Source organism: Garra rufa, chromosome 25 (assembly GCF_049309525.1).
Source record: "Garra rufa chromosome 25, GarRuf1.0, whole genome shotgun sequence".
In the NCBI taxonomy this organism is placed as follows: Eukaryota; Metazoa; Chordata; class Actinopteri; order Cypriniformes; family Cyprinidae; genus Garra; species Garra rufa.
In genome coordinates, this window is record NC_133385.1 from 15,797,768 (window position 1) to 15,861,702 (window position 63,935).

Here is a 63,935-nt window from a genome sequence, read left to right on the forward strand (position 1 = left end):
ACCTAATTCTTGTCTCACTCTGAATATTTCACAAAGGCTACACTTGACTTGCCCATACTGCTTTATCTCACAAATAAATTAGTTGTCTTCAATTTTCTATTTTACTAGACTTATTTTCCTCATAACTGTGAGAATTATGTCTATGGAAATACATTCATACAATTCACATCTACTTTTCACATATGGCTGACCTAGATTACTCAACTCTGTCAGACTTATTGAAAAGATGCACTATTTAAACGTAATCCTCCACAGCGCAAAACTATAATCTCCATTGTCACAAGCACAGACTTGGTCCAAAAAACGTCTTTAATAATATCCATAAGTAAATCCAAACAAAGGCAGACAGGCAAACACAGCCACAACATAGATGACATCAGATAAAGGAACTGAGCCACACTGAGGGAGAAAATAGACAGGAACTAATAAAATAATGAATGAGACACTAGGAACAATATGATTAATCAAGTTAACTGAGAAACTAGGTCAACAAACAAGGAAGTTCAAGGAACTCATATGCAACTATTCCAGAAAGTTTAAATGCTCACTGATGCTTTAGAGGGAAAAATTGTGCATTAAAAACCAAGGGTGTAAACTTTTGAACAGAATGAAGATGTGTACACTTTTCTTTTTTTGCCTAAATATCATATTTGTTTCATTTAGTTAGTCTTTCAGAAGCTACAGAAGATACTTACATCTTCCCTAGAAGAAAAAATAAGTTAAATTTACCCTGATCCTCAAATTAGTCCCTTAATGCATTGTTTCCTTCTGAAGCATCAGTGAGCGTTTAAACATTTCTGTAATAGTTGCATATGAGTCCCTCAGTTGTCCTCAGTGTGAAAAGATGGATCTTAAATTCATACAGTCGATTTTGGAAAGTGTTCAAATACACAAAAATGCTGAAAAACCACAGAATTTGTGGGACCTAAAAGATTTTTCTGAAGAACAGCAGACAGTTTCATGAACAACTGTCACTAAACAAAAAAAAGCTGTCCACAGCTGTGGATCATTCAGGTAACAACACAGTATTAGGAATCAAGCGTATGAAAACTTTTGAACAGGGACATTTTTTTTTTAATTTGACTATTATTTTCTCTTGTGGATTATATGTAAACATCTTTTATGTGAAATATCTTATTCAGGTCAGTACTTAATAAAAAAATACCATGCATTTTGTATGATCCCTCTTATTTTGGTAAAATAATTAACATTTTGCAGATTCTGCAAGGTGTATGTTAACTTTTGACCTCAACCGTATGTGTAGTAAAATCACCCCTCAGCATTTTCTTACATTCATAACTTTTACTAATGTTCACTGCTTTTTGTATTGCATCACATTTGCATCTCAGTATTGTACAGCACTGTAAAGTATACTTTGGTTAAGTGTGGACTTGCTAATCTTACATTTAAGGATGAATTTTAAGCACAATATGAAAGCTCAAATGGGTTAGTGTAACAAACCAGTTTTCTTCACTTTGCAAACATATGATCCATATTAGATTGCAATAAAATGATTTATTATTGAAGGGATGACTTTAAATATGTAATATTTGTGTGTAAATGTCTTTTTGAAACATTTAGAGTCATATAAATTATTGTATGTTACAAGGTTTCAACACTGTGAATATTATATATATATATATAATGATAATATAGTGTGTATATATATATATATATATATATATATATATATATATATATATATATATATATTAATTGTTATATTTCTTTACTAAATGTTTTTGTATTGCGCATCTACATTTACTACTGACTTTCAAATTAAAATAAAATAAGTTTAAATAAAATACTAAGTGCAAAAAAACAGGGAAAGGAAAAAACATCACAACATGATGATACATTTATCATCAATATTTTATTTAAACAATTTGATCCATTTAAATACATCATTTTGTAGAATATATATTAATATACATATCAGAAATAGTGGTCAGATATACAATATAAAATGCAGAGATCGACAAGGAACAGTGTAGCTTCTTTTAGACTGTAAGGCTATGAGTCTTTGCTGTAGTTGTCGATACAGCAGCAGTTGTTTCTGATTCTGTGGCTGTTGTTTTTGTAGCTGTTGTTGTTGTAACATTAGTTTCTGTAGCAGTTCTTGATGCAGCAGCAGTAGTAGTTGTTGTAGCATTAGTTTCTGTAGCAGTTCTTGATGCAGCAGCAGTAGTAGTTGTTGTAGCATTAGTTTCTGTAGCAGTTGTTGTTCTTTTGTCCACTTTATCAACATGGCCACTCACCCAGGTGGTCTTTGGATCTACACAGAACTTTCTCCCTAAAACTGTCTGAAACCTGAAAGGAAAAACCCCAAGAAATTATTTTAAATCAAATACTTAAAAAGTTTGTCTCATTGACTTCATAGTTTAGAAATTAAATAATAGCTAAGATAACACTCACACAATAGCCTGCGTGGGACAGTCACTGCTGGTCCAGTGGTAAGACTTCACCAGTTTTATCGGAATCTTCACATTCTTGAACTCAAAACAGCACTGTGCCACATTAACTGCAAAGGGAGCTGAAATATGGAGACATGTACATGCTTTTATATCACTAAATGCAACAAATGAAAATAAACCTGCCATAAATATCATATAATATGAATGAAAAATCAAAATGAAAAGAGTGCTCACCGCTTGAAGTCATTTGCACATAGCAGAAGATCACCAGGAACAGCACAGACATCAGGCTTCTCATTCTTCAGGATTTTTTTTTCCACAATGACAGAAAGAATCTGTAGAAGTTCTGTATAGAGCTTGAAGATTTCAGAGCTGTTGTGTTCAGAATAACGTCTGAGCACCTTTTTATATACACAGTCGGAGACATATTTCTCATAAAGCCCTTCATGCAAATCCATTTCTGAGTATCAGCATTGTAGAATGAGAGTTGTTTTTAGCTCTTCCTTTTCCTCATCCTTTTGCTGCATTGACGCTCGTGTAAGAAAGTGGAAGGTACTTTCTTTTCAAATTCACTGAAATGTGCTTCAGAAAAAAACAACAGCTTCCTTTTCTCAGGTCTGTCTTCTCCAGCAAGATTTTACAATCTAATTTGAATTGTGCTATCACCAAATATCAAATGCTAAACCTTCACCCCTTGCTCACAAGTAAACCCAAAGCCCTTGATTAACTGGTTTAACTGTGTTTTATTGTAAATTAGGTCCACTATGTTACTATAGATCACAACAAATTATGCTCTTACAACAATGCTATACTCTTAAAGACAATGTTTAGAGATTCTACTTTAACTTAATATTAAGACACAATATTACCTCCACTAAGCTTCTCAAATACAATACATCATATTAAAAGACATTGTGGCTCTGTAAATTGTAAATGCTTTTATGTCAGAAATGGACACAAAACCTTGTGAAACAGAAACAGCAGAAGTTTTTACAACCTCAAAAGATGACCATTAACATTACCAAACAAAACCAGTCATAAGGGTCGATTTTTAAAAAATTGAGATTTATAAATCACACAAAAGCTAAACAAATAAGCTTTTCATTGATGTATGGTTTCTCAGGACAGGGCAATGTTTGGCCGATATACAACTATTTGACAATCTGCAAACTGAGGGTAAATAAATATTTAAATATTACTAAATATTTACAAAAAAAATATCTCAATGGAACATAATCTTTACTTAATATCCTAATGATTTTTGGCATAAAAGAAAAATTGATAATTTCGACCCATACAATGTATATTCCTACAAATATACCCGTACAGGGTGCAGGGTCACAGATATGCAAAAGTAATGAAAAAAAAAGCAGTGAGATTTACATGGGAGTTAAGCAATTACTTTGAAAAGGATATCAGTTAGACTAAAACAATAATTCATATTTAAAGAGAAAAAAAAAGAGTCTTTGGAAATTTCTGAAGATTTACTTGGAGATCTACAGGATCTTTAAAAAAAACTCAAAAGACAGGATGAGTTTTCTAGAAACTTTCTGTACATTTTCTTTCTTTATTCATTTTCGTTTTAGGATACAATTATAATGCAAATAGTCTGTTGCAAATAGTACTCTTGTAGTCCTTACCTAATATTATAGTTTCAGTGGATAGTAATTTTTAGCATGGTTTTATCATTTGTAATAGTTTTGGAAAACTTTGCATAATATCTAATGTATTCTAGCTTATTTTTATCTTTTATGTTTGTCATTGAAAGCCTTTCAGACTGAAAACTTCCACCATTGGATGCCAGCATACAGTATGACTGTGGGACAGTAAAGTATGTCAAAAGCTTTATACTGTCAATATTTAATATTTTGCTAATTCTATTAACACCAAGTATATAGTATTTTAGTGTTTACATGAGAAGGGAAATGTGTTGCTAAAACAACATAGTTTTTTGGTCATATTTCAACAATTTAGGATAGTCTGACTGAGATATTTAAAACATGTTAACTCATGATAACACACACACACACACACACACACACACACACACACACACACACACACACACACACACACACACACACACACACACACACACACACACACACACACACACACACATGTTGGGTTTACATGTTTTATGGGGACATTCCATAGGCGTAATGGTTTTTATACTGTACAAACCGTACTTTCTATTGCCCTACACCTACCCTACACCTAAACCTAGCCCTCACAGGAGATTGTGCACACTTTTACTTCATCAAAAAAACTCATTGTGCATGATTTATAAGCCTGTTTCCTCATGGGGACCTGAGAAATGTCCCCACAAGGTCAAAATCTACTGGTATTCCTATCCTTGTGGGGACATTTGGTCCCCACAACGTGATGAATACCAGGTACACACACACACACACACACACACACACACACACACACACACACACACACACACACACACACACACACACACACACACACACACACACACACACGTTGGGTTTACATGTTTTATGGGGACATTCCATAGGCGTAATGGTTTTTATACTGTACAAACCGTACTTTCTATTGCCCTACACCTACCCTACACCTAAACCTAGCCCTCACAGGAGATTGTGCACACTTTTACTTCATCAAAAAAACTCATTGTGCATGATTTATAAGCCTGTTTCCTCATGGGGACCTGAGAAATGTCCCCACAAGGTCAAAATCTACTGGTATTCCTATCCTTGTGGGGACATTTGGTCCCCACAACGTGATGAATACCAGGTACACACACACACACACACACACACACACACACACACACACACACACACACACACACACACACACACACACACACACAAACAAACATTGGAATTTAATATACCTGTATGCAATAAAGAATAAAAACATTACTACATTGTCAATTTTATTTATTGATATTTTATTAAAACAACTGAATGCAATCACATCAATTATTCTGTAAATTAAATATTTTATATACAAATTGGAAATAGTACATGGTTTGAATATACAATATGAAATGCACAGTTCAAATAGAAACAGTGTAGCTTCTTTCAGACTGTTGTTCTTTTGTCCACTTTATCAACATGGCCGCTCACCCAGGGGGTCTCTGGATCTACACAGAACTTTTTCCCTGCAATTGTCTTAAACCTGATGGGAAAGACACAAAAATAAGATTTAGTTCAAAGTTTTTTGTTTAATGGAGTGCCTCATTCAGATAATATTGATAATACTTACACAATAGCACGTCTGGGACATTTGCTGCTGGTCCAGTAGTAAGATGTCACCAGTTTCACAGGAATCTTCACCTTAGAGAACTCTACACAGCACTCTGATTGTGCTGATTTAACTGCTTCAGTAGCTGAAATATTGAGAAATAAGACAAACGTTTTAATTCGATCATATCACAGCATTTTAAATCACCAAACGCAACAAGTGAAACTGCCATAATCTGAAAACAACACAGTTTGTCTTCACCAAAAATTAAAAAGAGCACTCACCACTTGTCATCTGCACAGAGCAGAGAATCACCAGAAACAGCACAGACAGCAGACTTTTCATTCTTCAAGGTGTTTCTTCACAATGACAAAGAATCTGTAGATGTTCTGTAGAGCTTGAAGATCTTAGAGCTGATGTGTTCAGAATAACGTCTGAGCACCTTCTTATACAGAGTCGGAGACATGTTCGTCATAAAGACATTCATGTAAATTCATTTCTGAGTATTACCAACATTGTAGAATGAGAGTTGTTTTTACCTCTTCCTTTCCCTCATCCTATTTCTGCTTTGTTGCTCATGTGAAAATGTGGCAAATACTTTTCTTTTAGATTCACTGAAAACGTGCTTCAGCGAAACAACACACAACTTCCTCTTTTCTGGGCCTACCAAGCTCAGCATTACATTTACTAAATCTGAATGTGCTGTCAGCAAATATCAGGTACTTAACCTTGACCACTTACTCACATTTAAACCCAAAGTCCTTAATTTAGTGGTTCAGGTGTGTTTAATTAAAGCATTAAACTTAAGATGCTGAACCACAAGAAACAGGATGAGAACCCCTGCTCTAAGAAAACAAAACCACTTCTAGTTTTCTCGTTTTAGAATAATAATAGTTAGATTAATTCAGCCAACACTGAAACTGATTCACCGAATTAAAATATGCTGCTGGTCCAGTAGTAAGACGCCATCCATTTCAGAAGAAACTTCACAAAGTGTTCTCTCTAGAAAATATATTTAGATTTTTATTAATTTAGATTTATATTTATATCTAGAAAATATTTCATGTGACCTCAGTGGTTCAACCGTTATTTTATGAAACTACAAGGATACTTTATACGTGCATAGAAAACAAAAACAACTTTAGTCAACAATTTCTTCTCTTCTGTATAAGCCTCTATTCAAAAGAGTACCATGACACACACATATGCGTCATATTTAATGACAGAGTTTTCATTTTTGGGTCATCTATCCTATTAACAAGTATTTCAGCATTACAACTTCAACATTTCAACTACTGTATATTCCACATATTACAGGTTTTCTCATTTGCTTTGGTACATTTCTTCAATCATACTTAAAATTTGTAAACCAGCAAGTGCATTTCTCAAAGCAATTAGAAGTAAAGGAGAATCTCTGGAATATCTAAAGTTCCATCTGGAGATCACACGAGACAACATGAGTTTCTCAGAAATTATAATGCAAGCAGTCACTTGCAAATTGTAATCCTTGTTTTTAGCTCTTCCTTTTCCTCATCCTTTCGCTGCTTTGCCACTCATGTAAGAAAGTGGAAGGTACTTTCCTTTTAAATTCACTGAAAATGTGCTTCAGTAAAAATAACAAACAGCTTCCTTTTATCAGGCCTGTCTTCTCCAGCAAGATTTTACAATCAAATTTGAATTGTGCTATCACTAAAAATCAGATGCTAAATCTTCACCCCTTGCTCATAAGTAAACCCAAAGCCCTTGATTAACTGGTTCAAGTGTGTTTTATTGTAAATTAGGTCCACTATGTTACTATAGAAATCACAATTTCTACACAACAAATTATGCTCATACAACAATAATACTCTTAAAGACAATGTTTAGAGATTCTACTTTAACTTAATATTAATTTAAGACACATATTACCTCCACCAAGCTTCTCAAATACAATACACCATATTAAAAGACATTGTGGCTCTACTGTAGTTAGACAATTTAAATGAATTTTTATTTGAACTGTAAATGCTTTTATGTCAGAAACGGACACAAAACCTTGCAAACAGTGAAATAGAAACAGCAGAAGTTTTAACATTACCATTAACCTACATTACAGAACTAAAATGTGACCCTGGACAAAACCAGTCATAAGGGTCAATTTTAAAATTGAGATTTATAAATCACTTGGAAGCTAAATAAATAAGCTTTCCATTGATTTACGGTTTGTTAGGATAGGACCATATATGGCCGAGATACAACTATTTGAAAATCTGGAATCTGGAGGGTACAAAAAAATCTAAATATTTACAAAAAATTTACAAAATATCTTCATGGAACATGATCTTTATTTACTATGATTTTTGGCATAAAAGAAAAATAGCTAATTTTGACCTATACAATCTGTATAAATGTAACTGTGCTACTTAAGACTGGTGGTCCAGGGTCACAGATGTGCAAAAGTAATGAAAAAATAGAGCATTTTTTATTTACTGTAAGAAAAAGGTGAGATATACTTGGGAGTTAAACAATTACTTATAAAAAAGATATCAGCCAGACTAAAACAATAATTCATATTTAAAGAGAAAAAAGAGGAAATTCGAACATTTCAGAAGATCCATTTGTAGATCTACAGGATCTTTAAAAAAACTCAAAAGACAACATGAGTTTCTTAGAAACTTTCCGTACATTTTCTTTCTTTATTGATTTTCGTTTTAGGATACAATTATAATGCAAACAGTCCATTGCAAATAGTACTCTTGTAGTCCTTACCTAATATTATAGTTACAGTGGACAGTCATTTTTTAGCATGGTTTTATCATTTGTAATAGTTTTGGAAAACTTTGCATAATATCTACTGTATTATAGCTTATTTTTTATCTTTGTTATTGAAAGCCTATTAGACTGAAAACTTCCACCATTTGATGCCAGCATACAGTATGACTGTAGGACAGTAAAGTATGTCAAAAGCATTATACTGTCAATATTTAATATTTTGCTAATTCTATTAACACCAAGTATATATAGTGTTTTAGTGTTTACATGGGAAGGGAAATGTGTTGCTGAAACAAATTAGTTTTTTGTGTCATATTTCAACAATTTATGATAGTCTGACTGAGATATTTAAAACAAACGTTTTGTTTCTTCATGATAACACACATTTTAATAGAATTTAATATAACTGTAATAGAGAATAAAAACATTACTACATCGTGATTACTTTATCATTGGTATTTTATTAAAACAGCTGAATCCAATAACAAATTATTCTGAAAAAAATATTTTATATACAAATTGGAAATAGTACATGGTTTGAATATACAATATGAAATGCACAGTTCAAATAGAAACAGTGTAGCTTCTTTCAGACTGTTGTTCTTTTGTCCACTTTATCAACATGGCTGTTCACCCAGGGGGTCTCTGGATCTACACAGAACTTTTTCCCTGCAATTGTCTTAAACCTGATGGAAAAGACACAAAAATAAGATTTAGTTCAAAGTTTTTTGTTTAATGGAGTGTCTCATTCAGATAATATTGATAATACTTACACAATAGCACGTATGGGACATTCGCTGCTGGTCCAGTAGTAAGATGTCACCAGTTTCACAGGAATCTTCACATTAGAGAACTCTACACAGCACTCTGATGCTGTATTAGCTGATTTAGTAGCTGAAATATTGAGAAATAAGACAAACGTTTTTAATTTCGATCATATCACAGCATTTTAAATCATCAAACGCAACAAGTGAAACTGCCATAATCTGAAAACAACACAGTTTGTCTTCACCAAAAATTAAAAAGAGCACTCACCACTTGTCATCTGCACAGAGCAGAGAATCACCAGAAACAGCACAGACAGCAGACTTTTCATTCTTCAAGGTGTTTCTTCACAGTGACAGAAAGAATCAGTAGATGTTCTGTAGAGCTTGAAGATCTCTGTTTTGTTCAGAATAACGTCTGAGCACCTTCTTATACAGAGTCGGAGACATGTTCGTCATAAAGACATTCATGCAAATCCATTTCTGAGTATTACCAACATTGTAGAATTAGAGTTGTTTTTACTACTTCCTTTCCCTCATCCTTTTTCTGCTTTGTTGCTCATGTGGAAATGTGCCAAGTACTTTTCCTTAAGATTCACTGAAAACGTGCTTCAACAAAACAACACACAACTTCCTCTTTTCTGGGCCTACCAAGCTTAGCATTACATTCACTAAACCTGAAAATTTTAATGATCAAATTTGAATTGTGCTGTCACCAAATATCAGTTACTTTCCTTGACCCCTTATTCAGATGTGTTTAACTAAAACATTAAACATAAGATGCTGGATCACAAGAAACAGGACCGAGAACCCCTGCTCTAAGAAAACAAAACCACTTCTTGTTTTCTCATGTTAGAATAATAATAGTTAGAATAATTCAGCCAACACTGAAACTGATTTACAGAATTAAGATACACAAATGTAGTGAGAGGAAAATGGCTTTCATTTTCAGTTAGTGTCTAGGACAGATGCTGCTGGTCCAGTCGTAAGATGCCACCCATTTCAGAGGAATCTTCACATTAGTGAACTCTCTAGAACACTTTGATTGTGTCACATCAAGCACTAAAGCTGAAATATGTGCCACATCATCAAATCAGGAAAATATCAATATGAATTGGTTTGTTAATGCACAAAAATAACGACAAAAGGTTTTGAGCAGATGAACATTCTTTCATTCAATACAATAATACATCAATAATACATTGTTAAAATAGTTCATGTGACCTCTGAGGTTCAACCGATGTTATGAAGCTACAAGGATACTTTATGTCCGCAAAGAAAACAAAAATAACAACTTTATTCAACAATTTCTTCTCTTCTGTGTAAGCCGCTATTTACAAGAGCACCATGACACACAAACACATGCGTCATATTTAATGACAGAATTTTTATTTTTTGCGTGATCTATCCATTTAAGCATTTCAGTATTATTCAATTCAACTTTTCAACTATTTCACACAGTTGCTTTTGTACATTTCTCGATTCATCCTTAACATTTGCAAACCAGCAAGTGCATTTCTCAAAATAATTAAAAGTAAAGGAGAGTCTCTGAAATATCTAAAGTTCCATCTGGACATCTACCAGGTCCTTTTAAAAGCTTACAAGACAATATGAGTTTCTCAGAAACTTTCTGCACATTTTCTTTTTTGCTTATTTTGTTTTAGCATACAATTATAATGCAAACAGTCCATTGCAAATTGTAATCTTGTACTCCTTGTAATCTTACAGTTACAGTGAACAATGATTTTAGCAAGGTTTTATCATCTTTAATGCTTTGGGAAAACTTTGCATAATATCTAATGTATTCATAGTTTCCTCTTTTATCTTTGTCATTGAAAGTCTATCATACTGAAAACTTTCACCACTAGATGGCAGAATATGACTACAGGACAGTATCAGGAAGGACATAGTATATCAAAAGCTATATAATGTCAATATTTAATTTTGCTAATTTTACGAACACTAAGTATATAGTATTTTACTGTTTACATGAGAATTGCTAAAGCAGATTTGTTCTTAGTCATATTTAGAAAATTCATTTTAAACCAAATTATTAGTTTCTTTATGATAATACACACACATTTGAATACATGTTCATACCTGTATGCAATAGAGTAGAGAATAAAAACATTGCTACATTATGATAATTTTATCACTGATATTTTATTAAATCAACTCAATCACATAAATTATTCTGTAAATAAATATTTTATATACATTAGCAACAGCACAATGTTTACATATACAATATGAAATGAACAATTTAAACAGAAACAGTGTAGCTTTTTTAGATTGTGAGGCTCTCAGTCTTAGTTTGTGCTGTAGTAGCAGTTGTTCTTTTGTCCACTTTATCAATATGGTGGCTCACCCAGGTGGTCTCTGGATCTACACAGAACTCTTTCTCAGCAATTGTCTTGAACCTGAGAAGAAAGACACAAAAATAAGACTTATATCAAAGTTTGTTTAATGACTGTTTCATTCAGATTGACTTTGCAGTTTGAAAATGAGATAATGTTAATCATACTCACACAATAGCACGGCTGGGACAGTTGCTGCTGGTCCAGTAGTAAGACGTCACCAGTTTCACAGGAATCTTCACCTTAGAGAGCTCCCCACAGCACTTTGAGTGTGTTGATTCAAGTGCAATGGTAGCTGAAATATAAATAAATCGGACAAAAGTTTTCAATTTGATCATATCACAGCAATTTAAGTCACCAAATGCAACAAATGAAACTTCCAAAATCTGAAAACAATACATTTAGTCTTCTTTCAAATATGAAATTGAAAAAGAGTGCTCACCACTTGAAGTCATCTGCACAGAGCAGAGAATCACCAGGAACAGAACAGACATCAGGCTTCTCATTCTTCAAGATGTTTCTTCACAATGACAGAAAGAATCTGTAGAAGTTTTGTAGAGCTTGAAGATCTCAGAGCTGATGTGTTCAGAATACATCTCAGCACCTTCTTAAATACATAGTCAGAGACATATTCCTTATAATGCCATTCATGTAAATCCATTTCTGAGTATCAACATTGTAGAATGAGAGTTGTTTTTAGCTCTGCATTCCTTCTTCCTTTTTCTGCTTTGTCGCTCATGTGAAAATGTGGCAAGTACTTTTCCTTCAGAATTACTAAAAACGTGCTTCAGCGAAACAACACACAGCTTCCTCTTTTCCGGGCCTGTCAAGCTCAGCATTAACCCAGTCAGCAAATTTCTTTCGGCTCAGATCTGACCCCAAAAATAATCAGCTTTCCGCCTTGGAATTATAAGGTTCTATCTGACATTTTTGTCAAAATTGAGTTTTCACATTCTTATTCTGTGACAACTTATTTATATCATGTGACTTTTTTTTAAAGTTGGGTACATTTTACAATGTTTTATTTAGGGGAAAAAAGGTTGTATCTACAAAGTCAAACTAACTTGGTTCTATAAAGTTTTATCTGTGAGACAATCAGCACTTCTTGCACACAAGAGGACCAATCAGGATCAGCTTTCTTTGTCATGTCGCCTACATATGTAAATATCAACATATTGGCTTACAGATATCTGTAAAGAGTGTCCAGTTTTTGTTTTGAAGGGATTTTATATCACTTCTTAGTTTGCTACAGTAATGCTGGTGACATTTTAGTGCTATTGTACATAATAGCTACACTCTTAAAAATAAAGGTGCTTCAAGCGATGCCATAGAAGAACCATTTTTGGTTCCACAAAGAACCATTCAGTCAAAGGTTCTTTAAAGGACCATCTCTTTCTTACCTTTTTATAATCTGAAGAACCACAAAGATACAGAAAGGTTCTTCAGATGTTAAAGGTTCTTCATGGAACCATTTAGACAAAAAAGGTTCTTCTATGGCATCGTGAAGCACCTTTATTTTTAAGAGTGTACTTACTTTAGAAACAACAGTAAATTATGTGTAATAATGGATGGGTATTGCTTGGTAATTGGTCAACAAAGTATTGATAGTTGTTTAAATATAGTTGTCTGAATTGGTTGATTGTAATCCATTACCTTTCTATCAAAGTTAAATGACATTATCAAGATGAATTTGTTTTGACACAAATCATGTGAGCAGGGACGTGCACAGACATTTTGAGGGGCAGGGGGTCAAGTGAAATAAAGGGCACTTCTCATAATTACGTTTTTTTTTTTTTTTTTTTTTTTTAAACAAAGTATATATATTAACGCAACACTGACTTCCTTTTTTAAAAAAAAATAATTTAAAAGGTTTATTTTATCTTCCTCAAACTCATGCGATTGTTTAATTTTCAAAAGATGTCTACAAAATAATCAGTTCACACAGAAACCATGGTCTCCATTCACTAGGTTTATAGAGCAGCAAAGGAAACCATTCCACAATGTGCATGTTTTGAAAACATTTTCTATGCTACTAGTTTAACTTTATTAACTTAATAAAATCTCTGAAAATCTTACTTGATTGTTTGAATTAAACTTACCAAAATAATTGAGAAAAATTCAATAAAAGCCAATGTCATGTATGTATTTGTGGTTGTATGGAATACTATTTTATAAAGGTTTAGAGGAAATTTAAAAAAAAGTTAAATTACTCATAAATAAAAAGTTAATTTATAAATATTGTTATTTTTAACGTTTAATGTTAACTTATTTTTACTCAGTTTTATTGATTAATGCAGTTACTCAGATTAACTACATTTTTTAGAGTGTATCTATCCTCCATCTGTTTGCATCTGTAGATTTCTTCTTGCTATGATATATGCTTATTACTAATTTATTTTATTACATGATGGCTTGGTTGAATTCCAATGTAGAATGCGGTCTGTTATTTCTTGATAAAAGACCGCTGTGCGGAGCAGTGGCGGTTTTAGGCGAGGGCCAGTGCCCCTGCGTCAGCACACTTGGCCACTCCACTGGCCCCCCTAAATCTGGAATCGTTTCTGAAATTCTTTTTACCACAACCGAGCATCGGGTGCAATACACAGTTTGTCCTGACTGCAGGTGACAGTAATGATGCTTGTGTGCCAAAAGGAAAAGATTACGCAAAGATTACCACAACAATGTCGAGTCTGTGTGCCCTCAACGAGATTACGTCTAACCTTACATCATATAGGTAATGAAAATATTTTGTAAAATATAATGAAAATGCATATCATTACACATTATATTAAAATACTGACCTATATTTTCCGGTGCGTTGCGCATGTTAAATATGCATATAAGTTGAAGCAGTCGTGACTCGTGGGTATACAACGAATCAGCTGCTGCAAGAGAACATGTGACATGAATTTCTTAAATTAAAGAAATTTATTTTGTTAATGAAATGAGATAAAATGTAACTTAAATTTAAAAAGAAATTTAAAAGAAAAACACTGCTGGGAGGGGCTGCTGCTGCCTGCAGGTGTGTGTGTGTATATGATGTGCGCCGCTGCGCAGGGGTGGGGGAATGGGCGCTTCAGAACTCCTGCCTGATATTTAGATATACTATTCTTCAATAAATATATTTGTTTGACAGGGAAGCTGTGCGTAAACAGGAATATATATTATCTTAAAAAAAAAAAAAAAAAAAAAAAAAAAAACCACCCCAGAAAAAAGGGCACTTTCTCTCCAGGAATAAAAAGGGCAGGTGCTCAAGCCCCCTTTGATGTCTATGTGTGCACGTGCCTGACTGTGAGTTCTTGTCAAATTGTATTACCATTTATAGTGAATAAACTGTGATAATGTGAGAAATGTTGAAGGTGTCTGAATAAATGTTGGTTTTACTGTACTGAAATAAAATTCTCTCCAATTCTATCATCATGGCAAAACATATATATAAAGTCTGGCCCATATGTGCTATTTATTCTTCAATGATCTTTCTTCATATTGATGCAATGAATCAAAAAGAAGTTTCGTAGTTTCCACCAAACGTCCACCATTAGATGGCAGTATATGACTTCAGGACAGTACAAGGAAGGCCATAGTATATCAAAGGCTATATACTGTCGAGATTTTGTTAATTAGCAACACCAAGTATATAGGGTAGAGTGGGGGGAAACGCCCCCCCTACTGTTTTCCCCCAAAATAACCACAAGATGAAATCAAGATACATTTTTATTGTAACTATGGACTACGTTGACAAGAGTGGTGTAGTTTTTACCATGAAGCTTACACTGGTGATGTACCAGAGAGATAACAGACTTTAGCTAATTAGCTAATTTTCAGCACTAAGAAAAAAAAGTGTTTTAAAGCTTGTTGTTTTGTAAAACATCACAGTTATATTTGATATGAGAACATTAGGGCCTCTAGATAGGGTGTACATGTTATTAAACAAAAATTAAATTATATTTTCATAATGACAATTTTTTTCTCAAACATAGTCCGTGGGGTAAAAAAATTGCCAATGGGCAATTACTGTAGATATTTTGTTGTGAACATCAAATCCTTTGTTTTTCCATCAAACTAATTCTAATAAGTTGGTTGAATAAAAATAGTTGTATTTTATATTTAAAAATGACCTCAGGTTAGCATTCAGCTAACAAAATGTTTCAAATAGGGATTCAAATGATAATTTCCTCCACTCTACCCTTTGTCAGTGTTCTCATTAGAAAGGAAATGTTTTGCTAAAATTGATTTGTTTTAGCCATATTTAGACAATTCATATCAGTCTGACTGAGATATTTAAACAAACGCTTTGTTTCTTTATAATAATGCACACGTTGACACATTTTAATTTATACCTTAATGTATGCAATAAAGAATACTACATTATGATCATTCCATTACTGATATTTTATTAAAACAACAGAACTAATCACATAAATCACGTAAAAAAAAGTTCTGAAAGCAGATAAGCAGGAATGAAGAAGAGAGCACTGAGCTCCTCACTATTCTTGCTAAAGCTGAAATTGTCCATCAGTTTAGTAGAATGGTACGCATCGCATTTTACATGTCACATGTCTTTACCTAATGATTATGGGATGTGTGTGAACGCACGCACAGATTCCGGAAAATCACTGGCAGTGTGAATGAACCAAAATCAAACCATCCCAGAACACATCTTGGAACACATTATCCGTTTATTTTCTGGAATCAAGGTGTTAAAGAGGCTAGTGAGTGATTGAGTTTGTGTTGTTGTAGCAGTTGTTGATGCAAATGAAACAGGTATAAATAATCTGAAAACAATACATTTTGTCTTCATTTAAAAATAAAAATGAAAAAGAGCGCTCACCACTTGTCATCTGCACAGAGCAGAAGATCAACAGCACAGACATCAGGCTTCTCATTCTTCAACGATCTTACTTCACACTGATGCAATAAAATAAATTTTCATTGAATTTATTCAGTATCCCTTTTTTCCCCAGTCAGTCTAGTGTAGAATCACCAGTATCAAAAATAATCAAATTCTATTGCCTCCACACTTTATTACATTCACACTGCCTTTTTAGTTTACATTTGAATGCTTAAAGGAGTAGTTCACTTTCAAAACAAAAATGAACAGATAATGTACTCACCTGCTTGTCATCCAAGATGTTCATGTCTTTCTTTCTTCAGCTGTAAGGAAATTATGTTTTTTGAGGAAAACATTTCAGGATTTCTCTCCATATAATGGACTTCTATGGTGCCCCTGAGTTTGAACTTTCAAAATGCAGCTTCAAATGACTCTAAACTCTAATCAGAGAGGGTCTTAAAGAAAGAAGGGTCTTATCTAGCAAAACAATGGGTTATGTTCTAAAAAAATGACTATTTATATACTTTTTAACCTCTTGTTTAGCTCTGTGTGTACTCTGTGTACAGATTAAAAAGTATATTAATTGTAAATGTTTTTAGAAAATAAATCGTTTTGCTAGATAAGACCCTTCTTCCTCGGCTGTGATCGTTTAGAGCCATTTGAAGCTGCATTTAAACTGTGTTTTGAAAATTCAAACTCAGGGGGACCATAGAAGTCCATTATATGGAGAGAAATCCTGAAATATTTTCCTCAGAAAACATCATTTCTTTATGACTGAAGAAAGAAAGACACGAACACCTTGGATTACAAGGGGGTGAGTACATTATCTGTAAATTTTTGTTCTGAAAGTAAACGACTCCTTTAACAGATCTGGTACAAGTACTTCAGTATGATGCTTAAGATTCAGTAAGATGCTTAATAAATGCTGTCATGTTGTCAATTTTGACAGTATTTCCTGTAAACTACTGCAACGTTTTGCACAAGGCTGCACTTTATGTTTAGCATACATAACATCATAACCAATGTTTATATTCATAATCTATTACAAGAGTCAAAGTATCATTCTATTTTAAATGGTTTCTTATTTAAATTACGGATTTCACCTGTAAAGAATCGCGTCCGCTCTGTCACAGCTCTTTTCATGATACAAAGCTGGTGTATAAAAACACACTTTTAATCCGATATGATCATGCCAAAATAAACTAACCTTTGTATTGTCCATACAAAAGTCACTGCACAGTCAGCATTTCACAACTAAAACACAAATAAAACATTTAAGGCTGTTAACTTAAATCCATTCTCATGAAAAAAAAAGAAAAGAAAAACAACAACACATAATTGTGTAGCTACATACTTTGCATCATACTGATGTGCCCAAAATAACGTATGAGCAACTTATTATATAAGAGATTTTACACCAACATTCTTGATCCATTGGTCCATTCATTTCTAAATATAAAGTTGAAAAAACCTGAAATTTTAAGAAGTTCAGTCAAAAGAACTACGCCTGCAGGTATGAACAGTGTGAATAATGCTACAAAATATCCTTGGATTATGCTGCCATGGTTAAAAAACAGTCGAGTGCGAAAAAGTATAGATCAAGAAAGTGCCTTTATTGTGAAGATCATGTTAGCCAAAATGTTTACATTATTATTCAAAACTGATCTGACCAAATACATTCATACGACAGACAAGCAGAAAAGATTTGTTTGTTATTCTTTCTGTATAAATATAAATGGCATACTATGCAGTATTGCTGCCTTTCCCTGTGAGTATTTATGCTAATTTATTTTACAAAATGTTATATACACTTTGGAAACAGCACAAGGTTTAAATATACAATATGAAACACACATTTTAAATAGAAACAGTGTAGCTTTTAGACTGTGAGAGTCTGAGTTTATGCTGTAGTAGCAGTTGTTGATGCAGAAACAGTTGTTGTTCTAGCAGTTGTTGGTTTTTTGTCCACTTTATCAACATGGCCGCTCACCCAGGTGGTCTCTGGATCAACACAGAACTCTCTCCCTGCAATTGTCTTAAACCTAAGAGGGAAGACACAAAAATAAGATTTAGATCAAAGTTTGATTAATGGAATCATTTAGATTGACTTTGCAGTTTGAAAATGGGATAATGTTCATCATACTCACACAATAGCACGTCTGGCACAATTGGTGCTGGTCCAGTAGTAAGATGTCACCAGTTTCACAGGAATCTTCACATTAGAGAACTCTAAACAGCACTTTATGTTTGTCACTTCAATTGCACTGGTAGCTGAAATATAGAGAAATATGACAAAAGTTTTCAATCTGATCATGTCACAGCATTTTGAATTATCAAATGCAACAAATGAAACAGGTATAAATAATCTGAAAACAACACATTTTGTCTTCATTTAAAAATTAAAATGAAAAGAGCGCTCACCACTTGTCATCTGCACAGAGAAGAAGATCACCAGGAACAGCACAGACATCAGGCTTCTCATTCTTCAAGATGTTTCTTCACAATGTAGAGTTCTGTAGAGCTTGAAGATCTTAGAGCTAATGTGTTCAGAATAACGTCTAAGCACCTTCTTATAAACATAATAGAGGACATATTCCTTATAATGCCATTCATGAAAATCCATTTCTAAGTATCAACATTGTAAAATTAGAGTTGTTTTTAGCTCTTCCGTTTCCTCATCCTTTTTCTGCTTTGTTGCTCATGTGAAAATGTGGCAAGTACTTTTCCTTCAGCGTCACTGAAAACGTGCTTCAGCAAAAAAACACACAGCTTCCTCTTTTCCGGGCCTGTCAAGCTCAGCATTAAATGAACAAATATCAGGTGCTAAACCTTGACCCCTTACTCACATATAAATGCAAAGTTCTTGATTAACTGGTTCTGGTGCGTTCAGGTAAAGCACAAGCTTATACAGTATGTTGGACCACTAGAAACAGGAGCCAGAACCCCTGCTCTAAGAAAGCAAAACCACTTCTAGTTTCTAGTGACACTTGTTGGTGTAATAGAGAAGTTAGAATAATTCATCCACCAGTTAAACTGATTCACAGAATTAAAACAAACAAATGCAATGATAGGAAATGGCAGATTTTCACTTGCAGTTAGAGTCTGGGACAGATGCTGCTGATACAGGGTTCTTTTAAAAGCTCAAAAGACAACTTGAGTTTCTCAGAAACTTTCTGTGCATTTTATTTTTTTGCTGGTTTTAGTTTTATAATACAATTATAATGCAAGTTGTCTATAGCAAATTGCAATCTTGTAACCCTTGTAATCTTATAGTTACAGTGGACAGTATATGACTGCAGGACAGTAAAGTATATCAAAAGCTATATGCTGTCGATATTTAATTTAGCTAATTCTATTCACATCAAGCATATACTGTAGTATTTTAGTGTTTACATAACAAGGGAAATGTGTTGCTTCATGATAGTCTAATGTATTTAGAACAACTGCTTTGTTTCTTTATGATAATACAGACACAAACACATTTGAATAAAATGTAATATAAAAACATTACTATGATCAATCAAAACCAATCACATGAATTATTCTGTAAATTAAATATTTTATAGACATATTGGAAATAGCACAAGGTTTGAATATACAATATGAAATGCACGGTTTAAATAGGAACAATGTAGCTTCTTTTAGACTGTTGTTCTTTTGTCCACTTTATCAACATGGCCACAAAACAAAACAATAGATTCACCGTTTTTATATTGTATCTGCTTCCTTTACACGCTAAAAATAAAACACATGTGCACAACTCATCACTAACCCAAGATTTTTTTCCCAAACTGTAGCTACATCATTAATAACGCAGTTGTTAAATTTGCTCTATAAACCAGATGTAAAGTTTGGAAACAGTTTATGACCTTATGAATTTGATGTACAGTGAGTAATGTTTTCAACCGCATAGGTTTGTGGTCATGTTCTACTGCTGAACATGAAAAGTTGTCATCTAACTTGTCATCAAATATAACACGGCTTAGTTCTCTTTTCTGCCCGCAAATACATGTCATGTTAATAATAATAAGTGTTCTGTCCATTTTAGATCCAGATACTGTATGTAAGTAGCTATCTGTGTGATTTGACCATGTGGATGTACTGTAGTTAGACTGGGATTGAGCATAAAGTCTCTGAGAAACTGCAGAGGTATTTAGGTCTGACAGATTTTAAGGGCTGATCAGTTGGCCTAACACAAGGGTTTTTAACCTTCTTTAGACAAGGACATTTTAGAGTTGTTTTCTAAGCCTAGCCTCTAATAACATCCTTATATTAATGTATCTACATCCTACTTATATTGTTTACATTGCTGTATATACTGTACTTGTACATTAGGCCTATATTCTTATTTTACTGAATGTATTTAAAGGGCTCATCCGGTGCCACATGCACTTTTACAAGCTGTTTGAACTGAAATGTGTGTTGGGAGTGTGTGTACACAACCACCCTAAAAAGACAAAGATCCACCCAGTAGTTTTCTTTTAATTAAGTAAAATAATTTGCCTCTTCTCATATCGAGCCATTCTCAGATGCCTGTCGCTGTGGCGTCACACCGACAGAGGCCGCTCCTGCAATAGTTGATAGACAGTAGTGTTTTAGCATAGACCCGCCCCGAGTGAGAAGTAAACTGACAGCACTGAGGGAATGTGACCGCCGATCTATCTAAATAAGTTCATGTTTATGCGAATCATTTCTCACCATACTGCTTTATAAACGAGGGCCAGTGTAAAGCTTAGCTTTGTAAGGCTAGATGGTTTAAAACGGTGTCTGTTAATGATTAAGATGTAACGTTAACGCAATACCTGCAAACATGTTCGTCTCTTTACCACAGTAAACACACCTCGTTCATCTCTTTACAACAGTAAACACATCGTGTTCGTCTCTTTACCACAGTAAACACACCTCGTTCATCTCTTTACAACAGTAAACACACCGCGTTCATCTCTTTACCACAGTAAACACATCGCGTTCGTATCTCTCTCAGTACTCTACCCTGCCAGTACATATAAAGATAAATCAAAGTGACATTAAGTTAACCATTCAGACACATCCAGTATAAGCTGTAATTGAATACAGCGTCTTCAAAGCCCCCAAGTGCCATTTTCCCCCAAAATATGCAACTATACCCTCAACTGTTGTCTAGGCAACACCCCATGTGCTATGTCATGACAAGCCCCACAGAACTGAAGGGCGGGGTGAGCAGAGGTTCATATAATTTAAAGGGCCAGGTACTGATATCGCTTGCTGAGAACAGAGGCATTTTTTACCAGGTAAAATGAGTGTTTTTTTACACTACCATAGAGAATTTTTAATCAAAGTATATTACAAACTTTTCATTTGGACCCTAAAGCATCATATTAACTTGTGGAAAATGGGCATCGGATGACCCCTTTAATGGTTCAGAGACAGCGGAATTTTTAACTGAATTTTAGTTTCTTCAATTTAATTGTAATGCATATTTCCATAATTTTTCACAAAGTTTAGTTTAATATCAACTATAGTTGAGTCTAACACAAAACTGACTTGGAGTTGAGATTCATTAAATGCTTAAAGTTTTAAATAGTTGTGGATTATAGGGTACAGTTTGTATGCAAATTGCACACCTTCACACTGAAGTGGATTTCAGCTTTTTTGAGGGGAAAATGGAGTCGGTGTGGCAGCACAGACTTAGACCCATCAGAATCCAATAGCAATTCTTAAAAAAAAAAAGAGGAACACTGCCTTACTCGCTAATGTTCTGTTCTTCTCGACTGACCTCTGGTGGTGGATTTTTATTTTGTGAATTGTCTACATGTGACTAAATTCACAGACAAAAAGTTCTGGAAATATGCGTATAACTAGTTTTCCTTTTTATTAAAGCATGGAAAGATTTTACATTTTAAGTAAAGGAGTTTATAAGGACAATAAACAAGGAGTTTATAAGACAGTCTTTCATCTATTACTAGACCTTAATTAACTGGTTCAGGTGTGTGTAATTAAAGCACTAAACCTAAGATACTGGACCACCAGAAATAGGAATAAGAACCCCTGCTCTAAGAAAACACATCCGCTTTTTGTTTCTAGTGACACTTGTTGATCTAATAGAGAGGTTTGCAGAGCTTACATAACCCTAATAAAACACACCTGACCATGCTAATCAAGGTCTTCAGGATCTTTAGAGAACCAGTTGGTGAGTTTAATTAGGGTTGGAGCTAAACTCTGCAGCGCATTGGCCCTCCAGGGTGACATTTGAGAAACCCTGATCTACGCTATTACAATAGTCAAAGTATCATTCTATTTTAAAAGGTTTCTTTTTTAGTTTATGCATTTCACCTGTAAGCCAAATAACAGGAAAAATGACGAAGCAGGAAAATCTTGTCAACTCTGTGGGCGAAAATGGGCAAAACACGGTCACAGAGTTCCTATTTTGTAAGCATTTACATAACGCTTTATCATAAAAAAAATGCATTTTGTTACTAGAAGTGATGCAAAACAGAAGTACTATTCAATCTAGCGATTGCTAGAGCATCTTGTCATTTTCGAAAACCTGAATAGACTGTTTTCACAGTCAGTTACCCGGATGCGTGGCCATATTGGAGATACTCGGAGGCAATACATTGATTGCACTGTTGATGTACTACTGAATACATTGTTTTGCTAATTTATGCTCTCCAAACCACAGAAAAAAAAATGTGTGGAAGCTGCTAAATCATGTAGAAAAGGACTTAGTAAGCAGGAAGGAGTGCAATATTTTGACAAACTAAAGTTAATAAGTGGTAAAGATATGTACGAGTAATATTAAGAATTTCGCCTAATATTTCACCTTTCCTGACCGGAAATGATAAGAACAAACATGAATGTTGTCAAGATTCTTGCCCTGGAATTCCTGGTTCAGTTTGACCAACCACAAACACCTTTTTTTTTTTTTTTCTCAGACAGTTTTTGCACTCTTCTCCTTGATTTGTTATAAGTTTCGGCAGTCTATAGTACTCCAAATGTTTTTCCCGGTCTGACCGATTAGTACAGCCCAAAACATGACAATAACTGATCATTTTCAGCAGCAATAATCAGCAAAATTTGTGAGTTCTGTTCAGTTTCTTTACATTCAGGGCCACCATAATGGCTGATTGATGACGCGCCGAGAAAACACTATCCTGTACCTCAGGAAAACATAACAGATCCTTGATTATTTCACCAGTGCTACTGTTTATTTTTACAATTCATTGCAAGGGTCAAAATATCATTCTATTTTTAAACAGTTTCATTTTTAAATGTATGCATTTACCCTGTAGGTCTAATAACAGAAAAACAAAAACAAAATGTATCTTTGCTCTGTCACAGCTCCTTTGATGATACGAATCTGGTGCATTAAAGCTCTTCAATCTTCATCCGATATGAAATGCCAAAATAAACTAACCTTTGCATTGTCCACACAAAAGTCACTACACAGTCAGCATTTCTCAACTTAACTCCAGGGTAAATATGGTTAACTGAGACTCAAACTTGTGGGAAAAACAAACAAACAAATATAACACTGTGTAGCTACTTTGTATCCCAAAGACCTTGACAATGAACTGGTTCAGGTGTGTTAATCTCAAGACTGACCACCAGAAATAGGACTGAAAACAAGCCAAAATTATGTAATATAATTTGTCTCTTATTTTAAATTATATGCTAAGTGCAGTATTTCTGTCTGTCCCTATGAGTATTTATGCTAATTTACATGAATATACATACATCCAAAAGAGTTTGACACCATGTTGAGACACCAGGCAATATCCACACAATGTAAGAAAAAAGACAGTTGTGTGAAGCAGTAACAGTATTATTTTTTGCATCTGTATCGCATGCATTCTTGTATCTCAAGTTCTCTATTATACTCTTTATCCAAGGCTCGTCTGATTTCACACAAAATTCAGTTTTACTTGTCATAACCCTGTGGGGGGGGAAATCACATTCAAAATGTTTGTGTAAAGTGCTGGCATGCAAAAAACTCTTTTTATCATTCATCTGTAATTAATCTATAAACAAGAACATTTCTATATTTTCAAGTTTAAATACTTACACAATGCCTGCGATAGGGCAATGTGAACCTGTTTTCACAACACTGATAATTGCTTTGGCTGGAATTTGAATATCGATAAAATCAAAGCAACAAGTATTAGGAACTGCAAGGGCATCTGTTGGTGAGATTAGTTTTAGGAGAAAATGGGTATAAAACTAACATTAGCCAAACCTGTGCAAATGGATCAAATTAAACTAAACATGCCATAAAATTGTCTGAAAACAATACATTTTGTCTTGATTCAAAATGAAAGCCCTCACGTTGTGAAGTCTGCTCAGAGCAGAAGAGCACCAGGAACAGCACACACATCAGGCTTCTCATCAGGCTGAATAAATAAGCTTACCATTGATGTATGGTTTGTTAGGATAGGACAATATTTGGCAGAGATACAACTATTTGATCATTTGGAATCTGAGGGTACAAAAAACTTTTTAAAATATCTTCATGGAACATGATCTTTACTTAATATACTAATGATTTTTGACATAAAAGAAAAATTGTTAATTTTTGACCCATAAAATGTATTTTGGCCACTGGTACAAATATACCTGTGCTACTTAAGACTAGTAGTCCAGGGTCACAAATATGTAAAAGTAATGAAAAAATACAGCAGCTTTTTTTATTTACAGTAAAAAAAAAAGGTGTGATTTACATGGGAGTTAAGCAATTACTTACTTGGGGTGTATGGGGTGTTCAGGGAGGGGTAGTACCTCTGGTGTGGGGGCATGTCGTGTCCTTCTCTTATAGGGCAGCTCATCCACCTTTGGCCCCCACCTGTCACTCAGCTCTCACCTGTGGCTCCTAGTAGCTGTAGCATGCGCAGCGGCCACACCCCGGGCAACAGCTTCGACAGGCTGGCTAAACCAGGTTGAGGGTAGCCGTCGTGTCGCTGACCCTCGGTGAGATAGGGGCATGTCTGTCCCGAGCATGTGAAGACAGACTCCGGTGGATTAAGTTGTTGGGGCCTATCAAAATAGGACCAACAGCCCTGAAGACGGTCTCTGCAAACGACGTGGTACGCTTAGAGCACGGCTAGACACGTAAGATGCCCTGGTCAACCACTGCGCCCAGCCCATCTCCAACCGTCTCGACTCGTCCTGCCATTGGAGTAAGATGGAATCTGGGAAGAGAGAGTGAGGCTGACTATGCGCACCTCTCCCTCACTTTAATCCAATCCACGCGCAAGTCTTGACATCTTGATCTTGATCTTTATCTCGATCTCGACATTTTTCCCAATTACTTATAAAAAAAATCTCAGACTAAAACAATAATTCATATTTAAAGAGAAAAAAAAAGAGGAGTCTTTGGAGATTTCTGAACATCCATTTGGAGATCTACAGGATCTTTAAAAAAAAACTCAAAAGACAACATGAGTTTCTTAGAAACTTTCTATACATTTGCTTTATTGATTTTCGTTTTAGGAGACAATAGTACTCTTGTAGTCCTTACTTAATATTATAGTTACTGTGGATAGTAATTTTTAGCATGGCTTTATCATTTTTAATAGTTTGGGGAAACTTTGCATAATATCTAATGTATTAAAGTTTATTTTTATCTTTTATCTTTGTCGGTGAAAGCCTATCAGATGCCAGTATAGAGTATGACTGTAGGACAGTAAAGCATGTGAAAAGCTTTATACTGTCATATATACTATATTTATTATTTTGCTAATTATATTAACACTGAGTATATATAGTATTTTAGTGTTTACATGGGAAGGGAAATGTGTTGCTGAAACAAATTAGTTTTTTTTTTGTCATATTTCAACAATTTATAATAGTCTGACTGAGATATTTAAAACAAATGTTTTGTTTCCTTATGGTAGCACACGCAAACACACATTTTAATGGAATTGAATATACCTGTATGCAGTTAAGAATAAAAACATTACTAAATTGTGACAATTTTATCATTGATATTTTATTAAAACAACTGAATCCAATCACATCAATTATTCTGTATTAAATATTTTATATACACATTGGAAATAATTGAATTGAATTTACAATATGAAATGCACAGTTCAAATAGAAACAGTGTAGCTTCTTTCAGACTGTTGTTCTTTTGTCCACTTTAGCAACATGGCCGCTCACCCAGGGGGTCTCTGGATCTACACAGAACTTTTTCCCTGCAATTGTCTTAAACCTGATGGGAAAGACACAAAAATAAGTTTTAGTTCAAAGTTTTTTTTTTGTTTAATGGAGTGTCTCATTCAGATAATATTGATAATACTTACACAATAGCACGTCTGGGACATTCGCTGCTGGTCCAGTAGTAAGATGTCACCAGTTTCACAGGAATCTTCACCTTAGAGAACTCTACACAGCACTTTGATGCTGTATAAACTGCTTTAGTAGCTGAAATATTGAGAAATAAGACAAACGTTTTTAATTTGATCATATTACAGCATTTTAAATCAGCAAACGCAACAAGTGAAACTGCCATAATCTGAAAACAACACAGTTTGTCTTCACCAAAAATTAAAAAGAGCACTCACCACTTGTCATCTGCGCAGAGCAGAGAATCACCAGAAACAGCACAGACAGCAGACTTTTCATACTTCAAGGTGTTTCTTCACAATGACAGAATGAAAGAAAGATCTCAGAGCCGTTGTGTCCAGAATAACATCTGAGCAGCTTCACATAGATGTATTCCTCATAAAGACATTCAGATAAACTCATCTCTAGGTATCAACATTGCATAATAGTAGTTTTTAGCTCCTCCTGATCAATGTCCTTTTTTCTGCTTTGTCATGTTTCAGGAAAACATACAGCTTTCTCTTTAGACTTAATATATAATTAAACTTAATGTTTATAATGACACCTGTTGGTCTAATAAAGACGTTAGAATAATAAAAAACTGAATCACTAAATTAAAATATGACAATTTGATGACGCGAAAATGGCAGCTTTTCATTCGCAGTTAGTGACTAGTCTAATAGTGACTATTTGAGGCAGACTAAAACAGTAATTTGTCTTTTTAAAAATGGTAGTAAGAAGTCGTAATAGATCTTTTTTTAACAGTACAGATTTAGATGTGACTTTGGGCCTGTGGTGGACTGCTCTGAAGTAGTATTAGAAATAATGTGGATATACTGGGTGGTGAGCTCTTGCCATTTTTTAAAACTGGGAAAGACTTGTGCACTTACTTCTTAAGAGGCCAAGTGTGAGTATCCCAGGCCTTGTAGCTCACCATAAATTTGTATTATTTACAGTCGTGGACGAAGTACACAAATCAAGTATTTGAGTAAAAGTACAGATACGTATAAATAAATATTACTCCAGTAAAAGTGAAAGTACTCTTTTTAAATTTTACTCGAGTGAAAGTACAAAAGTACTCAATTTTTTATGCAAGTAAAAAAGTTTTAAGTAAAAAAGTACTGATAGATTTAGCAATTTTATATATAATTTATATTTATATAATTTTATATATATATATATATATATATATATATATATATATATATATATATATATTTTATAATCTTACTGCTTAAAATACCTGGGATTTTTTCCAAAAACCACTAGCCTACACGGAGTCAAGATACATTTTTGTTGTTGATATAAACTATGTCGACGAGAGTCATGTCGTAGTGTTCACTGTACCTGAGATTTGACCATCTAATTTTCACCAGTAAGAAAAAAAGTGTTTTAAACTTTTTGTTTAGCAGAACTACAGTTTTATATGATTTGAGAATAAGGCCTGAAGTTAGGAAGAACATTTTAAGGAAAATATAATTATATTTTTCTCAAACCTTGTTTATGGTATAAAAACACCCCTGGCCAAATGCCCCCAGAGGGCATCACTTCCCACTTTGGTAAAATTACTGTGTAGTTACTATGTTCTGAACGTCACATTCTTTCATTTTCCCTCAGATGTAATCTGTCTAGGTGGTTGAATAAAAAACCTTTGTGCCTAAAATTACCTCAACTTAGCACCAGCAAGCTTGTTAGCTAGACAGTTAGCATCAGCTAACAATATTTACTTATTTTCAGTATGGTTAAACATTCATATCTGTCTACTTGGCTACAACGTTAGTTGATCCAAACAATATAAAAATCTATACCCTTGATGAACAATATAAAAACAGACATCACATAGGGCTAAATGCGTAGCATTTTTATAAAACTGCTAAAGTTGCAGCAGCGGGGAATATGAACGTGCATGAGTTGTTTCATTTTATATGTTATTTTAATGTTTCGTTTTTTACCTAGAGGCACTGATTTAGTTAACAAGCAACTGACCGTTACAATAATTAATCCTCATATTCAACATTAGTAGTCTAACTTTTCGCAGCACCAGATCGCGCAGTGTCTCCTGGTTCTTACTTGTGAATTCAATTCACTGGAGACTCGCTCTAAATGGCTCGTTTGAGTTTTCAACTCGAGAACAGCTGCAATAGGATAAATCCAATTCGTGAATGAATCGTTTGGTGTGATTTGCGAACCGATTTAACTGGTTCATTGAAAAGAATCAGTTTGTTCATGAATCAGACACCACTTTTGCATCTCGGAGCATGTGATATTTATTAAAGAGGAACGGTATGTTTTAATGAAATGTAGTGAAGTAAAAGTAAAAGTTACTTAAAATAAAACTACTCCAGTACAGTTCAGATACTTGAAAAATGTACTTAAGTACAGTAACTAAGTAAAACTACTTTGTTACTGTCCACCAATAATTTTTTATTCATTTATTTATTCATTTTTGTGTGTGTGTGTTACCCATTATCAAAGTGTCCACTTATAATATTGACTTTGTCACTGCATAGTGTGCTTTCAGTCTGACATCTCTTAAACATGCGGAGATAGATCTAGACACTGTTAAGCAACTGGCAAGCAATTCCAGCTGCAGTGTTGAGACGATTCCCAATTGAGGGTCTTTGCATTATCCTGTCTTCTCATGCATTTGTTTAACATGGACGATCAGCCTTTTTGAAAGACTTGAATGAACTAGTGTCAATGTAAACCTGTAATATTTATATTTGGAATGACCACCTTCTGTTGCAGGTGTTCTCTTATTTTGATCAGAGTACTTTTTCAAATATGTAATTTAAGTTTCATTTTAGTCCGATAGAAGTTATATCAGTTTTGCGAAGTACAGACCTAGATGTGACTGGTAGATTCAACTGATGAGGAAATAAAAGAGGAACTCGATAATTTCTGAAGATCCAGCCGGATATCTGCAAGCTCCTTCTAAGAACCCACAAAATCACCTGTTTCACACACTCTTTATTTTCAATTTGTTTTTCTTCCTTTTTCTTTCTAATATAGTTCTATGAATATTCCCTTGGAAATATCACTAGATGGCAGTAGAGAACTGCAATGCAGTCCCAGGAAGGACATAGAATATTAAAAGCTATTTATTGATATTTGAAGATTTTTGTATTTTAGTTCTTCTATGAGAAGTACTGAGACTGGTTTGGACTGTTCATAATAATCAGAGCTATTTTAAAACATGCTTTGCTTCGTGATTAAGAAATTGTATAGATTAACAGCATGGCCAAGAAAAAAAAATCACCACCAGAGGCCAGCCAAGAAGGGCTGAAGAGTTTTAGCAGAAGTAAGTAGCTGTACACGTGCAAAAATTACAAGTTCAGTTAGAATAATAAAGTAGAATATAATAATAAACTTTTATTGTGAGGAGGTTAAAAATGCTTAAAGCTACATGGAATACAACAAACTTCATACGTTGGTGTATTAAATGGCATAAAACAGAAACACTCAGAATCATTACCTTTTCTCTATAAACTATTTTATAATTTGAGCTCTTTATTTTTCAAATAATCACTAATTACATTAGCAAGACAAATGAAGAACATATTTGTATATAATTTAAAAGGAGCACATAATTCTTCTAAATCAATTTGTGATATTCAGACTTTTAGGACATGATCAGTGTTAGAGAAACAAGGAATTCACTTGTTGAATTATCTCAACATTGCCATGGTTTATATTAACAATCTATTGCAATAGTCATAGTATTATTCTATAATACGTATAAATATAATTATGTATTTCACCCTTAAGAAAAGGAGATGATGAAGAAGCGGGAGAATCACGAGTATTCTTTCAAATTTCTCAGAGACATAATCCTGAATCCCAGTCTTACTACCTCATGGTCAAACCACACAGATAGTTATGTACATGCATTATCTGGATCTAAAATAGACAGCGTCACTTTCCAAGTTTCCATTAACAATGTGACGTGTATTTGCGGGCAGAAAAGAGAACTACGCTGTGTTACATTTGAAGATGACAGCTTCTCATGTTCAACAATAGAATACACATGACCACAAACCTATGTGGTTGAAAACAACACTCACTGTACGTCAGATTCATAAAGTTAAAAACTGTTTACAAACTTTCCATCTGGTTTACAGAGACATTTTAGCACCCTAAAAGAGCTGCGTTATTACTGATGTACAATTTGGGAAAAATCTTGGGCTACTGACAAATTGTTTTTGCAATTATAAGGCTATGTAAACTTGAAAGCTTGCCTCATTATTCACGTGTGGTTAAGTTTCAGTGTGTGAGGGAAGCAGATAAAATATGAAACAGCACTGTAAAAAACTATTTGTTGAGTCAACTTAAAATTTCAAGGCAGCCAGGTAACACATTTTTTAAGTACGGTCAACTAAAAAAAGTTTAGTCAGCTTAACATGTTAAGTTGTACTAAGTGACAACTTAGATATTTGAGTTGATTCAACTTAACTTATGGCAGCCAGGTAACTTACCCAGCTTTTAAGTTCAACAAACCAATTTTTTTTGTTAAGTCAACTCAAATATCTAAGTTGTCCCTTAGTACAACTTTAAACTTTTTTATTATTATCATTATTTTTTTTTTACAGTGAGTGATTAACCTACTTGTTGTCTTCACATGATTTTAAGCCATAACTTCTGCCAGTTGTAACCATGCCCCTTCTTTATACACTGCCTGGCTTGACTGTGTGTTTATCTGTCAAGCAAAATTACAGCAAATTCTGCACCCTTTTTAAGCATGTCAAAGCGATGAAAAGCTGCAGTGCCCCGCCAGTGTAGACACGGTGGGAGTCGGAGAAGAGAAAAAAATGACGGACGAGCGCAGACAATCAACAAAAAATAAGCTAAAAATGACAAAATCTGTTTTTATTAAATCATAGTCTGTATATAATGCATATGTATGAATACGCGGAATATATCTGACATAAATAGCCCAATTAACAGATTTTCAAAACGAAAGGAAAAGACTGAGTGACATTTGCTGCTGAGTTTGGTTCATTTTTGTGTGGAGCGGCGCTCTACAAAAGTTCATGGAAAGGAAACCGAGATGACAAAATTAAAAGTAAACACACTGCAGTTTTGAATGATCTGTAAGACCAAAAATGACGGAGTTATTCCGTTATTCGATTGCGCCGGCGCCTCGCACTCACAGCATTGCAAAAGTTGCAGTCTGTTAATTATAAGAATAAAATCCAGTCAATCAAATATAGAAATACTGGTAAAATTAAATAGTGCGTACTGTACAATCCGTGACGTTCAGCCTGAGCTCAGGCCAAACACATACTTGCTCATGTGAGGAGGATTTTTTATAAGTGCGTTAAGTACAAATCCTGGTTTACATAATAGTTTGGCATTTAAATGCATCAGGAATATGGACACATTTAATTGGATTGATGGCGAATGAGAGAGGTAGGCTGCGTCAGAACAATGCCGTTTGCTTTCAGTTTCGCTTTTACCCTAATTCGTTTTGGCTTGTTTAGCAATTTATATTCTTCATTCTTGTTTTGTTCTGAAAACCATTTAAAATAGCCAATAGGCTATTATTTTGTTTAATGATTGTACATTATAACACTTCGCTTTATTTACCGGTGTTATTTATAGTTATTTATAATTTTATGTTAGCTATCCTAAACTTAATGTATAAGGAACAGCTATAAACTTATATTTTGGCATTTTATAATCTGTGGATATTTTGGTGAAAGTAACTCAAAAGTAACTTAAAAGTAGTGTAACGCATTACAATTTAGAGACAGTAATATTGTAATGTAACTAATTACTTTTAAAAAACAGTAACTTGTAATATATATGTAATATATGTAATATGTAATATATATATGTAATATATATATATATGTCTTTATAGCATGTACTCATCTAACAATGCCTGATATATGGTATTTTCGAGCACTTCCAGCTTCGATCTGACCAGATCTGACTAGGATGAATCACTTGCTGTTCTCCCCAATTGTAAGTCGCTTTGGATAAAAGCGTCAGCCAAATGAATAAATGTAAATTTAAATGTAAATGTAAATGTAAATGTAAATGTAAATGTAAATAATGTATTACATTTTGAAAGTAACTTGCACAACACTGGTCACCAAGGCTCACCCCAATTGGCCTGACGCTACAGTGATCAAATGTACAAAATCGCTTAGAACTCCTAAACAGTCAGTCACAAGCTCAAGTGTCAAGTGTGGTTAAACTTTTTGGCTTATGGCAAACAAAACACAAAATTTTGGGGTATTCTGGATTTTTTTTAAAAAAAATTCTACTTCTGAGAACTAGTCCTAGGTTTTTCGCCCGATTAGAACTAAACCAGTGCAGGAAGATTTTCTGGAGAGTGAATATCAAAAATTATCAAAAAAGTTGAACTCACCATTGCAAATGCACACCAAAACGTTTGAAATGGGAAGGGCCACTTTTAGTAAAATGCCTGTAACGGAATGAACGGAATGAGGTCTCTCTTGCCAAATGCAGAATATGTACATAAGATCTCAATCTGAAGATGCAGTGAAAAAAATGCGGAGCTTAGCCACTTCGAATTTTGAAAGAAATTTGAAAGAAATTGGCCCCTGGGGCGGGCAATATCACATTTTTCAAGGGTGTAAATGATTGTACAACGCTTTTCGTACATACACTCTTAAGAATAAAGGTGCTTCACAATGCCATAGAAGAACCTTTTTTGTCTAAATGGTTCCATAAAGGACCTTTAACATCTAAAGAACTGTTTTCGCGAAAGAAGGTTCTTCAGATTATAAAAAGGTAAGAAAGAGATAATTCTTTAAAGAACCTTTGACTGAATGGTTAAAAAAAATGGTTCTGTGAATAACCTTTTAAAGCACCAGATGATAGAATATCATTCCAGACAACTTTGACAGACCCACTGCTGTCAATTAAATGGTTTGTTAAACGATTGAGAAGATGTAAAAAAAACCCCTACTTTTGAGAACTTGTCCTATGTTTCTCACTTAATCTGGAAAAAAACACCGCAGTACAATTCTCTAGGTCAATAAAAAAAATAAAAAAAAAACTTTTGGGAAGCTATAACAGGGTCATTTAAAAAAGGGGCCTGTCCAAATTGACCCAAAATCCTATAAAGGCTAAAGAAAAACAGGTGATTCTAAACAAGCATGCAACATTTTAAAGAGCTCAGACCACAGTCATAAACATTAAAAAACGTTATATTTCTATGGTAAATTACATAGATTTGCTAAAAATGCTGTTTTTCATCATTGATTTAGGTGGCTTGCTAAATAATGTCTTTTTTCTTAAGTGCTTAAATGCCTTAAATCGGTTGAAACCTGGAAATCGCTGCTTGCATCTATATTGTCTCATTGCTTTTGGTCTTTTTTATTTTATTGAGCGTTTTATGACAGATGACTACACTATCAAATTTCTAATCTCTCCATTTCTGGCTTCGCATATGCACTGCCATCCTTGAATGTGCTAACTGATTGACAGGCATAAAGCGCTTCAAAAGGTTTGATTGGCTAATCTGACATCTCACAGGTTTGCGTCAACATTTATTATATTGTATACAGAGACTCGGGTTGTCAGATATGCACAATATCTTAGGATAGTTATTTTAGTGAAACCTTTCAGAGAGTAGACTATTTTTTTACATAACTTTTTCTATATAATATAGCTTACTGCACCTTTACGACAACAAAGTGGATTTATGTGGCAATGTTTCCACAGATGAAAGTTTCAGCAGGTTACAAGTTAACAGCATCATATATGCAAAAACACGAATGTTAACAGGTTTTCAAATGCACAGAAATCTAGAAACCCAACCATCTCTATAAGTGTGAACAGTGTGAGTCATGGTGAAAGATAACACAAGATTATATGTACACAAATGAACACGTGTGACAAGGCAAATAGAGACCAGAAAGTGTCTTTATTGTGAGGAGGTTACATTAGCAAAAACAGATCTTCATCATAATATGTTGTCTTTAAAGACACATTACAAAAATACTCTGATTCATTTCATGTTCTTCTATAAACTAGTATATACGCTGAGCTATAGGCTAAAAACTCTGCAATACTTTATCTTTCATTACAAAACACTCTTTTTAGAAATACATTAGTATTAGTATAAAAGTCAAAAAGATAAAAAAAATTCAAACAACGTAAATTCTGGATTGTTTAACCCCATAGCTTCAATAGGCTGATCAGTTAGTGACGATGCATTTGTCGGTGAGTACAATAATTGCATTTTTTTTTTCTCAGTTTTGCTCAGGCTCCACACTTATCCAGTGCTTCAGCAGTTGCAGGACGCAGGTCAAAATGATTACAAGGTCCCCTGGCTTCCGACGTTCCTGCTGTCGATGATCTGCATGTGCTGTTTTACCCATGAGTCAGTGGGATTGGCACACACATAATTACCCTTCACAGTCTTGAACCTGCATTATTCCATCAAATACAAAGAAAAGTACTCTGTTAGTCAAATTAGTATGATTATTAATGTAATAAACATAAAAAGTAATACAATAAGTAATTCTAATGATATAATTATTTAAAATATTAAATACAAAAATAATACAAGTAAATAAATACAAATAATAATACTATAGTAATTAATACTAAAGATAAATTGTTGTGACACTTACAGCACGGCTTCTTTGGGGCACTGCTGGCTCGTCATGCTGTAGTCAACCAGTTTTTTCACTGGCACAGCACGGGATTGATAGGAAAAACAGCACCTTTGTGGTCCGATACGCAAACCTAGATTTAAAAACACACAAGCAAGTTTGTTTTAAAACAGTATACAACTAGACAAATGTCATTCGTGTTTTAAATTGCCTTGTTTTTCAATCTTAATTTAACTTTCTCCTTCTTACCTTCACTGAGGCTAACAGCGCACACAAGCACCACCACTGCGGAGAAAATGACGAAGCGAGAGGCGGTCATTCTGGCTGTTGTGTTGTACTAGATTGACTGGATATACAGGGAGTCTGTTTGAGCTTAAGCACTCAAGCTGGACTTGCTGCTGTGTGGCTTATTTTCCAGGCTATCAGCCTTTATAGAGACTCTTCTGTGAAGGGAATATCCCTTTATGGGTGGAATTTGGCAAGGGAGATTTTGGTTTGAATTCACCCACACAGAAAGAAAGTCCGACAGTATCTGCCGTCATCCCACACGTGTTTTGACCTTCACAAGTCATATTTAGGCAAAGCTATCTCACTTTGCGAGGGACAGCCCTAACAACAAAGCTTTCACTTCCTCTTTCGGTACAGTAGCTTGAGAAAAAAAAAAAAAAAAAAACAGAACACTGTGTGGCATTATACCAGAAGGAAATTAGATGCATTAGACTCGTGCTCAAGCGTCATCTAGAGCATCATGAATTTTGATGAATCTATTTGGTATTTCAGAGTGGACACACATTTGAGCATTTGGCCAAACACTGGTTTTTAAAAAGAGCAAAGCAGAAGAGAAATAATATAGTTTGGTCAAATATAACAACTTGGCTGAAGGGATCAGATCATGTCTGTTTTTATGTGTGTGTGTGTGTGTGTGTGTGTGTGTGTGTGTGTGTGTGTGTGTGTGTGTGTGTGTGTGTGTGTGCCTGGTATTCATCACGTTGTGGGGACCAAATGTCCCCACAAGGATAGGAATACCAGTAGATTTAGACCTTGTGGGGACATTTCTCAGGTCCCCATGAGGAAACAGGTTTATAAATCATGCACAATGAGTTTTTTTTGATGAAGTAAAAGTGTGCACAATCTCCTGTGAGGGCTAGGTTTAGGTGTAGGGCGATAGAAAGTACGGTTTGTACAGTATGAAAACCATTACGCCTATGGAATGTCCCCATAAAACATGTAAACCCAACATGTGTGTGTGTGTGTGTGTGTGTGTGTGTGTGTGTGTGTGTAAATGTATTTATTTATTTATATACTAATGCCAGCTTGTCCTGTAGGGTCATCAGGAGATTCTGTAGTCTATAATAATAATAATACATTAATAATAATAAATTACCTATCTATCTACATTAGGGGTTGAACGACTTCAGATTTTGGAAAGTCGACATTTATGTGATAAAAGTTGAGTCGACTAGTCACTTATGACGTCATTAATGAACAAATATGCCTAAACCTTGAGTTGAGATTCGAACACCTTGTGCACATATGGCATATGACACAGCGCTGCCTACATGGCTATTTCTCCTATAATAGCTTGCTTTAATCAGTTCCTTCGCTATATTTCTCACAGATTTCTGCTCGTTCTGAATCATATACATATAAGGTAGTATTACATTTAAATAAAGTCATTAGTGAGAATTAATTCCACCTGGCAGCGTCTCTCTAGCCTAATAAAGACGTGAGTTTTAATTACTAAGAAATATATGCTAGAACTTTTCAGTTACTGAGAAATCATAGAACAGTGTTGACAATTCATTTCCACACCGAGCTTTTGAATGATTGTTTGAGCGCGAGTGTGAGTGCACGTGATGTACGAGCTACTGTCTGTAGCCTATGTGTGTGCGTTACAACATAATAATAATAATAATAAATAATAATAATAAATAAATAATAATACAAAAAAACAATAGTAGTAGTAATAATAATAAATTATCGTATTTTATAGACATATGTTATTATATTATGTTATTGGTAGAATGTGTGTGTGTTTTATTTATTTATTTAGTATTTATTTAGAGATTTATGCCAGCTTGTCATGTAGGGTCATCAGAAGATTCTGTAGCCTAATAATAATAATAATAATAATAATAATACAAAATGACCATATATTATATGTTATTATATTTTGTTACTGGTAGAATGTGTTTTATTTATTTATTTATTTATTTATTTATTCTATGCCAGCTTCTCCTGAAGGGTCATCTGGAGATTATATAGCTAATAATAATAATAATAATAATAATAATAATAATTTAATAATAATATTATATTTTTTAAATATATGTTATTATATTATGTTATTGGCAGAATGTGTGTGTATTTTATTTATTTATTTAATCTTCTATGCCAGGTTGTCCTGTAGGGTCATCAGAAGATTATGTAGCCTATAATAACAATAATAATAATAATAATAATAATAATAATACATCATTGTATTTTATGAATATATGTTATTATATAATGTTATTGGTAGAATGTGTATGTGTGTTTTATTTATTTATTTAGTATTTATTTAGAGATTTTGTAGCCTATAATAATAATAATAATAATAAATTACCATATATTATATGTTATTATATTTTGTTATTGGTAGAATGTGTTTTATTTATTTATTTATTTATTTATTTAGTCTATGCCAGCTTCTCCTGAAGGGTCATCAGGAGATTAATAATAATAATAATAAATTACCATATATTATAAATATATGTTATTATATCATTTTTATTGGTAGAATGTGTGTGTATTTTATTTATTTCTCCTATGCCAGCTTGTCCTGTAGGGTCGTTAGGAGATTCTGTAGCCAATAATAATAATAATAATAATAATAATAATAATAATAATAATAAATGACCATATTTTCTAAATGTATGTTATTATATTATGTTTTTGTAGAACGTGTATGTGTGTGTTTTATTTTTCATTCTTCTGTGCCTGCTTGTCCTGTAGAGTCATCAGGAGATTCTGTAGCCTATAATACTACTACTAATAATAATAATTACCATATATTTTGTTATTGGTATAATAAATACAAAGTACATCGTAGTTAAGGCCACCTAACATAAAACAGGACTTGTTTTTTTTTAATTAAGTTAACAGTTATTGTTAAATGTAACAAACATTTTTAACAGACCCGCTGGCGCCACATTTAGAAGACACAAATGCCCCATCAAGTATCACATCCTCTTTCGAAAAGGAGTGCAAATGCATGACAAATGTCATCAGTCACGTTAATCGTTTGAACTACTGACATTTTGTGTTTAGACACACATGGACAGTTTCACCTAAGATTCAAGCGACCCCACTTCAGCTAGAAAAGACCAAGCAAATTTTTTTTAAATATTTTTTTTGCTTACAAGTAAAAGAAACTGAAGTGTAAAATCTAAAAACTAAGGAGCTAATTGTTTTGAAACCACGAAATCTCTCACACACCTGTTGAACATTGCATGGATGGATATGTTGATGAGTTATAATGTCCTTTCATTCTCTGACTCACTATATTTTCATACACATTTACATTGTATCATAATGAAACAGCATTTCAGCAGACACACTTCAGTAACCTTCGGTGTGTCATGATAATTGTTTTATTATTTTATTATATATAGAGCAGAAGACTCAAATATATGTAAATATATCAGTGTTAGATCCATGTAATTTAAGGTACATTCCTGATGATTCAGAAATCAATGTTTTATTCTGCAGAACTATTCAGCTGATGTCCATTTGATTTTAAAGACTGCCTTACAAAAGGGAACTTCATGATAACGTAAAGAACTTCATGATAATGTAACATCCATTACTCACTTTATGCAAACAATTCCCTGTGGAGTTTTTTAGGTTACTGTATGTTACAAAGGTATCCTGTTGTTTCATTTTGAATTTCAAAGGAATCCTGTTAATAACTTATTGGTAATTTGTGTTGCAAAATGCAGGGGAATTATTTTGGGGGCTTTAGCGGACACAACATTAAAATAGGCTCAATTCCAAGTATGTTGCAACATTATATTTTTAGAACCTGTTAAATGTTCATATATTTGCGCTTTAACTCACAGGTTCAATTTACAGGGAAGAAACTGTTGTATTATATCAGTGAAACATTAGATAAAAATTACAGCTTTAACTTTTCTATAGTGTCTGGATAAAGTCCTCTCTCATTGCAAAGAATCTCTCAACTCAGGAAGTTCCAGATCCCAAAGCTGAGACTTTATTAGCAAAGACAAGGCCAAGATGCCAGTCTCGTAACACTCCTTGTTAGATAATTTTGCTGATCAGTGAGCGGATCGTTATATTTCTGTCAACTGCAATGGTTATCTCCCACTTCCTGGCTTTGTGTTAATGGTGGAGCACTGCCAAAGGGTCTGTTATTAAAAAGCTGTGTCAAAACATCACACATATCATTTTAATTGTATCACAAAGCAATTAGTGCAGGCTCGTACTCAGTGTGTTTGTCTCGTACCATGAAGAGACATGCTGTTCAGAGTCCTAATTTAGGTTTAATACAGTTCCCTGTTTTGTTTATAGTGCTTCCAGGCTTTTCTATATGGAAGCCATGTTTCTGCCACTGAATAAAAATATATGTAAAAGTTCATTTATTTCAGTAATTCAACTCAAATTGTGAAACTTGTGTATTAAATAAATTCAGTGCACACAGACTGAAGTAGTTTAAGCCAACATTTTTACTGAATTGTTGGCCTTTTGGAAAGTATGTTCATTTACTGTATATGTACTCAATACTTGGTAGGGGCTCCTTTTGCTTTAATTACTGCCTCAATTCGGCATGGCATGGAAGTGATCAGTCTGTGGCACTGCTGCGGTGGTATGGAAGCCCAGGTTTCTTTGACAGTGGCCTTCAGCTCATCTGCATTTTGTGGTCTCTTGTTTCTCATTTTCCTCTTGACAGGTTTGGTAAGTTTGCTGGCCAGTCAAGCACACTAACACCATGGCCATTTAACCAACTTTTGCAGTTGCCAAATCCTGCTGGAAATGAAATCAGCATCTTTAAAAAGCTGTCAAGCAGAAGGAAGCATAAAGTGCTCTAAAATTTCATGGTAAACGGGTGTAGTTACTTTGGTTTAAAAAAAAAAACACAGTGGACCAACACCAGCAAATAACATTTCACCCCAAATCATCACAGACTGTGAAAAACTTAACACTGGACTTGAGCTGGCTATGAGCTTCTCCACCCTTCCTCCAGACTCCAGGACCTTGGTTTCCAAATTAAAAATACAAAACTTGCTCTCATCTGAAAAGAGGACTTTGGACCGCTGGGCAACAGTCCATTTCTTCTTCTCCTTAGCCCAGGTAAAACACCTCTGATGTTGTCTGTGGTTCAGGAGAGGCTTAACATGAGGAATACAACAACTGTAGCCAAATTCCTTGACCCGTCTGTGCGTGGTGGCTCTTGATGCCTTGACCCCAGCCTTAGTTAATTCCTTGAGAAGTTCACCCAAATTCTTGAATCGATTTTGATGACAAGCCTCTCAAGGCTGCGGTTCTCTTTTTTGGTTGTGCATCTTTTTCCTTCCACTCAACTTTCTGTTAACATGCTTGGATACAGCACTCTGTGAACAGCCAGCTTCTTTGGCAATGAATGTTTGTGGCTTACCCTCCTTGTGAAGGGTGTCAATGATTGTCTTCCGGACATCTGTCAGATCAGCAGTCTTCCCCATGATTGTGTAGCCTAGTCAACCAAACTGAGAGACCATTTTGAAGGCTCAGGAAACCTTTGCAGGTGTTTTGAGTTGATTAGCTGATTGGCATGTCACCATATTCTAATTTGTTGAGATTGAATTGGTGGGTTTTTGTTAAATGTGAACCAAATCATCACAATTAAAAGAACCAAAGACTTAAACTACTTCAATCTGTGTGCAGTAAATTTATTTAATACACAAGTTTCACAATATAAGTTGAAATAAATGAACTTTTCCACGACATTCTAATTTATTGAGATGCACCTGTATAAAAAAGTTAATTCTGACGTTTTTTGTCTCAGAATTGTGAGATGTAAACTCACAATTGCAAGTCATAAAGTCCAATTTTCAGGGTAAAAACATTGATATGTTCTCAGAATTGTGAGTTTTTTGAGTTATAAAGTAAATATGTTCTCAGAATCACAGGTTTATATGTCACTTGACTCACAATTCTGACCAAAAAAGTCAGAATATAAAGATATAAATTCCAGTGTGGAAGAACTTGAGTGGTCTGCAGAAAGCAAGTCCTAATCTCAGTTGAGCATCTGGTGACTTTGAATGCAGACTTTGAGCCAAAAACTTATCACCAATGACCTGTAACTATGGGTACAGTCATTTTAGACAAATCCAAAACAGGTGCAACAGAAATGGAAATACAATTTAGAAATACATCATTTGTTTTCATCTTTGTTGCCACAGTTTTGGAAGTGCCCTTTTTTGTTCTAAAGAAGAGGTGTCCCAATACTTTTGTCCATTTAGTGTATGTACAAGTCACTGGTGTTTGGTGATGAGTTTTTGGCTCAAGGTCTGTATTTAAAGTCAGCTGAGATTAGGACTTTGCTTTCTGAAGACCAGTCAACTTTTTCCACACTACCTGAATCAATCATTTCTTTTTGAACCTTGCCTTATACACAAAGGCACTGCCATGCTACAAAATGGTCCTGTCAAAACACAATCCTCTAGAATATCATTATATGCTTAAACTCAAAGATTTGAACTCATGGAAATGACTAAATTAGTCAAACCTGTTCATTAGAAGGGGGTATTCCAATACTTTTGGCAATATAGTTTCTCTCACAATTTTGACTTACAAAACTTTATAAACTCACAATTCTGAGAAAATGCAATTTCTCTCACTGCCAGTAGCTTTCCTCTTTATGACATAGAAATTATGATGTTAAATTGCATTCAGGATTTTGAAAGTGAATCACTTAGAAATATTTAACAAATTAAGATACTGTACATTTAGGATGTATTAAATGCATCATGTAACCTAAATATCTCCATTTTAACTAACCGAGAATTTACAGATTCACTGGATACAAGGAAATATAAAATTGCTAGCTCTTCACATTAGTAACTCGACAACTACAGGAGAAACAATATGTGGCTACAAGCCAAAGTAAGACGATACTAAATTCAAATTGCAGGCCTTGTCTCACTCATAATGAGTCATTCTCTATCTACTACCCAGCTAATGTTACTTTACTCATAGGCTAAAAGCAGTTTCACCAAATGTGCAGACAAAAAGAAAACCATCATGAATATTAGTTTTAGTTCCTTTAACCGTTTGTATTTTTTTGGAACTATATATATACCGTGCGTGCACTGTAGAAGCAGAAACCGGAAAATATTACAAAAGCGAAAGAGGAAAAAACGCCAAACAAACTCACAGAGAGAGGAAATGTAGCCTACATCTCCGACACCTCAGGCAGCACAAACATCACAGCTACAGTGTTAAAATAAACATCGTACTGTATACGTGTAAATATGTAGGTTTTGTTTGTAGCCTTACTTGCTTGGGGTGGAGGAGTTCGTTAAGATGTCACTTGTTCCAAGTTGCTGCATTATCTGTAGCTTGTGAAAAACAAAATATCTTTCTAGCGTTAAGGTTGATGTGAAACTGATTGCTGCAGTCGCGCACAAGGCCAGTAGTTTAGTATTGAATATTTTATCAGGTAAACAGTCCTATCAGAGAAAGTCGTTCATTAAGATCCATTAGGTCCAAAGTAATCAGCTGTACAATCCTTGGCATTGAGATTACAGTTCAGTAAGTGAGTCATATCGATTTAGCGGCCGCTTTGACGGATCCACTGACTTCCAGTGAGGGATCATTTAGACCGGTAGCTCGCTTTTTGAATGATTCATTAAGTGAACCGACTCACAACAGTAATTCGTTGATGAATACAAACTGGTTAGCAGGTTAATGAATCACAAAAAGACTTATTTGTTTTTGAATTGGACTGAAGTCAAAAATTAATGGGATTGTTCACCTATAAATGAACATTCTGTCATTAATTAGGCTACTCTTTCTCAAGTCGTTCCAAACCCTTAAAGGGATAGTTCACCCAAAAATGCCCCAGGGCATCCAAGATGACTTTGTTTCTTCAGCAGAACACAAATGAAGATGTTCTCTTACAGGGCATCAATGTATCGTCACAAGCAGCAGGGTGTAATTTGGATTTGTCTGTGCATGTTTTGTTTTTTTACTTTCAAAAGTTTGGTGCCCATCCACTGCCATTATATGACTAACATACTGCAACAGTTTGAGTTAAAAATCTTTGTGGTCTACTGAAGAAACAAATTTTCATTTTTGGGTGAACTATCCTTTTAAAACTTTCGTTAATCTTCGGAACACAAATGAAGATATTTTTTATGAACGTTTTCTGACGCTTAACAGACATCAAATGTTAAATAAAGTTATTTTTCTTTGTGCACTAAAACTATGCTTGTAGCTTCATAACATTACAGTTTAACCACTGATGTCACATGGACTGTTTTATCGATGTCCTTACTACCTTTCTGAACGTGTCAGTTGTGTTGCTGTCTATCCAGGGTCAGAAAGCTTTCATGAAGAATATCTTAATTTTTGTTCTGGAGATGAACGAAGGTCTTATGGGTTTGGAACGACATGAAGGTGAACAAATGTGATTGCACTTTTATACATGTCATGCCACCAACAAACTTATTTGAATTACATTTTTTATATTTCTGACATTTGTAGGGGGGCAGTTAACAAGTCTATTACAAGTCTGCATAGACTCACAGCTTGAAAACCACTAATTTAGATCATAGATGGAGCTGTTAAGACAGTAGCTAAATGTCGCAGCTAGTATCACATCCTCTTTCGCTCTATAGTTCAGGTTGGGACAAATGACATCAGTCATAATAAGAGTTCTGGGTCTGATCGTAGTTCTACAGGCCATCTATTCTTTTTCTGTAGCCTATGTTTCAGAAAACCTGAGCTGGATACAAAATAAAATGTCTAAACATAATGAATTACTGTATGAAAACCTGAATAAGTACACACCCAAACATCTTAAAGCAGTTGGGTGTCTAGTTGTTTACAGGTATGCTGTTGAAGAATTTGTTGAACAGGTTCTTCCTGAAGCAACATTGCATTCAACACTCATTCTACCTCATAACCTCAAACGGCTTCCTGTGGAATATTTTCAGATATTCAGAATGTGTACAATGAAAGTTTTGGACAGTACACAATTGTCTGGGAACTTTGGAAAACCTTTTATTATTGTCATGTGCTTTGAGTTTTAAAATTCAATCTTTCTTAAAGAATGTTTATATTTATTTTTAATGGCCTTTTACAGAAACTTTGGTTATTCGATGACAATTAGTCTATTGACTTTCTTTTCAATATCAGTAATATTTTAGGTTAATTTTTTAAAAGTAAGTGTTAAATTTTTGTCTAAAGGTTATTCATTTTTTTAGAAATTCATACTTTTATTCAGAAAGGATGCATTCAATTGATCAAAAGTGGGAGTAAAGATTTCTATTTCAAATAAATGATGTCTTTTGAACTTTCTATTCATCAAAGAAACACTGAAAATAGTTTTTTACATTTGTAGATATTTATATAATGTGTTAATTCCACTGGGGAAAAAAAGTGAAACTAACCTCTAAACACATTTTAATGAATAATCAAAACACACACACTTTGAATCAAAGAGGGATTTTTTAATAAAAAGCAGAACCAAAATGCATTTATAAAGAGCTGACACTGAGAAAGCTTTTCCCTTTCCACGTTCCCCTTGAGAGCCTGACCAGCTGAAAGCTTGTAGCAAGCTGCATTCCTCGAAATTTTAAAAAGAAAAAGAAAAGAGAAACAACAACAAAAAAGTACATAGTCTCGAAAACAATATATAGAGAACAGTAAGATCTTAATGGACAGCGATGAGAGTGAGAATTGTGAAGCTTCATTATTTCACTGCATGCATCTCTACTACAGCTCTCCCTGTCCGACCCTTTAACACTGACCTTGAAAAATGACGTCAGTTTAGATACGATAGAAAGAGTTTAACCTCAGATTAAATGAACACGGGTTCTACTGCCAACAGATAGTCTGAATCATACCCTGTGGTCCCTTACAAGCATTAGTACTGGATAGGGTTCATTATTATGGCACACTGACCTGATTGAAGAAAGATACGCAAGATTAAAATTAGTGGCGGGTGGGTGCATTGGGACTAGATCAATGCTGCGTTCCATCCAGAGTTTGATGTGGGATGTGTTTATCAAAGGCTTCCAACCACATTTTTTTTTTTTTTTTTGGGAAAATAAGACATTTAATTCTATTAAACAATTAAAATAATTTGTAGAACAACATGTAAGTTTACAACTTTACTAAAGTTGTATTTGGCTTTGTATATTAAATAATAAAATACTGACAAACACATGTAACATATATTTTTAACTAGATGTTGTCATATGAACAATCGTAATTATGCTGTTATAAATCTCACTGTTAGTTGTTAAAAGCTGCATGTATTTGATTCACCAAAACAAAAATAATAATGAAAAATCAACTCAAAAGAATCAATCATCCAGGAACCGGTCTTCCCTGGTTGCTCTGTATTTTTATGATTTATCAAAAAGAATCAACTCAAAATGGTCAATTTAAAATGGTCAAAATGGTCAAAATGGTCAATTTAAAAATCTTTTTAAAACAGTCATTCATTCAGGGAACCAGATTTCACTGGTCGTCCTGTATGTTTTTGATGCACCAAAAAGGATCAACCCGAAAGAGTCATTCATCCAAGAACTGGTCTTCCCTTGTTGCGTTGTATTTTTATGATTCTCCAAAAAGAATCAACTCATTCAGTCATTCAGGACTTCAATGCTTGCACTTTATGTTTTTGATTCACCAAAAAGAACTGACTCAAAAGAATCATTCATTCAGGAAACGGTCCTCCCTGATCGCACTGTATGTTTCTGATTCACCAAAACGAATCTACTCAAAAGAGTCAGTCATTCAACAATCAGTCATTCGGGACTTTAATGCTTGCACTTTATGTTTTTGATTCATCAAAAGAACTGACTCAAAAGAATCATTCATCCAGGAACCGGTCTTCCCTGGTTGCTCTGTATTTTTATGATTCAGCATTGCCCATTCATGCCCATTCATTCAGGGAACCGGATTTCACTGGTCATGCTAGAAGTTCAACCAAAAAAGAATTTATTCAAAAGAGTCAATCATTCAGGAATCAGACTTTAATGCTTCCGCTGTATATTTTTGATTCACCTAAAAGAACTGACTCAAAAGAGTAATTCATCCAAGAACCAGTCTTCCCTGGTGGCACTGTATTTTTTATGATTCACCAGAAAGAAATGACCCAAAATGGTCATTTATTCAGGAATCTGGATTTCACTGATCGCCCTGTATGTTTTTGATTCACCAAAAAGAATCATCTCAAAAGAGTCATTCATCCAGGAACCAGTCTTCCCTGGTTGCGCTGTATTTTTGATTCACCCGAAAGAATCACCTCAAAATGGCTGTGTTTTTGATTCACCAAAAACAATTGATTCCAAAGAGTCAGTTATTTAAGAATCAGATTTCAATGCTTGTGCTGTTTGTTTTTGATTCACCAAAAAGAACTGACTCAAAGGAGTCATTCATCCAGGAAAACCAGTTTTCCTTGGTTGCTCTGTATTTTTAGGATTCACTAAAAAAATCCACTCAAAATGATCATTCATTCGAGAATTGGACATCCCTGATAGCACTGTATGTTTCTGATTCACCTGAACAAATCTACTGAAAAGGGTCATTCATTCAGGGACCCGGATTTCCCAGTTCTTGCAAAAATAATTGACTCAGAAGAGTCAGTCATTCAGGAATCAGACTTCAGTGCTTGTGCTGTATGTTTTTGATTGACCAAAAAGAATTGATTCTTAAGAGTTACTCTCCACGATTAGAACCTTTCAACCCAATGATAAAGAAATACTTTCTTTTCTTATTTTAGTATGCATTTCCACATCACAAAGAATGAGTATGCAAAACCTTTTGGTTCTGGTGTTTCGGTTGCATTCTCAGTTACATTCCCTTGCACATTCAGAACTGAATGGAACACAGCAATTGATATGGTGTTTACAGGCATACTGATTGGCCAATTAGTCTGTCAGTCAAAACAGGGCGGAGCTCTAAACTACTTGCTGTAAACCTAAACACAGCAAAAAGCAGATAAATGCATCATGGGGAATGTAGTCATTTGTAAAAAGCACATAATGTCAAATCTACGAACCATAGTAATCATAAGAATAATGATAATAATAATAACAATAATAGCAATAATAACAACTTATAACAAGAGAATTTTAGAGAGTATAAAAGCAATTGTGTTAACACATGAAGAGCGAGCTTCGGTGGGTCTACCTGGAGTAGTTCTCGGGGTACCGTTGCCTGATAAGTGTGTAAACATTTGCAGGGAACGACAATCTTGGCTCAAATATGTAAACAGTGAACACTGTGATGCCTTTCACGACACCATTCTCCTGTGATGGAGCCACAGCAATACTGCAAGAAGGAAAATTGTTAGGGAAGGGGGTGTGTGTGGTAAAGTAGCCTGTGTTAATTGCGTCTCTGGGTTCACGTCAAACATGCAGGCCATGAACAAACATGGCAGTGCACTGGCAAGCATGCATCTACCAACAGCTTAGGAACAAATCTCCACCAATTGCTCAGTTTTCCCATAGTCTGCAGTAATGGCGCCACTGCCATATTTCAGGACTTGATCCCATTGTGGTCAAGGAAACATGTTCTTAATCGCTTAACTTAGTGTTACATGAGGCCATACAATGCAACCTTTATCAGTATTGTATATAAACTCCCTAAAAAGATGGCGCAAGGCCATAGAAACCTTAGAAAGACGTTAGAAAAGAAAGACACTTGCTGAGGTCTTTTGAAGAACGCTGAGGGATAGATCTTGCGGTGGACTAACTTTAAACACACAGACGTACATGTCCTTGTCCATGTTGTGTGACAGGACGACCAGAAGAGTCAACGTACGCATTCTTCCATGCAACAGCCTTCCTTCGAATATCCGGGTCATGGCACCAGAAAATGGCCTCCGCCCCTTTAGGGGCCCCAGAGAAGCTTCAGAAGTGCAAAGGTGAGTAAATCTTTAATTTTGTTCTTCAGTTCAGATGTAAACACAGAGAGTCCAGGGGTGGATGAAGAACCAAAGTCCACAAAATCACACACCTTCACGCTGCTTTGAGCTGATTGGTGGTTTTCTCCTTGACTTCACCCCCCTCTCTTGCCTGTGTTCTCCATCTATGTCATCCATCGTTTTTTATGACTTACCAATCCTCTCCATCACCCTGCCCTCATCTGTCGGGAAGCTTGACGAATGCCTCCTCCTGCTGCTTTTCCTTTCAGTCACTTCTCTCGCTCTCTCTTTGCCTCTCCCCTCTCTCTCCGTGGCATTGATTTTTTTGAATTATGGCCGGGTCCTAAGTCTCCTCTTCTCCGGTTGACACAACCAATCTTGCAGCCACTGAGAGGTGGTCAGTCAATCCAGCAAGTTGAGTGATGAAGCTGAACTCCTCTATATCCTTTAAGGGGTGATAGATCAAGTGTTTAATAACTATTAAAATAACAGCAAAAATATATTATATAGAAATGTATTCCTCTGTGAATATGTGAATTGGAACAATGTGTCAGATCCTGTTTATCTTATTGGATGCTATTCCAACACTGCTCCATAGGATGGCACCAAAGAGTTTAATAAGCATATAACATTATCTTACTACTTGACACAAATGCTGTACAGTGCACCAATAAAGCTAAGCAGCACTTACTATTTCTGCAGCACATTTATGCATATACTATATAAGTGCACATACATAAGTGCATATACTGAGGCAATAGGCAATAGCCTTCCATTTCTAGTGTGATAAACAAACTGGAAATAATACAGCTGCACTGTATACACATTTTCATAATTATTTAATACATTAAAACATAGAGTTTTAAATTATATTTTAATTTAGTCTTGACAAATTATTTGATCATATCGCCTACACTGTTATAAAAAACAAGAAAATAATAATTAATTAAGTACAGTATAATTTCCAAGACAACTGTATGCCATGTCAGAAACATTGTGGAATATTGTTTCACTTTTGAAAAACATTTCTTTAAAATTGATATGTAGCAATAGTGTTAATTTAGTAGTATTTATATACAGTTTTAGTATTAATAAAAAAAATTATATATATATATATATATATATATATATATATATATATATATATATATATATGCACACTACCAGTCAAAAGTTTTTGAACAGTAAGTTTTTTGATGTTTTTAAAGAATTCTCTTCTGCTCACCAAGCCTGCATTTATTTGATCCAAAATACAGTAAAAGCAGTAATATTGTGATATATTTTTACTATTGAAAATAACTTCTTTCTATTTGAATATATTTTAAAATGTAATGTATTCCTGAGATCAAAGCAAAATTTTTAGCCTCATTATTCCAGTCTTTAGTGTCACATAATTCTTCAGAAATCATTCTAATATGCTGATTTGCTGTTTAAGAAACATCTTTTATTATTATTATTATTAACATTTTAATAATTTTTTTAGAATTATTTGATCAATAGAAAGATCCAAAGATCAGCATTTAAGCATGGTTGCTTTAAATGAATCAAAAGTGATTATAAAGACATTTATAATGTTACAAAAGATTTCTATTTCAGATAAACGCTGTTCTTCTAAACTTTCTATTCCTCAAAGGAACCTGAAACAATTCTACTCAACTGTTTTTACGATTTCACGATCTGAAGGATCGTGTCTGGAGTAATGATGTTAAAAATTCCGCTTCGAAATCACAGGAATAAATTACATTTGAAAAAATATTCAAATAGAAAACACTTGTGTATGTGTGTGTGTGTGTGTGTGTGTGTGTGTGTGTGTGTGTGTGTGTGTGTGTGTGTGTGTGTGTGTGTGTGCGTGTGTGTTTTAGTTAACAGTAGCAACACTGGGCAGTATGAATTAACTAATATTTTATATAAAAATCTTTAAATAATTAATAAGTAGCATGTTTGACACATTTAATGGCATCCAGTTTACATTTTATAAAGATGATAAGAGATTAACATCTTGTTTAAAATCATGGCTGTTATTATTTTTTCACACTGCATTGGGGGATATGATACCCAGTGCAGTATGTTCTGTTGCAAATTATATATCATTTATACTACAAATGCAGCCCAAGCAGTATGGTAGTACTTTTTTTCAAACACGGGCATGAACATGCCACTCAACTGGAGTTCAATTTGTTTACTGACCTCCCATGTGCAGTCCCATGTTTTTGCATACACTGTGAATTTTAGTCATTATTTGCATAATACACTCGAAAAGGGAAGTACGTTTAGTAATCAGAACTCACCACTTTCCAGTCTGGCTGCAGGCCTTCCTCTTTATAAAGGATGTAATCGATTCTTCTGCCGTTGCCTTTCAGGGGGATTTTGCGCCCCTTCTGGCTGGGACAATGATTCTTGCTAGCGGGGAACACCAAGTACTCTTTTCTCCCCTCTTCATTCTCCATAACTCTGTCGGAGAAATGCAATACGACTGAGTGTGTCTGTCATGAACTCATAATCTATATATACATATATTTGTGTTTGTGTTGAACTTACTTTTGTAGGCTCTCTGGTGAGCTGACTTCCTCATCATACAGACCACTTGTGTCCAGCAGTGTACCTGTATAATATGCACATGCAAACATGCAGTTACAGGTTACATATGAATTGAAGATATACTGGAGGTTTTAAAAGGGATAGTTTACTCAAAAAAAAAAAAAAAAAAAAAATTCTGTCATTAAATACTAACCCTATGTCATTCCAAAACCCGTAAGACCTTCTCATTCAGAATACAAATTAAGATATAAAAATATTTTAATTTCTGATCTGAAGATGAACGAATTTCTTACAGGTTTGGAACGACATAAGGGTGAAAAATTAATGACAGCATTTTCATTTTTGTGTGAACTAGCCCTCTAACATATTTATATCCTGAGAGTATGACCACTTAGAAGACCCTTAAATCATTCAAGTAGCAGATGTTTGACAACTATGTGCATCAAGGTCTCTTAGGAGCGACTAGAGGGACAAAACCCACTGGGACCACTGGGAGTAACACCAGCATTAAAATAAGCTGAAGGGAAATCTGTATGAGTCACGACTGTGCTTCTGATATACACATATACATGTTTCTAATTGGCCATCTCCAACTAACCCTTTCTCTCTTCTGTTTTTTTTTTTTTTGCTCTTAACACCTCATTGATAGCGTAACCAGATTGATAGTTCCAGTACTTTCCATTAAGGTGCTCTTTGTGACTACTGTTCTTTATTTAAACATTTCATTGACTTTCTAAAAACTTCTTTGCATGTTTTGAGAACTATGTGTACCAGAGTGTACCAGATTTGTTAGGTCTGTTGAAAAATTCCTAGTCCTAGTCCTAGTAACATTTTCTTGGTTATTATATGTAATTATAAATTATATGTTTACATTAACAATGCAATCAATATTCTATTCATTAAAGCCAAGTATGAATCTCATGAAGTTAGTGTTTTTAAGCATTTTATATTTATATAATATCCAAAATAATAACTCAATGAAGTAACAATTTAAACAATATATATTATTTGTGAACTTATGTTCAGCTGTTATTTTTAAAGGAGTAGGTCACTTCCAGAGCAAAAACTTACAGATAATGTACTCACCCCCTTGTCATCCAAGATGTTCATGACTTTATTTTTCAGTCGTAAAGAAATCGTTTTTTTTTTTTTTAATTAATTATTTGAAAATAACAAAACAGTGGTATGGGTGTCTTACAGCAGAATATACAACCATCCATCAGCTTGTATTCAAAGAATCAGTGAAGGGCAATAGCACATACACACAAAAAATAAAAATAAAATAAATAAATTATAATAGAAATCATGTTTTTTCAGGAAAACATTTTAGGATTTCTCTCCAGATAATGGACTTCTATGGTGCCCCAGAGTTTGAACTTCCAAAATGCAGTTTAAATGCAGCTTCAAAGGACTCTAAATGATCCCAGCCAAAGAAGAAGGGTCTTATCTAGTGAAACGATCAGTTATTTTCTAAAAAAATTGACAATTTCTATACTTTTTACCCCTGAAACGTTTGTCTTGTCTAGCTCTGTATGAACAGAGACAGTTAGGGTATGTCGAAAAACCGCCATCTCATTTTCTCCTCCAACTTTAAAATTGTGTGTGTACAAAGTGAATGTGCAAAGAAGGTCAAACGGCCTTTACAAAAAGGTAAAACAGCGATGTAGGACGATTACATCGAGGAATACACAGCGTTCACGCAGAAGACATGACAAGCATTTGAGGTTAGAAAGTATACAAATTGTAAATTTTTAAGAAAATAATTGACCGTTTCACTAGATAAGACCCTTCTTCCTCGGCTGGGATCGTTTAAAGCTGCATTTAAAAAGCATTTTAAAGTTTCAAACTCGGGGGCACCATAGAAGTCCATTATATGGAGTGAAATCTTAAAATGTTTTCCTCAAAAAACATAATTTCTTTACGACTGAAGAAAGAAAGACATGAACATCTTGGATGACAAGGGGGTGAGTACATTATCTGTAAATTTTTGTTCTGGAAGTGAACTACTCCTTTAACTTTCAACTATTTTCGATTTTTTTTTTTTGATCATCAGTCATTAACACTTTTTAAATATTAATCACAGATGCTGAGATTTAATTTCACCAAGCTTATTATTCACTAAAAACTCCCACAGGTCATGTTTTAATGCCATTTCAAGTGGCATTATTTATATTATTTTGACGTAACAAAGTTGTTATATCTTACTTTTTTAAATTAGTCTTCCCAATAATGGCATTTGATTGTTCATTCAGACTTATTCGCGAACGCGGAACGCACGCAAACACATTTATCGCATGAACCAATCACAGCCAAACGCAACCAGTCATACCCAATCATATCACAATAGAGGCATTGCCTCCTCTCATGTGACTTTCCCTCATTCATTCGCAATTACCCCCCAACAAACTCAGTGCACGTTTTAGGGAGACTGTTAAAACTCAATGGGCTCAGGGGAGGCGAAAGAGACGTGGACTCCCGCTGTAACTTTACCTGCTGGTGTCACTGTCGGACAATGTTTCTTTAGAAAAAACAGTGATTTATACACTTTAAGTAAATATTGGTGTTAAATTTTTGTACTACGTTTTTTTTTTCTCATCCAGTTTTTTGAGGCTCTTCTCAGGCGAAACGCATTCAGAGTGTCAATACTCTCACCAGACCTTAAACCTCAGAAGAGAGAAAAAAACCAGGGTGTGCTATAAAAGAGAAGTGGAACGCGCCCACAAATGGTGGCCACTAAAATCAGAAGTGTCATTAAAGGCTTGCACTCTGTTAGATCTATTTCAGAAGTGGGGCTGGGCAACTTCTCTCCCGTGGTCTCCTGCCAGCTCATCTAGTGCACCATCTGTGTGTGGCCGTGGAGAGCACAGCCGTGTGACATCTAATTTAGCTCTGACATGGAAGCAACTTTAAAATCTCAGAGAAATCGAGACACTTTTGTCATGTACCATGCTATAAGAGATCTTTTTGTGTGTTTAAAAGGTCACAAAAGGGCATACTGAAATACTGAATACTGAATAAAATTATCAGTCTGAACTATGTGTTATATATTAAATAAATAAATATTTGTACATCTATTATATCAGCACTCTACTCCCTAGATATTACCATTTGCATTAGTTCTTGAAAAAACCACATTGGTCAACCACAAGTGCAGATCTGTATCCTCTAACCCACAACGCCCAAACTCTCATGGCACTGTCTGTAGACGTTTTTTGACTGAACTCACCCAAGGCCCATGGTTTGTCTTCTCCAGGACCAAGACGACAGGGGTCTTTATAATGAGTGAAGAGGGCATGCTGCTGTTCTAGCTTATCCTCTGGAAGACAGAAACCGTGTGAGAAAGAAAGAGTCTTTTAGAAGGGGTTACATTGCCTCCTTCTGGTCATACACAACAAGCTGATTGTTATTATTAATACAATATAATGCATAGTTCTGGCTCTAAAATATTATGTAAAAAAAAAAAAAAAAAAAAAAAATTGTGAAAGATCAATTGTGAAAAAATCCTGTTATTATTAAAAGTAAAAAATTAAAATTTGATAGGAAAGAAGAATTGTTTATTTTAATAATAATAACAAATAATAAATAAAATATTGTATAATATATATCGTAAAATATAATAGTCAAATAAAATAGCTATATACATAAATTGCAATTTATATTTAATTTAGAAATTATTTATTTAATATAATAAAATATAGTATAATGTAAATATAATATAAAATATATAGAAAAATACACATTTAATAATGTAATTAATGTTTTATATTATTATCATTATTAATACTACTACTAATAATAATAATACATTTTTGCCATTTTTTACATGTTGTAATTGTTTATTACAAATATTGTAATAAATAAAATATTGTATAATATATAATAATATTATTAAAGATTATACAGTAAAATAAAATGGCTACATCAATCATACTCAATATATTCAATATAGAGATGATTTATTTAATATAATAAAATATAGTATAACATAAATATAGTATAAATATATATAGAAAAATAATATATATACACATTTAAATAATAAAATTAATATTTTATATTATTATTATTTATTATTATTATTATTATTATTATTATTATTATTAATCTGCCAATATTAAATCGATTTTTTTATATAATAAAATATAGTATAATATAAATATAATATAAAAAATAATATAAATACATATTTAATAATAAAACTAATATTTTATATTATCATCATCATTATTATTATTATTATTATTATTATTATATAACATGCATAGTTCTGTCTCTGAAATTTTAGGCAAAAAAAACCCAAGAAATTGTGAAAGACTAAAATCTTGTTATTATTAAAAGTAATTAAAAAAAAAAACTGAAAACTGGACTGGAGAGAAGAATTGTTTATTGCAATAATAATAATAAAGATAATAATAAATAATAAAAATAATAAATTATTGTTTAATATATAATATCGTAAAAGATAATACAGTAAAATAAAATGGATATATATATATTATTATTATTATTATTATTATTAATAATAATAATAATAATCTTAGTGAATTTTTTTTACTTTTTTACATTTTGTACAAATATTGTAATAAAATATTGTATAATATATAATATTGTAAAATATAATACACTAAAATAAAATGGCTATATATATATACTCAATATATTCAGTATAGAAATTATTTAATATCATAAAATATAACATACAAAATATGCAATAATATTATATTTATACATTTAATATATAATTAATATTTATTAATAATAATAAATCTTCTGCAAAGTTTTTTCTGTAGAATACATTTAGCTGTTTATTGCTTTAATATAAAATTCCCAGCTGTCTTTAAGGAGAATGCTGGCACCTGAAGAGCAGTTGTCAAAGTTGAGGTCTCCAAGGATGACATCAAAGGCCACCTGATCTTCCAGAGCCTTCTCCTCATCCGTGGGACCCGAGGTAGCCCTCTTGAACTCTGCGCCCCACTCCAGCAGCATATCCAACTGCTCGCAGCGCACCGATGAATCACCTGAGAGAGAAAGACAGATTTACACAAACAATACCTAAGAACTGAAATCCAATAAAACCCTGGATTTCATTTTATGGAGGGTTTTATTCAATAAAGTGCACACAGATCGCATTGTGCAAAAGAACTCATTTGATTTTGGTGTAATATAATGAAATAGCGTCGCACTGAGGTGCCTCCAGTTTATCACATTTGCACGACTCGTTCTGAGGTGGTTATGGCAGATGTAGCGATTTAATGAGGCCAGGGTGGGAAAACAGAGACAGGAAGAGCACAAGAGTGCAGTGAAGCAAAGGGAAAGAGGAGATCATCTGTAACATCTCCCCTCTGCTTTGGTGGAGCTGTCAGGGGCAGGTGAAGCAAAGAAAACGAGAAACTGAGACAAGTGGAAAAGAACAGCAATTTAATTGCATCTCATACAGTTGCTAAATGTAATTTTAAGTCGAAGGGCAACAAGAGAAGCGATGTAAGTCTTCACTGCTTTCCTAGTGTTAAGAAGAGGTGAAAAGAATAGGAAGATGCCTGTGGACAAATAAAACGTTCTAAAGACTTGCGTCTTTGTTCTATTCACTTTAGCCCTGATGCCTTTAAGGCTTTTAGTAGATCGCACAAGCTGAAGAAGCTTACAAACAGCAGAGTTAAGAAACGACAGATGCTATCCTGGAAGGATGTAAACACGCGACGCTTGTCTTGATTACTTGACTACATGTTTTGGATTGGCCAATCTACAGTCAATTCTTTTTATATATTTTAAAATTGTGTAACTTGCAATACATAATTTTAACTGTTTTTGAAAGAAGCCTTGTATGCTTCTTTCATTATTAGATTAAAAATAGAGTAAAAATTTGATAAAAATAGAGTAAAAGAGTAATATTGTGCAATATTATTATAATTCAAAGGAACTCTTTCTCATTTGAATCTATTTTGAAATGTAATTTATTTCTGTGATGGCAAAGCTGAATTTTCAAGAAACATTATGATCAAAGTTAAAACAGTTGTGCTGCTTAATATTGTAGTTGAAGATATGAAGTCTGAAAAGTCTGATTGTTTTCTGAAAAACCGAACAAAAATAAGTGATCTTATGCTTAAAATAAGAACAAATATCTGTCATTGGGGTCTGAAAACTTGTTCTCATATCTTCTTCCATTTTGCTTTTCAAGTAAATATCTTGATTTAACATTCTTCAAATTTGCACTGGAAAACAACAAAAATACTTATGAAGATGATCAGAATCAGTTTTCCTTATCCTAGTGGTCATTTCACTCTAAAATGATTTAAAAAGTAATAAAGATCTGTCTGACAATGTTTTTTCAACCTTTGAAGCAAAGAGTGCTTTCACTTGGCCATATTGGCACGCTGGATGTAAACAATGCCACTGAACTGAACAAAACTTGCATATTTTACTAATTATTGCTGCTAAAAATGGTCAATTATTTATAAATATAGTAACCAATTTTTATTTGTATTTATTTTATATAATAAAAAATATATCTAATATATATACCATTGTTCATTTTTGTAAGGGAAGTTGTAAAAGTAGCCAGCTTAAGTAACATTTCACAGTTACAGTAACTGCATATTTTGTCAGCTTATTTAAGCTAATAATATAAAAAAAAGCCAAGGAATCATATGATCAGGATGTTAAAATAAACAGAAATTGCACCATTCAGAGGATGATAAGCATGTCCCAGCCAGGTTCATCACATCACTTTCCTTTCTGAACATGGTATGCAGATTCGGGCACATCCCTACATTTAACATCGGGTTCCATTCTATTCCTTACATTTTCTGTACCTGGTATTAAAAAGGTCTTTAATACTCTTTCTTTTATCTTCATAAAACCTGCAGAAACCCTGTATTAGAAAATATAAAGAAATTGAAAATTCTTAGCATTTTCCAGGCCTGAAATTTTGAGACAAAGGTGATACTTAATGGTGACATATCATGAAAATCTGACTTTTTCTGCATTTAAGTGCTATAATTGGGTCCCCAGTGCATCTACCATTCCAGAAAATGTAAAAAAAAAAAGGACAACCCTGTAACTTTGTTTTGGTAAGCCTCTTTCTGCAAGCATGTGAAAAAATTAACACATCAGATTTCGCTCCCCCCCGCACCACCAATTAGTTTTCGCAAGCGACAACGGTGTACCAGTTTTAACGCCATGGCGAAAGTTCAAACAAATCATGCCAACTGTTCTGTCGTTGGCTGCACAGACGAGCACAGGACACTATTTAGAGTCGCAGCCTCAGAGAAAACAAAAGAGCAGTGGTTTTATTGATTTATTTACTGTAGATTACGCTGCTGCCACACAGATCAAATATAAACATGTGATTTCTTTCCCAGATGTTTACATTTACAGATATACAGTGCCTTACAAAAGTATTCATACCCCTTCATTTTATTCATATTTATTCATGCTGTTTTGTTGCAGCATTATGTTAAACTGCTTTAAATTAGTTTTTCCCCACATCAATTTACACTCCATACACCATAATAATGTCAAAGCAAAAACCAGATTTACAAATTTTACAAATTTATTAAAAATAAAACATTGAAATATGTACATTGCATAAGTATTCATACCCTTAACTCAGTACATAGCTGAAGCACCTTTACAGCCTCAAGTCTTTTTGGGTATGATGTGACAAGCTTTGCACATCTGCATTTGGCGATTATCTGCCATTCTTTGCCTCACCTTTTCACCTCTCAAGCTCTGTCAGCTTGGATAGACATTTCCAATTGAACAACTAGTAACTGAATTATGGATTATTTAGGCTACATGCTTCTGTGAACCTTCAATGCAGCAGATTTTTTTCTGAACTCTTCCCTAGATCATTGCTTTAACGCAAGTCTGTCACTGAGCTCTACAGGCAGTTATCTCGACCTCAGGACTTGGTTTTTGCTCTGATATGCATTTTCAGCTGTTAGACCTTTTCTGAGAGGCGTGTGCCTTTCTAAATCATACTCATTCAAATGAATTTGCCACAGTTTAACTCCACTCCAAGTGTAGTAACATCTAGAAGCAATATGAATGCTCCTGAGCTAAATTTCGAGTGTCCCAGAAAAGGGTATATTTCAAGGGTTTTATTTCTAATAAATTTGCAAAGTTGTTACAAACCTGTTTTGTGCTTTGTCATTATGGTGTATGAGATGTAGATTGATGTGGAAAAAAAGTAATTTAAAGCAGTTTAACATAATGCTGCAACAAAACAAAATGTGAAAAAAATGAAGGGACATGAATACTTTTGTAAGGCACTGTAGCTGACTGTTTTTGTCAATCCTGTGTGTTTTTAACATAAACTTGTGTGTATTTGACAGTTTAAGCACAATAAGACATGAAAGAGAACTTAGTATTTACATGCCGTGTGACAGCTGCTTTCTATGGTGCTTGCTTTGGATGTGTTTGCTCAGAAAACTCTATATCAGAAGCTAATCTGGCTTTAAAACGCATGATTTCAGTGCGATAGACATGATAATCAAAACCAAACAAATACTTTTTAGCAGAGTATCTGAGGTACAAGCTGTAACGGCGCAGCCCTATTCTGAAAAAGGGGGAGGGGAGCAACAGTGCATTTGCATTTAAAGAAACATGCACGAAAACAGGCATTTTCGAAATGATATAATAATATATCTGAGCTGAAACTTCCCAGAGACACTCTGGGGACACCTGAGACTTATATTACATATTGTAAAATAGAGCAATTTAGAACTCCATTAGCCATAAAAGAGTAGACCCTCTAGGTCTCATGTAGTCTCTCTGAAATCTCTACAGTGTATAAAAAGCACATTTCAGTATGTCCAAGGCAAGTGAACAACCTCACATACATGTATGTATGTCAGGAGAATAACTTAAATTCGCCTCGGCACTGTCAAAGTCTATAACAGACACACACACGCACACAGAGTGTGACAGGGGAAAACAAGCGATTGAGAATCTCCAGAGACAAAGCTGTCTCCTCTATTAACTGAACCACACTTGTCCCTGAAAGTCCCTGTCCTGCATCATCTCCAGCATAATCAGGTTTCTCTTGCCTTCTTCCCCGTTTCTTGCCTCGTTCCCTCATGTTTCATTTATCCTCCTAAAATAGCCCCAGCTCTATAAATAGAACGGGTGGCAGACACACATAGGCGTAGGTGGATCCTGGAATAGCAAGCGTGTCTTCGTAAAAAATGAGCGCTGGAGACCGCGTGCTTTAAATAGGGCTGACGCCAGGATCGGCGAGAGCCCGTTGTCATGGGAACCGGGACCCTGTGGGCGAGCAGGACACGTTGATTAATCGAAGCGGAGAACAGGGGTCAACATGCAGTGATGTCACAGGCCTGCATGTGAAGTGGCGATTCGGGTTTGCGTGCATGACATGGGATACAAGACACAAGCATAGAATAGTCGTTTTTTTTGCAGGCTGCACACAAACGGTCGCATCCACACAACTGTTTCCCTGCTATGTGTGCAAATCTACTCAGATGTACGCAAACAAGCAGTAGAATCGGGACAAACCTGTCAGGATCATTCAACATCACCGCTCCAGTCAGACTACCACAACAACACTGGGGGATAAAACCTAAAAAATCCACGCATCCTTGGTCCTGACTAGAAAAATAGCTTCATAATGGCTAAATGGCACTAAATGACTCATTTCTCATACAAAACTGACTAAAGATTAAGATAAATGTATGTTTATTGAAATTATCATTAGTTTGATTATATATATATATATATATATATATATTATTTTTATATTTATAAAAACAACAATAATATCAATAACAACAAAAGCATAATAATAATTAATATTATTAATACTACTACTACTGATATACATATACTGTAAATGTGTGTGTATATTTTTAAAAAACAATAAAGAATAATAATAATGTCAACAACAAAAGCATAATAAAAATGATTATTAATAATCATAAAATGTTATAATAGTTTATTATGTTAAAGTATGAATGAGGCATTATATATTATATATTTATGTTATATAACTATATAAGTAATATTATTATTATTAATAATAATAATAATAAATATATATATATATATATATATATATATATATATATATATATAAATAACAACAAAACACATAACCATAATAAAAACCAGAATAAACATTACAATAATTAATACATTAATAATATTATGTTAGAATATGAAAAAGTATTATAATAATTAATATTAGTAATACTACTATACATATAAAAAACATAAGAAATAACAAAAACAAAAGCACAATAATAAATATTATATCATTAATAAGAAAAAAGATTATATTACATATTATTAATAAACATTATAATAATTAATACATTGATATTCTTATGTTAGAATATGAATAAGCATTTTAATAATTAATATTATTAATAATAATACTATATATATATATATATATATATATATATATATATATATATATATATATATATAAATATTTAAAAAACATAAAAATAACATCAACAAAAGCACAATAATAAATTTGATTGCATATTATTAATAAGCATAATACCAACTAATATTATTAATACTATTACTAGTAGTATTTTATTATATATGTATAATATCACATATTTATGAAAACAAAAAACAACAATAATAATAACGACAACGAAAGCTTAATAATAATTAATATTATTAATACTACTACTGCTGTTTTTGTTTATATATATATATATATATATATATATATACAAAAAAAATCAACAAAAGCAGTATAAAAATTAATATTTTTAATTAATCATATTATTAATAAGCATAAAATATTATTATATTATATTATTAATGAGAATAATTTTACTATATATATGTGCATATACTATTTTACTATATATTTTACTATATATATGTGTATAATATTATATTTTTATAAAAACAAAGAACAATGATAATATCAGCAATAACAAAAGCATAATAATAATTAATTTCATATTATTAATAAGCATAAAATGTTATAATATGAATAACATTATTAATATATATATATATATATAATTAATATTATAATGTTATTATTATGAATATATATATATATATATATATATATATATATATATATACATATATATATATATATATATATTATTATTAATATTATACTAATAATAATAATAATTTATTTTATATAAAATAAATTATTTCATTATGCATCAAATTCTCTTTATATAAAAACTACAATAATAGCAAGTTTGCATTGTAAGTTGCTTTGGATAAAACTGTATGCTAAATCCATAAATGTAATTAATAATTAATAATTATAATAATTATTACTAATTTGAGAATAGAAGAGGATAATAAATAAAAAATAAACATATGCTCAACATGATTACTGTAGCCCTGTCTTACAGTCAGAAGAGTTTTGTTGTTGTTTTGTTGTCTGTGTAGCGCGTCATAGAAGACAATGTTAGCATCCATTCATTTTATTGTAGCAGAAATCTGGTTTTTGAGTTTTTTGCCCTATTTTGTCTTCTGTGTATAAATCCACATCATGACAGCGTCACAAGTTATGACTTACAAATCACTGTAGTACTTTGATGATGTGTTGGTGTCTCATAATTATTCAGTAAACTGTGTCCTTTCACTATGTGAAGATGCTTTGCTTAATTATTCACAACAGCACGTGTTGATTTCCTATGACAGACGCCTTCAGATGGTGAGATCAAGTACAGTCAGAAACACATCCATAGACTGAAAAGTGTTCGTTTTTGAGTGTTTGACTGTTTGAGTCTCTTCTATAGACCTTGAGTCTCCAACACAAACATGATTCATCCACACTGTGAAAGTAACCGGTGTTTATAGCTCCTTGATGTAACTGATCAAACAGCTTACATAAACACAGCAAAAATAAGCCTCAGAAGTTATTAAAAATGCAACAGTGCAGACTTATATTTTCATCTATTACTTTATATTTCCAATGCAAACGGCTGTGCATTTATTTGTGCATTAAATTAGAGCTCTAACAGGATGTGTATTTATGTAATGTGCAGTGAGCTTAGAAAACCATGTATAATCTACAGTCAAGCCCGAAATTATTCATACCCCTGGCAAATTCTGACTTAAAGTTACTTTTATTCAACCAGCAAGTTGACCGGAAATGGCACAGGCTTCTCCCAAAAGATAGTAAGACGATGTACAAGAGGCATCATTGTGGAAAAAAATATTTCTCAGCTTTTATTTACATTTGAACAAAAAGTGGCAAAATTATTCATACCCTTTGCAAACTGTCACAGTCTATGGGAAATCCAAAGTTCTATACCATTCCAAATAGTCCAAGCTGTTCTAAAGCATCCTAATTACCCTGATTCATTGGGAACAGCTGTTTTAATCAACTCAACAGGTGAAAAACAGAAGCTCTCTGCTGTTGGTTTGTGGCCAGTCATGGCTAAAACAAAGGAGCTCACTGAGGACCTGCGGCTGCGCATTGTGGCTGCTTACAAGTCAGGAAACGTTCCGCACTGTGAAAAATCTCAGAGGACGTGGTCGGAAGCCAAAAGTGACACCTGTGCTGGCCAGGAGGATAGTGAGAGAGGCAAAAAAGAATCCAAGGATCACCACCAAGGCCATCCTGATGAATCTGGGCTCTGCTGGTGGCAACATCTCAAGGCAGACAGTTCAACGGACACTGCACACCGCTGGGTTCCATGGACGCAGACCAAGGAGGAGACTACTTCTCCAGGTAAGGCACACAAAAGCCTGCTTGGCATTTGCAAATGTTCATCTGGACAAAGAAGAAGACTTCAGGTCTTCTGTTTTATGGTCAGATGAAACAAAAATTGAATTGTTTGGCCACAATGATGTTGCCTTCATTTGGCGTAAAAACAAGAAGCCTTCAACCCTAAGAACACCATCCCCACTGTCAAACATGGTGGTGGGAACCTAATGTTTTGGGTTTTTTTTTTTTTTAGCTGGTGGACCAGGGAACCTAATCACAGTAAACTGCACCATGAAAAAGGAGCAATACATCAAAATTCTCAAAAACAACATCAGGCAGTCTGCAGAGAAATTTGGCCTTGGG

At 33.8% G+C, this 63,935-nt stretch overlaps 5 protein-coding genes across 5 annotated transcripts; all 5 read right to left on the minus strand.

The window, feature by feature from the left end:
* Positions 1–5,427: 5,427 nt before the first annotated feature.
* On the minus strand, positions 5,428–5,981 carry LOC141301979 (monocyte chemotactic protein 1B-like). Its single transcript, XM_073832180.1, has 3 exons — positions 5,921–5,981; positions 5,658–5,781; positions 5,428–5,570 (listed from the first exon to the last, which is right to left on the minus strand). The coding sequence occupies exons 1-3, from the start codon at positions 5,979–5,981 to the stop codon at positions 5,474–5,476; spliced, it is 282 nt and encodes a 93-aa protein (XP_073688281.1). The 3' UTR covers positions 5,428–5,473.
* A 12,247-nt stretch (positions 5,982–18,228) lies between these two features.
* On the minus strand, positions 18,229–18,998 carry LOC141302028 (monocyte chemotactic protein 1B-like). The gene is made up of 3 exons (XM_073832220.1): positions 18,758–18,998; positions 18,484–18,607; positions 18,229–18,378 (listed from the first exon to the last, which is right to left on the minus strand). Exons 1-3 carry the CDS (start codon positions 18,816–18,818, stop codon positions 18,237–18,239), a joined length of 327 nt encoding a protein of 108 aa, XP_073688321.1. The 5' UTR covers positions 18,819–18,998; the 3' UTR covers positions 18,229–18,236.
* Positions 18,999–26,275: 7,277 nt separating this feature from the next.
* Positions 26,276–27,051, minus strand: LOC141302029 (monocyte chemotactic protein 1B-like). The gene is made up of 3 exons (XM_073832221.1): positions 26,878–27,051; positions 26,617–26,737; positions 26,276–26,525 (listed from the first exon to the last, which is right to left on the minus strand). The coding sequence occupies exons 1-3, from the start codon at positions 26,936–26,938 to the stop codon at positions 26,429–26,431; spliced, it is 279 nt and encodes a 92-aa protein (XP_073688322.1). The 5' UTR covers positions 26,939–27,051; the 3' UTR covers positions 26,276–26,428.
* A 7,608-nt stretch (positions 27,052–34,659) lies between these two features.
* Positions 34,660–35,656, minus strand: ccl35.1 (chemokine (C-C motif) ligand 35, duplicate 1). Its single transcript, XM_073832232.1, has 3 exons — positions 35,482–35,656; positions 35,251–35,365; positions 34,660–35,043 (listed from the first exon to the last, which is right to left on the minus strand). The coding sequence occupies exons 1-3, from the start codon at positions 35,549–35,551 to the stop codon at positions 34,932–34,934; spliced, it is 297 nt and encodes a 98-aa protein (XP_073688333.1). The 5' UTR covers positions 35,552–35,656; the 3' UTR covers positions 34,660–34,931.
* A 9,271-nt stretch (positions 35,657–44,927) lies between these two features.
* On the minus strand, positions 44,928–59,987 carry LOC141301357 (sphingomyelin phosphodiesterase 3-like). Its single transcript, XM_073831599.1, has 6 exons — positions 59,825–59,987; positions 55,765–55,926; positions 54,135–54,224; positions 50,909–50,972; positions 50,659–50,821; positions 44,928–48,815 (listed from the first exon to the last, which is right to left on the minus strand). Exons 1-6 carry the CDS (start codon positions 59,985–59,987, stop codon positions 48,714–48,716), a joined length of 744 nt encoding a protein of 247 aa, XP_073687700.1. The 3' UTR covers positions 44,928–48,713.
* Between the last annotated feature and the right edge of the window lie 3,948 nt (positions 59,988–63,935).

Coding starts and splice junctions, on each gene's coding strand:
- LOC141302029 (XM_073832221.1), bottom strand. CDS start 26,938: ATGAAAAGTCTGCTGTCTGTGCTGTTTCTGGTGATTCTCTGCTCTGCG. Junction 26,738..26,877: donor CTCTGCGCAGATGACAAGTG/GTGAGTGCTCTT, acceptor TCAATATTTCAG/CTACTAAAGCAGTTTATACA. Junction 26,526..26,616: donor TGTCCCAGACGTGCTATTGT/GTAAGTATTATC, acceptor CTTTCCCATCAG/GTTTAAGACAATTGCAGGGA.
- ccl35.1 (XM_073832232.1), bottom strand. CDS start 35,551: ATGACCGCCTCTCGCTTCGTCATTTTCTCCGCAGTGGTGGTGCTTGTG. Junction 35,366..35,481: donor CGCTGTTAGCCTCAGTGAAG/GTAAGAAGGAGA, acceptor TTTTAAATCTAG/GTTTGCGTATCGGACCACAA. Junction 35,044..35,250: donor TGCCCCAAAGAAGCCGTGCT/GTAAGTGTCACA, acceptor GGAATAATGCAG/GTTCAAGACTGTGAAGGGTA.
- LOC141301357 (XM_073831599.1), bottom strand. CDS start 59,987: ATGAGGGAACGAGGCAAGAAACGGGGAAGAAGGCAAGAGAAACCTGAT. Junction 50,822..50,908: donor TCACCAGAGAGCCTACAAAA/GTAAGTTCAACA, acceptor TTTCTCCGACAG/AGTTATGGAGAATGAAGAGG. Junction 48,816..50,658: donor TGCAGCCAGACTGGAAAGTG/GTGAGTTCTGAT, acceptor CACCCCTTAAAG/GATATAGAGGAGTTCAGCTT.
- LOC141301979 (XM_073832180.1), bottom strand. CDS start 5,981: ATGAAAAGTCTGCTGTCTGTGCTGTTTCTGGTGATTCTCTGCTCTGTG. Junction 5,782..5,920: donor CTCTGTGCAGATGACAAGTG/GTGAGTGCTCTT, acceptor TCAATATTTCAG/CTACTGAAGCAGTTAAATCA. Junction 5,571..5,657: donor TGTCCCAGACGTGCTATTGT/GTAAGTATTATC, acceptor CTTTCCCATCAG/GTTTAAGACAATTGCAGGGA.
- LOC141302028 (XM_073832220.1), bottom strand. CDS start 18,818: ATGAGAAGCCTGATGTCTGTGCTGTTCCTGGTGATCTTCTTCTCTGTG. Junction 18,608..18,757: donor CTCTGTGCAGATGACAAGTG/GTGAGCGCTCTT, acceptor TCTATATTTCAG/CTACCAGTGCAATTGAAGTG. Junction 18,379..18,483: donor TGTGCCAGACGTGCTATTGT/GTGAGTATGATG, acceptor CTTCCCTCTTAG/GTTTAAGACAATTGCAGGGA.